The 69,682-nt window shown below is 45.7% G+C and overlaps 3 protein-coding genes and 1 long non-coding RNA gene across 9 annotated transcripts in view; 3 read left to right on the top strand and 1 right to left on the bottom strand.

Annotated features, from left to right (window-relative positions):
• The first annotated feature begins 1,007 nt into the window (after nt 1-1,007).
• On the top strand, nt 1,008-28,409 carry SLC27A1 (solute carrier family 27 member 1). Of its 4 annotated transcripts, none has more exons than XM_073318246.1 (12): nt 1,008-1,132; nt 9,153-9,320; nt 15,142-15,536; nt 17,604-17,765; nt 19,019-19,088; nt 19,178-19,269; nt 19,437-19,546; nt 21,416-21,625; nt 21,991-22,117; nt 22,388-22,525; nt 23,000-23,164; nt 24,581-28,409. In XM_073318246.1, the coding sequence occupies exons 1-12, from the start codon at nt 1,023-1,025 to the stop codon at nt 24,982-24,984; spliced, it is 2,151 nt and encodes a 716-aa protein (XP_073174347.1). In that variant the 5' UTR covers nt 1,008-1,022; the 3' UTR covers nt 24,985-28,409. The 4 variants fall into 4 exon arrangements, with proteins under 4 accessions (XP_073174347.1, XP_073174351.1, XP_073174348.1 ...); XM_073318247.1 differs by having other exon boundaries at nt 1,069-1,171; XM_073318249.1 differs by having other exon boundaries at nt 1,069-1,165.
• A 6,294-nt stretch (nt 28,410-34,703) lies between these two features.
• Nucleotides 34,704-40,207, top strand: PGLS (6-phosphogluconolactonase). Its single transcript, XM_073318985.1, has 5 exons — nt 34,704-35,144; nt 35,577-35,684; nt 38,680-38,781; nt 39,347-39,487; nt 39,723-40,207. Exons 1-5 carry the CDS (start codon nt 34,719-34,721, stop codon nt 39,858-39,860), a joined length of 915 nt encoding a protein of 304 aa, XP_073175086.1. The 5' UTR covers nt 34,704-34,718; the 3' UTR covers nt 39,861-40,207.
• A 60-nt stretch (nt 40,208-40,267) lies between these two features.
• Nucleotides 40,268-69,618, top strand: NIBAN3 (niban apoptosis regulator 3). Of its 2 annotated transcripts, none has more exons than XM_073318982.1 (16): nt 40,268-40,375; nt 43,909-44,029; nt 50,479-50,609; nt 52,357-52,488; nt 52,903-53,017; nt 54,368-54,535; nt 55,066-55,181; nt 55,275-55,379; nt 55,958-56,120; nt 56,526-56,713; nt 57,428-57,586; nt 57,897-58,013; nt 58,244-58,351; nt 59,338-59,449; nt 65,296-65,976; nt 66,390-69,618. In XM_073318982.1, the coding sequence occupies exons 2-16, from the start codon at nt 43,975-43,977 to the stop codon at nt 66,818-66,820; spliced, it is 2,781 nt and encodes a 926-aa protein (XP_073175083.1). In that variant the 5' UTR covers nt 40,268-40,375; nt 43,909-43,974; the 3' UTR covers nt 66,821-69,618. The 2 variants fall into 2 exon arrangements, with proteins under 2 accessions (XP_073175083.1, XP_073175084.1); XM_073318983.1 differs by lacking the exon at nt 40,268-40,375 and adding an exon at nt 40,395-43,362.
• The window catches only part of LOC140900946 (uncharacterized), a 27,399-nt gene continuing 2 nt past the window's right edge, over nt 42,286-69,682 (bottom strand). Inside the window, exons 1-3 of one of the 2 annotated variants that reach the window (XR_012155752.1) lie at nt 69,363-69,682; nt 68,376-68,580; nt 42,286-44,022 (exon numbers count right to left, since the gene is read on the bottom strand). The exon at nt 69,363-69,682 is cut by the window's right edge and continues 2 nt beyond it. This is a non-coding gene — a long non-coding RNA (uncharacterized lncRNA). Of the gene's footprint in view, nt 44,023-50,819; nt 52,419-68,375; nt 68,581-69,362 lie in introns of those variants that run through there. The other variant, XR_012155753.1, reaches the window with a different exon arrangement.

Consider the following 69,682-nt stretch of genomic DNA (forward strand, 5'->3'; position numbering starts at 1 on the left):
CTACCCCTCCCCATGCTCCTCCCTCCAACCTCTATCCTCGCCCCTAGCTCTCCATGCACCTCCCTCCAGCCCTTCTATCCCCCATCACGCCAGCTCTCTATGCTCCGCCCTCCAACCTCTCTATCCCTCCCCCGCTAGCTCTCTATGTTCCCTCCTACCCCTCCCCATGCTCCTCCCTCCAGCCCTTCTAGCCCCTCCCCATGCTCCTCCCTCCAGCCCTTCTAGCCCCTCCCCATGCTCCTCCCTCAAGCCCTTCTATCCCCACCACGCCAGCTCTCTATGTTCCCTCCTACCCCTCCCCATGCTCCTCCCTCCAACCTCTATCCTCGCCCCTAGCTCTCCATGCACCTCCCTCCAGCCCTTCTATCCCCCACCACGCCAGCTCTCTATGCTCCGCCCTCCAACCCTCTATCCCTCCCCCGCCAGCTCTCTATGTTCCCTCCTACCCCTCCCCATGCTCCTCCCTCCAGCCCTTCTATCCCCTCCCCATGCTCCTCCCTCTATCCTCGCCCCTAGCTCTCCATGCACCTCCCTCCAGCCCTTCTATCCCCCACCACGCCAGCTCTCTATGCTCCGCCCTCCAACCCTCTATCCCTCCCCCGCCAGCTCTCTATGTTCCCTCCTACCCCTCCCCATGCTCCTCCCTCCAGCCCTTCTATCCCCTCCCCATGCTCCTCCCTCTATCCTCGCCCCTAGCTCTCCATGCACCTCCCTCCAGCCCTTCTATCCCCCATCACGCCAGCTCTCTATGCTCCTCCCTCAAGCCCTTCTATCCCCACCACGCCAGCTCTCTATGCTCCGCCCTCCAACCTCTCTATCCCCTCCTTGCAGCCCCACTAACCCCCAGCCCAGGCTCACTATGTTCCCCCCTCCTCTGTCCCTTTCCCTCGGCTCTCCATGCTCCTCCTTCCGGCCCCTCTATCCCCATTCCCCTCCCCCGGCTCTTGTGCTCCTCCCGTCCCGAGCTCGCGCTGCCCGCGGCTCTCGGTGAGCCCTCAGCGGCCCCTCTAGCCGCCCTCTCTATGGCCTGGCTGTGCGCCTCTCGGGGCCGCCCTTCGCGGGCGGAGCTCGGGCTGTTTCCGGGGCGGGGCTGCGGCTGGCGCGCGGGCAGAAGCCGTCGGAGTGTGGCCAGGTAGCGGGGAGGGGGAGTCGGAGCTCGGCAAAGGTTCGGGTGAGCGCGGTGTCCCCCGGGTTGGGGGCGGCGGGTGGGTGTCGGGGGGGGCTGGCACAGGGCCGGGGATGGGGGTGGATGTCGGGGGGGGGGGGGCTGGCACAGGGCCGGGATAGAGGTGGCGGGGCTGCCCCGGGGGCGGCGGGTGGATGTCGGGGGGGTGGGGGCTGGCACAGGGCCGGGATAGAGGTGGCGGGGCTGCCCCGGGGGCGGCGGGTGGATGTCGGGGGGGGGGGGGCTGGCACGGGGATGGGGGTGGATGTCGGGGGGGGGGGGGCTGGCACGGGGCCGGGATAGAGGTGGCGGGGCTGCCCCGGGGGCGGCGGGTGGATGTCGGGGGGGGGGGCTGGCACAGGGCCGGGGATAGAGGTGGCGGGGCTGCCCCGGGGGCGGCGGGTGGATGTCGGGGGGGGGGGGCTGGCACAGGGCCGGGATAGAGGTGGCGGGGCTGCCCCGGGGGCGGCGGGTGGATGTCGGGGGGGGGGGGGCTGGCACAGGGCCGGGGATAGAGGTGGCGGGGCTGCCCCGGGGGCGGCGGGTGGATGTCGGGGGGGGGGGGGCTGGCACGGGGATGGGGGTGGATGTCGGGGGGGGGGCTGGCACGGGGATGGGGTGGATGTCGGGGGGGGGGGGCTGGCACGGGGCCGGGATAGAGGTGGCGGGGCTGCCCCGGGGGTGGTGGGTGGATGTCGGGGGGGGGGCGGGGCTGGCACAGGGCCGGGGATGGGGGTGGATGTCGGGGGGCGTGGGGGCTGGCACAGGGCCGGGATAGAGGTGGCGGGGCTGCCCCGGGGGCGGCGGGTGGATGTCGGGGGGGGGGGGGGCTGGCACAGGGCCGGGGATAGAGGTGGCAGGGCTGCCCCGGGGGTGGTGGGTGGGCTGGCACAGGGCCGGGGATAGAGGTGGCAGGGCTGCCCCGGGGGTGGCGGGTGGATGTCGGGGGGGCTGGAACAGGACCGGGGATGGGGGTGGCGGGTGGATGTTTGGGGGGTGGGGGCTGGCACAGGGCCGGGGATAGAGGTGGCGGGGCTGCCCCGGGGGTGGCGGGTGGATGTCAGGTGGGCTGGCACAGGGCCGGGGATAGAGGTGGCAGGGCTGCCCCGGGGGTAGCGGGTGGATGTCGGGGGGGGCTGGCACAGGGCCGGGGATGGGGGTGGGGGCTGGCACAGGGCTGGGGATAGAGGTGGCGGGGCTGCCCTGGGGGCGGCGAGTGGATGTCGGGGGGGGCTGGCACAGGGCCGGGGATAGAGGTGGCGGGGCTGCCCCGGGGGCGGTGGGTAGAGGTTTGGGGGTAGAGGTGGCGGGGCTGACCTAGGAACCCTAGTGGGTAAATGTCAGGGGCCTGGGCACTGTAGTTAATACAGTAGTGGGTGGGGGTCGAGATCAGGGAGAAGTGGCAGTTTCTTTAGGGCTGGCTCTGTGGGTCTGGACATGGTGTCCCTGGGTGGGTGGCTCTGTGGGTCTGGAGGGGTTTGAGTTTGAGGGTTGGGGTTTGGCATGGTCCCTAGGGAATGGAGTATGGGGGTAGGCTCAGTAATCCAACTGACATGATCTTAGGAGGGAAGGTGTGGGAGGGCCCTAACATAGTGGCAGGGTGCATGGATGAGGTTTGAGATTGTGAAGGAGTAGGGCTGGCATGATGTCTAGAGGTATGTGAGATCTGAGGGGTGCTGACATACCCCTTTGGGAGGGGGGATATAACCTGAAGGGGCTGACGCAGTGGTGGATGTGGGGAAGGTTGTGAGGCATAGTTTCTGGGTGTGAAGTCTGAGAGATCCCATGTGGTGTCTCGGAGAGGGTGGTAAGATGCCTGAACGGTCTAGGGCAGTGACTAGGGTACCTGTGAGGAGTGGACCATACTAGGGATTAGACCAGTACCTATGATGGGCAAGAAGCATCCTGGAATTGTGTAAGCAGCCACATGAATGTCTGGATGATGTTTCCCATTGGCACTGGAGAGGATTTTTCTCACATGTCCCTCTTACTCTGCCTCTTCTAGATGCTGGAAACTTTCCCTGCACCCGCCTACCCCCCGCCCACCCCGTGGTGGAAATAATGCACATTCCTGCTCCTCATCTGCACTGGGGGATGGGATGGGTGCTACAATGGGATTTTTCCCCCCTATTCATGGTACTACAAAAGTTCCTAGTGCTTTTTCACTATAAGGAGGACACTTGCAACTCTGACACTGCTTTCGATCCAATAGCTGGATCACTTGATGATTGCCTGTTCTGTTCATCCACACTGAAGCACCTGGCATTGGCTACTGTCGGAAGATAGGATACCGGGCTAGATGGGCCATTGGTCTGACCCAGTATGGTCATTCTTACGTAAACCCTTGCCATCAATATATAGTGGGAATTCATAAAACCTAAAAAAAAATCTCAACAAATCCTACCTCAAGCAGAGTTTTTACCTTGAGAAGGGAGAAGTGTGAGAGATTCCATGAAGTATAATAGGGATTTTGCTGTTGCTATTGACTTCACATGAAAGGTGCTCAGTTACTGTGGTAGTGGGTGGCAATATAAAACTCTAAGATATACATGTTTCTGAGACTCCTTCATCACAAGATGATAGGCACACCAATCCCATCCCAAATTCATTGACTAATAGCATAAGAACATAATAATGGCCATACTGGGTCAGACCAAAGGTCCATCCAGCCCAGTATCCTGTCTACCGACAGTGGCCAATGCCAGGTGCCCCAGAGGGAGTGAACCTAACAGGTAATGATCAAGTGATCTCTCTCCTGCCATCCATCTTCACCCTCTGACAAACAGGGGCTAGGGACACCATTCCTTACCCATCCTGGCTAATAACCATTAATGGACTTAATCTCCATGAATTTATCCAGTTCTCTTTTAAACCCTGTTATAGTTCTAGTCTCCACAACCTCCTCAGGCAAGGAGGTCCGCAGGTTGACTGTGTGCTGAGTGAAGAAGAATATCCTTTAATTTGTTTTAAACCTGCTACCCATTAATTTCATTTGGTGGCCCCTAGTTCTTATATTATGGGAACAAGTAAATAACTTTTCCTTAGTCACTTTCTCCACATCACTCATGATTTTATAGACCTCTATCATACCCCCCCCCCCAAGTCTCCTCTTTTCCAAGCTGAAAAGTTCTGGCCTCTTTAATCTCTCCTCATATGGGACCCGTTCCAACCCCCTAATCATTTTAGTTGCCCTTTTCTGAACCTTTTCTAATGCCAGTCTATCTTTTTTGAGATGAGGGGACCACATCTGTACACAGTATTCAAGATGTGGGTGTTCCATGGATTTATATAACGGCAATAAGATATTCTCCGTCTTATTCTCTATCCCTTTTTAAATGATTCCTAACATCCCATTTCCTTTTTTGACCACTGCTGCACACTGCATGGACGTCTTCAGAGGACTATCCACAATGACTCCAAGATCTTTCTCCTGATTAGTTGTAGCTAAATTAGCCCCCATCATATTGTATGTATAGTTGGGGTTATATTTTCCAATGTGCATTTCTTTACATTTATCCACATTAAATTTCATTTGCCATTTTGTTGCCCAGTCACTTAGTTTTGTGAGATCTTTTTGGAGTTCTTCACAGTCTGCTTTGGTCTTAACCAGGGGTCTCAAACTCAAATGAGCATGAGGGCCACATGAGGACTAGTGCATTGGCCCGAGGGCCACATCACTGACCCCCAAGCCTTCCATGAGGGCCCGCCTCTTCCCACCCCTTCCCTGCCCCCATTCCTTCCCACCCCTTCCCTTAAATCCCCACCCTAACTCTGCCCCCTCCCTGCCCCCAGGGGGTGCAGGAGAGGTGCGGGGTGTGGCAGGGGGCTCAGGACAGGGGTTTGGGGTGCAGCAGGGGGTCAGGGTGAAGGGTGTGGCGGGGGGCTCAGAGCATGGGGTTGGGGTGCAGGAGGGGTGTGGAGTGCGGCAGGGGTTGGGGTGCAGGGGACTCAGGGCAGGGAGTTGGGGTGTGGGGTGCAGGAGGAGTTTGGGGTGCGGGCTCCGGGGTGGCAGCGGCACGCACTGGGACCAGGGCAGGCTCCCTGCCTCCCTGCCCTGGACCCTGGCCCCTGCGCTGGTCTGCTCCTGGAAGCAGCCAGAACCATGTCCCTGCGAGGGCACAAGGCTCAGTGCTCTGCCTTGCTGCTCCTCCAGATACCTCCCCCGAAGTTCCCATTGGCCATGGTTCCCTGTTCCCGGCCAATGGGAGATGCGGGGGGCGGTGTCTGGAAGCCATGGCAATGCAAGGAGCCCCTCCCCACCCACCCCGCTGCAGGGACGTTGTGCCGGCCGCTTCAGGGAGCAGCGCGGGGCTGGCGGGGCCACGGGGGGCAATCACGCAGGCCGGATTCGGCCTGCAGGCTGTAGTTTGCCCACCCCTGGCCTGGAAGTAGGCCCAGGGGTGCAGGCTGCTTGGCGGGCTGCAGGAAATAGCCCAGTGGGCCTCATGTTTGAGACCCCTAGTCTTAACTGTCTTGAGCAGTTTAGTATCATCTGCAAACTTTGCCACCTCACTGTTTACCCCTTTCTCCAGATCATTTATGAATAAATTGAATAGGATTGATCTTAGGACTGACCCTTGGGGAACCACTAGTTACCCCTCTCCATTCTGAAAATTTACTGTTTATTCCTAAACCTTTTTTTCCCTCTCTTTTAACCAGTTCTCAATCCATGAAAGGATCTTCCCTCTTATCCCATGACAACTTAATTTATAGAACAGCCTTTGGTGAGGGACCTTGGCTTTCTGGAAATCTAAATACACTATGTCCACTGGGATCCCCCTTGGATCCAACATGTTTGTTGACCCCCTCTGTCAAGGTTCCTCCCCCACTCTGAACTCTAGGGTACAGATGTGGGGACCTGCATGAAAAAACCTCCTAAGCTTATCTTTACCAGCTTAGGTCAAAACTTCCCCAAGGTACAAAATATTCCCCCCGTTGTCCTTGGACTGGCTGCTACCACCACCAAACTAATACTGGTTACTGGGGAAGAGCTGTTTGGACGCGTCCTTCCCCCCAAAATACTTCCCAAAACCTTGCACCCCACTTCCTGGACAAGGTTTGGTAAAAAGCCTCACCAATTTGCCTAGGTGACTACAGACCCAAACCCTTGGATCTTAAGAACAATGAACAATCCTCCCAACACTTGCACCCCCCTTTTCCTGGGAAATGTTAGATAAAAAGCCTCACTAATTTGCATAGGTGACCACAGATCCAAACCCTTGGATCTGAGAACAATGAAAAAGCATTCAGTTTTCTTACAAGAAGACTTTTAATAAAAATAGAAGTAAATAGAAATAAAGAAATCCCCCCTGTAAAATCAGGATGGTAGATATCTTACAGGGTAATTAGATTCAAAACATAGAGAACCCCTCTAGGCAAAACCTTAAGTTACAAAAAAGATGCACAGACAGAAATAGTTATTCTATTCAGTACAATTCTTTTCTCAGCCATTTAAATCATAATCTAACACATACCTAGCTAGATTACTTACTAAACGTTCTAAGACTCCATTTCTGTCCCTGGCAAGAGCAGCATACAGACAGACCCCGACCCTTTGTTTCTCTCCCTCCTCCCAGCTTTTGAAAGTATCTTGTCTCCTCATTGGTCATTTTGGTCAGGTGCCAGCGAGGTTACCTTTAGCTTCTTAACCCTTTACAGGTGAGAGGAGCTTTCCCCTGGCCAGGAGGGATTTCAAAGGGGTTTACCCTTCCCTTTATATTCATGACACCCTCAAAGAACTCTAATAGATTAGTAAGACATGACCTCCCTTTACAGAAACCATGTTGACTTTTGCACAACCGTTTATGTTCTTCTATGTGTCTGATAATTTTATTCTTTACTATTGTTTCAACTAATTTGCCCAGTACTGATGTTAGACTTACTGGTCTGTAATTGCCAGGATCACCTCTAGAGCCCTTCTTAAATATTGGCGTTACATTTGCTATCTTCCAGTCATTGGGTACAGTAGCTGATTTAAAGGACAGGTTACAAACCATAGTTAATAGTTTCAGAATTTCACAACTGAGTTCTTTCAGAACTCTTGGGTGAATGCCATCTGATCCCAGTGACTTGTTACTGTTAAGTTTCTCAATTAATTCCAGAACCTCCTCTAGTGACACTTCAGTCTGTGACAATTCCTCAGATTTGTCACCTATAAAAGATGGCTCAGGTTTGGGATTCTCCCTAACATCCTCAGCTGTGAAGACTGAAGCAAAGAATTCGTTTAGTTTCTCTGCGATGACTTTATCGTCTTTAAGTGCTCCTTTTGTATCTCGATCGTCCAGGGGCCACACTGGTTGTTTAGCAGGCTTCCTGCTTCTGATGTACTTAAAAAACATTTTATTACCTTTTGAGTTTTTGGCTAGCTGTTCTTCAAACTCCTTTTTGGCTTTTCTTATTACATTTTTACATTTAATTTGGCAGTGTTTATGCGCTTTTCTATTTACCTCACTAGGATTTGACTTCCACTTTTTAAAAGATGCCTTTTTCTCTCTCACTGCTTCTTTTACATGGTTGATAAGCCACGCTGGCTCTCTTTTAGTTCTTTTACTGTGTTTTTTAATTTGGGGTATACATTTAAGCCATCCACTTTTACCAAGTTTTAGACACATAGAAAATATTTTGTTTGGTGATGATTTTTTGTCTTTTTGGTAATTGAAATAAATATAATTAAATCCAGATTCTGTATCAAAATGTCCTCATTTAGTTTGGAAAACTGCTATTTCAAAGCTGTTCTGGGTTGTAATAATTTTGGCCTGTGACCAGTGATGAGCTGCCAAAATCTTAACGTCTGGTTCCCTCCTCACCGCACAAAGGGGTCGTGGCCTACCCCTGCCCCCCGGGACTCCTGCCCCATCCAACCTCCCATGTTCCTTGACGCCCCCCACCTGGGACCCCTGCCCCATCCACCCCATCCCCCGACTGCCCCCAGAACTGGGCAGGAGGGTCTCGTGGGCCACCGTAGTGGATGCCCACCCCACCCTGCCCCTAAGAGCCAGAGGGACCTGCCAGGGGGCGAGGTGGGGAGTCCCTGTGGTGCTTACCTGGGGCGGCTCCCAGGAAGCATCCGGCAGGTCCCTCTGGCTCCTAGGAGTGGGGTAGCATAGCTAGGGAGGAGCAGGGGGAGCGGCCGCTGCCCCCACTGATCACATCAAAAGTGGCCCCTTAGGCACTAACTCCATGGGTGCTCTGAGGCTGGAGTCCCCACGGGGAGAATTTGGTGGGTGCAGAGCGCCTACTGGCAGCCCCGCACCCGGCCCCAGCTCACCTCCGCTCCGCTTCTGCCTCCTCCCCTGAACGCTCCGCCCCCCCACTCCTGGCTTCCTGCAAATCAGCTGTTCGTGTGGGAAGCCGGGGGTGGGGCTGAGAAGCAAGTGGTGGCTTCATGCTCAGGCCCAGGGAGGCGGAGCGGAGGGGAGCTGGGCAGGGGGTGCGAGGAGGTCCGCCCGCACCGCAGCAGGTAACCGGGGCTGTGTGCGGAAAAAATTTCTTCTGTGCAAATTTTTGAAGCAGAGTTCAAATTTGTGCACCATGAGGCAGATGTGCCCAAGCGAGTAAAATGCTTATGCATTTAAAAAGTTTTTATTTGCAATTTGTGATAATAATAGTTTTACACCATGTTATTTTATAAATGTAATTTTTAAATACTTAGAAAAAAAGAAATTTAACCACCTTTCCTTTCCCCCCCTTGCCAGCTAGTAGAATCTAGTAGTAGCTAGAACAAAATACTTTTGAACACTGTCAAGTCGTCCGTAAATGATATTTTGGCCTGGCTCCAATGTAGTATTTCATTTTTTGTGTGCTTGGTGCTTCGCTGTGTGCGCAGGGTTTAGGATCTGAGTGTGCGCGCACACGTGCACAGCTTAGAGGGGACAGTGCTCTGTGCATCTGCTTTCTGGGATGTATCCCTGCACTTTTGTTTGTGGTCAGTTAGGGGGTCTGGGTCGAGTCTGGCAGTGATCATATTTAAACTTCTCTCTCTTTCTAGAATGCACATGATTGGGGTTTGCACTGCTTCCCTGGGCTCGCTTGGGCTTATGCGTTTTTTTGGTGTGCCCTGGTCATGGAGTCTGGCAGCCACATTGGGTGTTTACATTGGCAGCGGAGGATGGAGGTTTCTCCGTATCATCTTTAAGACAGCTCTGAGGGATCTCTTGTAAGTATTGCTTTGTGGGCCTTAATCTTATTCTGTAATGTGTTGGTTTTGTGTTTCCATAAAATAACCTTTCACTACTAACAATAAATCTGTATCTATTTCAACTCTAACAACTTGCATTAGCAGCATAGCAGGAGAATTATGACCTAGAGTGTTGGAAACATACCTGCGGAGACTATAATGTTCCTGGACCCTAGCTGAAACCTTTCCACCTTATAATTCCTGAAATGTTAGGAAAGGTGCTTAGAGTAAGAACTTATAATAAATTGGTTTTGTGTCATTAAGTTTGAATGTTTCAAGGTTTAATTTGCATTCAGTGGAAGAAAATACAGTGGGGAGATTTATATACATAGAGAACATGAAACAATAGGTGTTACCATACACACTGTAACCAGAGTGATCACTTAAGGTGAGCTATTACCAGCGGGGGTGGGGAACCTTTTGTAGTGATAATCAAGGTGGGCCATTTCCAGCAGTTGACAAGAACTCTGAGGAAGAGTATGTGTGTGTGTATGTGTGTGGGGGGGGATAAACATGGGGAAATAGTTTTACTTTGTGTAATGACCCATCCACTCCCAGTCTCTATTCAAGCCTAAGTTAATTGTATCCAGTTTGCAAATTAATTCCAATTCAGCAGGCTCTCGTTGGACTCTGTTTTTGAAGGTTTTTTGTTGAAATATTGCCACTTTTAGGTCTGTAATCGAGCGACCAGAGAGATTGAAGTGTTCTCCAACTGGTTTTTGAATGTTCTAATTCTTGACATCTGATTTGTGTCCATTTATTCTTTTACGTAGAGACTGTCCAGTTTGACCAATGTACATGGCAGAGGGGCATTGCTGGCACATGATGGCATATATCACATTGGTAGATGTGCAGGTGAACGAGCCTCTGATGGTGTGGCTGATGTGATTAGGCCCTATGATGGTGTCCCCTGAACAGATACGTGGACACAGTTGGCAACGGGCTTTGTTGCAATTCCACCATGATTTCAACAATTTCCATCCCACCATCAACCTCAGCCTGGACCAGTCCACACAAGAGATCCACTTCCTGGACGCTACGGTGCTAATAAGCGATAGTCACATAAACACCACCCTGTACCAGAAACCTACTAACTGCTATTCCTACCTACATGCCTCCAGCTTTCATCCAGACCACACCACACGATCCATTGTCTACAGCCAAGCTCTACGATACAACCGCACTTGCTCCAACCCCTTAGACAGAGACAAACACCTACAAGATCTCTATCAAGCATTCTTACAACTACAATACCCACCTGCTGAAGTGAAGAAACAGACTGACAGAGCCAGAAGCGTACCCAAAAGTCACCTACTACAGGACAGGCCCAACAAAGAAAATAACAGAACGCCACTAGCCATCACCTTCAGCCCCCAACTAAAACCTCTCCAACGCATCATCAAGGATCTACAACCTATCCTGAAGGACGACCCGTCACTCTCACAGATCTTGGGAGACAGGCCAGTCCTTGCTTACAGACAGCCCCCCAACCTGAAACAAATACTCAACAGCAACCACACAACAGAACCACTAACCCAGGAACCTATCCTTGTAACAAAGCCCTTTGCCAATTGTGTCCACGTATCTGTTCAGGGGACACCATCACAGGGCCTAATCACATCAGCCACACCATCAGAGGCTCGTTCACCTGCACATCTACCAAAGGGCTTTGTTCTTGTCAACTGCTGGAAATGGCTCACCTTGATTATCACTACAAAAGGTTCCCCCCGCCCCCCTGTCCCCCGCTGTCCTGCTGGTAATAGCTCACCTTAAGTGATCACTCTGGTTACAGTTTTCAGAGTAGCAGCCCTGTTAGTCTGTATTCGCAAAAAGAAAAGGAGTACTTGTGGCACCTTAGAGACTAGCAAATTTATTTGAGCATAAACTTTTGCTCAAATAAATTTGTTAGTCTCTAAGGTGCCACAAGTACTCCTTTTCTTTCTGGCTACAGTGTGTATGGTAGCACCCATTGTTTCATGTTCTCTATGTATATAAATCTCCCCACTGTATTTTCCATTGTGAATGCATCCGATGAAGTGAGCTGTAGCTCACAGAAGCTTATGCTCAAATAAATTTGTTAGTCTCTAAGGTGCCACAAGTACTCCTTTTCTTTTTGCGAATACAGACTAACAGGGCTGCTACTCTGAAACCTTAGTTTATCTAGAAACACAGATAAGTTGAATGGCTCAAAATGAGGACTTGCACTAAGGAAATGTTCTGATTGTGAAATGTAACGAGGTTTGTAAAACATTTGTTAAAGTGCGTGGAAAGTGTTACAGAAGCAAAATATCTTGTTCTTGCTAAAGTTAAAGGGACAGTCAGTCAATATTAAGTTAATAGATTGTAAAAAATAATAATTTGTGATTCATACATCAGTCTCTAGTCTCTCCCCTACCTCCTGGGGCAGCCAGAGACACTCTAATGAGTGTCTCACTTAGTTCTGTGCCTCTTGGGCTTCTGTGAGGGAACTCCTTTGTGCTAAAGGATTTAGGGCTTTTGTGATCACCAGAGACTGCCTAGCTTTACTGTGGCTGTCACTGGACTTTTGAAGGACTGTTTCCTCCTGATTGCATGGCAAGTGAGGAATAATGGCAGAAAATAAATAGAGAGAATAAAGCCCCTTCAAAATGTGAAAAGGGTAGCTAACAAGTGAAAAGGCTCTTCTGTTCTGTCTCTGGCACAGCTCAGTATAGGGTCACCATGAAAGGCCAGCTCAGTCTCACAAAATGCCTGCAGCTTGTTTCTAAAACAACCCCTTCCTCCATCCTACGGCTTTGCTGACCAGGGTTCCTGCTGTTGACAGTCATGGGGATGTAAGGCTTTTACAGTGCTGGTAATAAATTACCTTTCAACTTTTTGGGGCTTCTTGCAAACTCCTGTTGCACAACTATTTCCTATTTGATGGTAGAGAAAATACAGCCACCACCTTCCTCCCCCTTAGGAAAGCAGGGTCCAGGTGGGTATTCTCATTTGGGTGTTGATGCTATGGTAGTATGTTAGCATATTTAATTCTCTTCCTATTGAGAAATTACAATAAGTACAGAAATTGAGACAAACCATGAGTGTCTTCAACAGAAACAAAACAATATAAGTGTGAAGAATCCAGAGTTACATTTTAGGAAATGTTTCAGAGTAGCAGCCATGTTAGTCTGTATCTGCAAAAAGAACAGGAGTACTTGTGGCACCTTAGAGATGAACAAATTTATTAGAGCATAAGCTTTCGTGGGCACGAAAGCTTATGCTCTAATAAATTTGTTCGTCTCTAAGGTGCCACAAGTACTCCTGTTCATTTTAGGAAATGAATTCGTGCCCCGTAACCGATGTAATAGAAACTAGAGAAATCAGAAAAGACCACTCCTTTCCTTGAGAGACTATTCCAAGGTCTAGTAGAGACTATTCCAAGGTCTAGTAGATTTCACAGTCCGTGGATTTTCAGTTACTCTGCCTAAATTTTTCCTCTGTTCATTTTATCCATTAACTTCTAGTTAAGCTCCCTCATAAATCATTAAACAATCTCTTCCCTCCCCCCTTTAGTGTTTGCTTCCTCCAGTTATTTGTAGACTATTGTTTTATCCTCTCCCTCCCTCACAGTCTTAATTTGGCAGCATCAAGAGACCATCTTTCACCACCATTCCTGGAACAGTTTAGGGGTCTGAATGGTAAGAAGATTGCATACGAAGAGCAATACACTGGAGGCTTTTCTCTGACAAGAAACAACATCCCCAATCACAATTGTATGGCTTTTCTACATGGGAAGTCTGCCTCTGTTCTGTTAAAGCTCAGACTATGAGTTAATGCTACATGTCCAAGCTGTGGTTTTGTTTTTAAACTTTCTTTATGAAATTATGGAAATACTTTTATGTGTTCCCACAGGATCTGCAAATTACTGAGCAGATACCATAACACTAGGACATAGCAAAGCATGTTATGGGAAGCAAGAGTTGTTCTAAAACAAAATGTATTTGCAATTATTTCCTTGTTGAGAAAGCAAGCAAGCTTCCTGTTTTCTAGTCCCCCTAAATGAAATCCTTAAAATAAGGATCTGTAATGTCGTCTCATCCATGTCTTCTGTCAACATGTCTTTTTTTAATTTGGTTAAGGTATTCAAATTAACTTTGCTGTGGATTGTGTGTGTGTGGGGGGTCTGTGTGTATCTAAGTGTCTAAAGAGGCTGGCTGTGGTGCTCTCTGTCTCTCCAACATAACAGAAATATAGCCAGCAATCGTTCTGTATGGGACAGCAGTGGTCCAGACTTTCAATTAGAGAACAGTGCTTTAGCTGGCTCAGGCCAATAGCCTATGAGTCAGGCTCCTCCGTGGAATGTGTGTTTTTCTTTCTTTTTGGAAGACTGGCCTTAGGATCCGGAGGCATCTCTGAGAGAAACTATAGAGTTCCGCTATGAACTCATGCTTGCCTACACTAGCACTTTTGTCAGCAAAACTTTTGTCGGTCAAGGATGTGAAAAAACACACCCCTGACTGACATAAGTTTCACTGACAAAAGTGCTGGTGTGAACAGTGCTATGCAGGCAGAAGGCTGCTCGTTGGGGTTGGTTTAATTATACTGGCAGGAGAGCTCTCTCCTGCCGTCAAAAAGTGGCTTCGTGGGAGACCTTATAGCGGCGCAGCTGTAAGTCTGCAGTGTAGAGGTAGCCTCAGTGTTTATCCTGATAAAAATCTCCCACTTTATTGGCATCCAGAATAACAAAGAGAAATAGACAAGTCAGACCCAAGAAGTCTTGAGGCTTGAGGTCAAATAAAACTGGTGTATAAATATATAATCTGTTCCCATCAGCTAAATAACCAATAGAGATTTTCATTTTGTGTTGTTATGCATCCTCCTAATTTTGTAAGGATATTTCATGGCTCACTAGATTTTTGCCATCACTAGATGAGGACTGAGAGGTCAGATATAGAGTGATAGCTTTGTGAAAAGTGTTCACCTATAGATGATATGGTGTTTGTCTTTTATAATTTTTCTGTGAGTTCATTCCAGAGTGTAGTGATTTGTCTCATTTCACCCACATAGTAATTGTTGGGGCATTTTAATGCACTGAACTCTCAGTCCTCATCCTCAAAGGAAACCTGCACAACACCTACAAAAGAGGAGCCTGGGAATTTAAATTCTTTACTCCGCTAGACACCAGAAATCCTGGACTCAATAGACACACAGGAATTATGATTTATTACAACAATATATAATCAACTGACACTCCTCCCCCCCCCCCCCCACTTCCCTTCCATGACTGGAAAGGTGTTAACTGGCCACTTCATCTTGAAAGGTCCCTTGAAGTGTGTTAACTACTTATGCTAAACAAACTGTTCCACCTTGTGTTTAGCTATGAAACTCTGTATGTTTCCCAGACCTGAGGAAGAGCCGTGTAAGCTTGAAAGCTTGTCTCTCTCACCAACAGAAGTTGGTCCAATAAAAGATATTACCTCTCCCACCTTGTCTCTCTGATGAGAGTCTGAAGTTGCAGGAGAAGCCCTGGGGGCAGCAGAGGCCCAGGAACTGTAGGAACATGGCACTGCACTTGGTCACATTTGGAAGTGCTGAACTATAAGGGCTAGAAAGAAACTTGCTTTATTTAACATCAAGCCTTAGATTCTGCAGAAATTAATAGATTGGGGCTCCCGACTCTTCAGGAAAAAATTTTTTTTCCCCTTGTGAGTGAGTGAAATTTTCAAGTTGCATACGGCAGTGTAGAAGCATGAGTCAAAATATATCAGATTGTATGTTAAACTATGTGAGGGGTGTTGTACTTTCTGCTGGAATTATGACTTTCCTCTCCTTGCTGCAGTGGTCTCTCAGTGCTGATACGTGTCAAGTATGAGTTGCGAAAGCATCAGCGAGCCAAAAACACTATTCCAAAGATCTTCCACGATGTCGTCCGCAGGCACCCTGACAAAGTGGCTCTGATCTATGAGTCCAATGATGAGAAATGGACATTCCGGCAGCTGGATGAGTATTCCAATGCCGTGGCTAACTTCTTCTACCAGCAGGGGTTCCGTCTGGGTGATGTCATTGCCATCTTCATGGAGAGCCGTCCCGAGTACGTGGGCCTCTGGCTTGGAATGGCAAAAGTTGGTATTGAGGCAGCTCTCATTAACTTCAATTTGCGTCTGGATTCTCTGGTTTACTGTGTGACAACCTCAGGGGCAAAGGCTGTGATCTTTGGAGGAGAGCTGGCTGCAGGTGAGACACCTGAGAGTTGGCACACATTAAGGACTAACTCCTGAAGTTCTTACTTAGTCCTGATTGAGGCAAGTTCTCACTGAAATTAGGAGTAGTTCTGAGTAAAGACTTAGGGCAGGGGTGGCCAACCTGTGGCTCCGGAGCCGCATGCGGCTCTTCAGAAGTTAATATACGGCTCCTTGTCTAGGCACCGACTCCGGGGCTGGAGCTACAGGCGCCAACTTTCCAATGTGCTGTGGGGTACTCACTGCGCAACCCCTGGCTTTGCCACAGGCCCTGCCCCCGCTCCATCCCTTCCTGAACCCTCCCCTGAGCCTGCCGTGCCCTCGCTCCTCCCCCATCCCCCCCAAACCTCCTGCATGCCACGAAACAGCTGATCAGAAGGTTCGGGGAGGGATGGGGAGGCGCTGATTGGCAGGGCTGCCGATGGGCAGGAGGCATTGGGAGCAGGGGGTTGGGGGGAGTTGATGGGGGGATGCTGACGTATCACTGTGGCTCTTTGGCAATGTACATTAGTAAATTCTGGCTCCTCAGGCTCAGGTTGGACACCCCTGACTTAGGGCATGTTTCCTAGAGAGGTTCCTTTCCTCCCTCATTTGGGTTTCACTGGGAACAAAATGGGAAAACTGAGTCACTGCTGATCAGTTACTAAAGGGGGAGAAGTCTGTAATATGATAGGAGTAGTATTGTGGGAAGCTACAAATATTACTTCTGCTCTTATGTCAGTGTCTTCCTAGTATTGAGTTGCCCACGTCTGAGTTCATTAGTCAGGTGTGGTCTCCTTGGAGCTGTAAAGAGGATTAGAAACTCCCCACTCCAGGAGCTCTGCATCTGTGCACACAGAAAAGGAAGGTTATCTGTATCCTAAAATCATAGACTTTAAGGTCAGAAGGGACCATTATGATCGTCTAGTCTGACCTCCTGCACAATGCAGGCCACAGAATCTCACCCACCCACTCCTGTAACAAACCCCTAACCTATGTCTGAGTTATTGAAGTCCTCAAATCGTGGTTTAATGACTTCAGAGTGCAGAGAATCCTCAAGCAAGTGACCTGTGCCCCATGCTGGAGAGGAAGGCGAAAAACCCTCAGGGCCTCTGCCAATCTGCCCTGGAGGAAAATTCCTTCCTGACTTCAAAAAAAGGCGATCAGCTAAACCCAGCCAGACATCCAGGAAAGAATTCTCTGTAGTAACTCAGATCCCACCCCATCTAACATCCCATCAGAGGCCATTGGGCATATATACTGCTGTAATGTTAGGTTTATTCATTTCTTGTCCTGTTGTGTTTTATAATCTCTGGTTAACTTCACATTGTGTGTCCTCTACGCCAGTGGTTCTCAAATGCAGCACCAAGGACTTCGTCTGTGGCCTCCACAACTTTTGGGGGCATGCAGCAACAAACTTGTTAAAAAAATACTTTGACATACTTTGTAATAACTGTGTAACTTTTGTGGTATTAATAGTACGTACTCTTTACATTGAAAAGATTTATTATTTTATTTACATGACACTTCCAAATAACATGATTAGAGTGTCACTAGTATAATTTTAACTGTCAAAAAGTGCAGCCATTGTGAATTTGCAGTGGCTGCACATGCAGCCACAGCAAAAATTCATTTCAGAACCACTGCTCTATACAATGAGTTTAAGTTTATGGACGCTGTTCTTTATATTGGACACGGTGCATTATATTGCTGTTGAACTAAACTTTCTTCCACGGTTTATTAACATCTAATTCGGGGATTCTGAATGTGTCTTTGAACCATTGGCCTTGAAATCCTTCTAGACTGCTGAACTGCAGTTCATGCAACAAAAATGGATAAAAAGATAATTTTGCCTAAATTTGCAGTAAGGTCTCATGTTGGATCTAGGACACCAAGGTCATGTTAATTTGATCATTACTTGGATAGGTATCTCAGTATTTCAATTAAGTCTCTGGCTTTTCTGGTGTTGGCATTGCAGATGTCTTATTAGATGCAAAGAAAGAATAAGAGTCAGTACTGGCAATGTTGTTGTTGTGGCCCAGAGTATTGTTCTTGTTGTAACCGAGGTAGTTGTGTGTTGCAGCAATATCTGAAGTGAATGGGATGCTGGGCAAGAACATGGTGAAGTTCTGCTCTGGAGATTTTAACCCAGATTCTGTCCCTGTGGAGACTAAATACCTTGATCCTCTTCTGAGTACTGCATCGAAATCTCCTCCAGATCAGATTGAAGCCAAAGGTTTAGATGGTAAGTTTCTCAGTGAGCTTATTTTCCTGTGATGCATGTATAAGTGAGAGACCTGAAACTCAAGGAGTCTTCCTTTTGGGACATGGTAATGACTGAATGGGCAACTAAGCAAGCAGTGAAGGAGAGAGTAATCCTAACACCACTTGAACCACCAGGTATAAAAGAGAAAAGTGAGGCTAAAAGTTGGCAAAAGGCAGCATCCTAACTAATATATTCTGGGTGAATATCTGTCACTGGAGTTCATTGGCTTCTTAGGGTTTCCTAGGTTTAGAGAATGGATACATCTTACTAACTGAGGGAAGGAGGGTGCTGCTACTCATGATGCTTAATTCCAATCAGTATTGCTGGTACCAGATCCAGATGAAAGAGAAAGGACTTGCTATAACTGTGTGTGTCTAAAAACCCAAGAGAAACCAGATGAGCAGCCTGCTCGTATTTAGGAAAGGTGAAGAAGGGTTTTCCTGTTTATAGAGATTTCCTCAATTTTCCCCTAATATGTAGGCTGTGCGGTTTGGTTTCATTACTAATGACCTCAGCCCTCTATATTTTTTTTATTTTACTTGTGGAGAAGAGGAGGAAAGAGAGGAAGGGAACTGGCTAGATAGTAGTGTTTCATGTTTAATAGAATCAGAAATAGGCTATGTAACACCTGTGAGATGTGTAACACTGTTGGTGAGTGTGTTCCTCCCATTTCAGTAACTGTTACGGTAGGATCAATAACTCCTGCTGCATGGAGAAACGTGATGTTTTGTAATGCAAGCTTGCTGGATTCTTAACAAAATCCCCAAAATCTTGCTCTGTGCTATTCTCTTTCTCCTCACAGTGTAGCTTGCCTTAGACAATCCTGCCCCCATTTGAAGTGACCTTTCCTCTAGATTCATCTCCCCAGTAACATCTGAGTCAGGCAGCTGGCCTAATTCCAAGGCAGTCTGGAGAAGGGAGAAGAAAAGTGCATGCCCTTAGGGCCCTGCATTCTTGATTTAAAGGTTAGAATTGAGGCTGCCTTTCACCCTCTTTGTTTTTATGCGTGAAGTTTACTGGCATCAAGGGTTCTCTCCGCTAGGGCTGTAATATGGCTTCTGTGCCAACCATATCAGTTTACACTCTCCTGTGCCAGCACTAAATCAAAGCAGTCACTCGTGATCAGCAGATCACTGATAGGAGCAAAGCTAAAACCTAGCCTTGCACAGAAAAAGGGATTAAACAGCTGAAGAGAATCTGTCATATGCCTGGCTCGTGTTTCTGTTCTCTAGATCGGCTCTTCTATATCTACACATCTGGCACGACAGGAATGCCAAAGGCTGCCATTGTGGTGCACAGCAGGTGAGGAGCTGAAGAGAAGCTGCTCTTCATTCAGTGATACTCAGTGCTGTGTTCATTTCCATTCCTTAACATCCCTTGTGTTCTTGCAGGTACTACCGCATAGCTGCCTTTGGGTACTGTGCCTACAGAATGCACCCTGAAGATATCCTCTACAACTGCCTGCCACTATATCACTCAGCAGGTATGCTTCCTCCCTAGGATGCAAAAGTTCACAATATTGCTGCTTATTCCAGGGCCCAGGTTGCTTCTGGTGCTGTTGAGGACCTTCAAGTACTGTTGTAAATGAATTTATCCAAAGTGTTTGAAGCCAGAGCCAGCACTGATATTCTGCCCCTCTTTGTCTTCCAGGTAACATCATGGGAGTCGGCCAGTGTCTAATCCATGGCGTCACTGTGGTTATCAGGAAGAAATTCTCAGCCAGTCGCTTTTGGGATGATTGTACAAAATACAAATGCACAGTAAGCAGTGTCTTGAATTCTGCCATGTCTCTGCAGCCTGGAGTTTATGGAAGCAAATTGATTTGGGCAGTGGGATTATTTCTAGCTTCAGCAGGGAATCTCCAGGTCTCAGCTCTGACTTTTCCCTGCCATCCACCTCAAGCATTCAACTGTAGCCCCTCTTACTTCTCCAGTTAGCATCACACCTCACCTCCTCCACCACCCATGAGACATTAGACTGTAAGCCCTTCATTGCCAAATCTATGTTGCTTTCAGGTCCTGATGACTACAGGAGACAAAGACAAGAAGTGGAATCTGAGTTTCCCACCGGATGATATAGAGCATGCTTACTAACCCGCTGGACTAACATCAACCAGTCTAACATCTTTAGCCAGTCCATTCCTAAATGAGCAAAAGAGGAATATCAGGAAATATGGTGCATAGAGATGACATGGTAAATTATGCTCCTGCACTTCACAATTCCAGTGAGCTTAATTTGCCACTGGAGTTTTATCTACAGTCCTGTTAAAATGCAACATAGAAAAATGAATTATAAGATTCATAACCTCCATATAGATATAAAACATGAGAGCACCAGCCCTAATACCTCTGACTTTTGCAATAATGCAATTAATAATACACACATGAAGTGACTTCAAATATTCTTTGGAGCTAGACAATCAGAGAATGGGTTGCTGGCACATGAAGAGGAGGAGAAAGGACAGAAAGCCTGTTCCAGATGTCTATTTTGGATGCTGTGTGGAAGCTTAAGAGAGAAGATAAATCCTGGCTTTAAACACATGACTGTCTCTCTTCTAATAGCAGGCAGATCTGTTACAGGAGGATCTTTGCTTGATACGTAGCACGACAGGCACAATACGGGGAGGACTGGACTGATCACAAATCTTTCTTCTCCCACATTGGCATTACTGTTACGTGTCTCAGAGGCTGGTATTAAAAGTTCTTTGCATATTGCCAGGGCTCCAGATGCTTGTTCTGAACTAGTTTTAACTGCATTCTGACCCCAAAAAGCAGCATTCCCATGAGCTCCTGCTCTTAAAGGGACCTTATGATTAGGAGCAGCCCGTTTTTTGGACAGGCATGAGCTTCGCTGGAGTTCAGGATAACAAATGTAGGGGAGGAGCAGAGCAGGTTCCTCCAGGGGTGAGGAGAGAGGGGCTTATCTGAGATCCTCTGATGCAAACTATGGCTAGGGGAAGCAGAACAGGACTTTCTGGGGTGAGGCCAGCCAGGGCTGCTCAGCAGCAGCTGCAAGAATGGGTGGTACGTGCAGGGTCTTTGGACACCAGTATTGTCAGCACACTGCACTTTATTTGAATGCTGGATATTATTTCCCCTCTGCTGATTGGTTGTTGGCCCAACCTCCATTCCCCACCCTTCTTGGCAGTCCCTCTACTGCCAGCCTTGCCACTTCCTCACCCTCTGTGCTCTTCTCCATCCTTCCCTCCCTACCACACATTATCCCCCTTCCTTCCATTTCTGAATGGCTTTGATCATATTAACTCCTTTCCTTGCTCCACGCCAGGAACCATAATCAGTATTCAGGAAATGGCTCCAGCACTATGCCCCCATCACCCTAGTCACTTTGCTTGCATGCAGTACCTGTCTCCTCACTCCTTGTCATTGGTCTGTTTAGAGTGTAAGCACTTTGGGGCATGGACTTTTATTTTATATTTGTGCAGTACCCAGCACAAGGATACCGAATTGTGATTAAGGCTTCTGGGCATTACCACAATAAATTTAATAATGGAGGCGATGAGATAGCTACATTATTTATGGGATTACCTTTCTATATCCATGTTTCAGTTGTTCCCAGGGCATCATAAAGATCTCCTGGAGACTGATCTATATTTGTGTTTGCTTCCTCAGATTATTCAGTATATTGGGGAGATCTGCAGGTATCTTCTGAACCAACCAGTACGGGAGGCAGAAGTACAACATCACGTACGACTAGCACTGGGAAATGGATTGAGACCTACCATATGGGAAGACTTTACAAGGCGCTTCAGAATTAAACAGATTGGGGAGTTCTATGGAGCCACAGAGTGTAATTGCAGCATTGCTAACTTGGATGGAAAGGTACGCAGTGGGTGACTACAGTGCAAGGAGAGAAATATATACTAAGAGGGATACAGTACAGAGAGAGATGTACTTTCTGCCTTTTTTTTGGCTGTTCTACATAGTGTCTTTTGGGACCTATCACTGGGCTGCAGGGAGCTAAAGCTGTGATTGTTTTTGTGTGCACCACTTTTACAGGACAAATTCTCATCTTGGTGGTGGGGGATGATTTCCTTTTTTAATAGGGAATGATTAGAAAATTCCCACCCACACCTTTTTTAGGAGAAGGTAGACAGCCAGATATAACAAAGAACATGCAACTCTGAGGCTAAATGATTCATGTTAGCCCTTCACTTCCTCATGTGTCTTGGTCCATCTCTTGAAAGGTTGGAGCCTGTGGTTTCAACAGCCGGATTTTGCCCAATGTTTATCCCATTCGCTTGGTGAAGGTAAATGAAGACACCATGGAGCTGATCCGTGACTCCAGTGGGCTCTGCATCCCCTGCTGCCCAGGTGAGTGTTACTGTGTACACGAAATGCTCAAAGCTTTAACTGTTATACAGGAATAACAAATGGGCACTAGCTGGTTCAAGGAACGAATGGTGGGATATGAAGCCTTTCACCTCCAGGTCTCTGTTTCAAAAGTAGCCCCGCTCAACTAAATACATCATACATCAGTATAGTAACCTGCATTAAGTAAGTCTGTGTTGCAAAAACTGCCAGCACAATGGCCAGTCTTGTTAGCAGTTGTGATCTCTTGGGGTCTTGTCCTGTTTTTTCTAGGGGAGCCAGGCCTCCTTGTGGGTAGAATAAACCAGCAGGACCCCTTGCGCAGGTTTGATGGCTATGTCAATGAGAGTGCCACCAATAAGAAGATAGCATGCAATGTGTTCCAAAAAGGGGACCGGGCATACCTTTCAGGTACTGTCAGAACAAGTGCTGGCTTCACCAGTGTTAGACACAAATATGTTTCAGTCACTGGGCAGGGGAAATGGCTCTTAGAGCTCCCAGGGTTTAATCAGCTCTTTGTAGGGGCTGACAAGAAATCTTACCTTAGGGTTTTGTTCTGCTGCCATCTGTGTCGTATTCTAGATTCAATATAGAATGTATGAACTACAAACAGAAAACCCATAGGGATGGTTTCTCTCTACCCCACCCCTTATTGCTTTAGCTTTTCTCTCTCGTTTCTTTCCCTCATCCTGGTCCAGCTGCAGATCCTGTAGGCACTGGGGAAATGGCCACTGATTTAGCTCCACACCCTTGGGAGGTAGGTAGGAATAGTCTTCTCTTTAACTGTATGTGCTGTACCTAGATGGCATATTCAAGGGCTGAAAGGCAGGGCCTAGTGCTCCTTAATCAAGTACTGAGATTGATTGTGGCTTCTATCCCCCACAGGAGACGTGTTAGTGATGGATGAACTTGGTTACATGTACTTCAAAGACCGCAGTGGGGACACATTTCGGTGGCGAGGGGAAAATGTCTCCACCACGGAAGTAGAGGGAATCCTGAGTCACATCCTCAGTCAAACAGATGTTGCAGTGTATGGAGTGGAGGTACCAGGTAACTGGAGACCCAGAACTTCCAAGCTTTTCGGGTGGGGAGGCAAGTCAGGCAGATATACAAGTTTGTATCTCCTTCCCTAGGACAATTTGAAATTGACCATCTCTGCTGGAGTAGGGTGCCCCAAAATGGGGGAAGATAGGTGGGCAACAGAGTGGTCTGATTTGGCCAGCACTCATCCTGAGCAGTGAAATGAAGGCCCCAGAGATAATTCACTAATGAGTACTTGTAACTTATGCTGCTGTGGTGAGATCCATACACATGGGGAAAGGTGTGATCATTAGTGGTTGAATCCAGCTAAGAAGTAATCTGTCTGGGTGCCCAGGGAGCTCTGATCTCCAGATAATGCAGCTCAGTGTTGGAGTGTTCAGTGCAAGCTCTCCACCTTGGTTTATAATGACTTGTTCTTAAAAAGAAAGAGCTTTTTTTAAGGAGGAGAAATAGGAAGAAGGAGACTCATGTGTTTGATGTCTTAGCCTGTTTATAATTTGTGCTCAGCAGAAACTCTTGGTGAAAGTAATCTTCAGGATTCCATTGAGGCTCCTGTTTGATTCCACACAGGAACATGCATCTTAGTATAATCCCCGGGGGGGAGGATGGGGTTGGAGATGGATGGGGATGTCACTGGGCTAACTTTGGGAGCTGCCACTCCAATGCTGAGAGACTTGTCTGCTTTCTCTCCCCATAGCTCTCAATCATGAAGTCTGGGTCTCTGGTGTGGGGAACTGATACAGAACAGAATGAGCATTTATAAAGCATAAATGGCTCTTAAATTCTCTGGGCACAAATAAAAGGTCTGGAGAAAGCTACAATGAGCAAGAGGAAAAGGCCCTTTATGAAAAGGGAAACTGTTTCAAGCAAAAAGAAAAGGAGTACTTGTGGCACCTTGGAGACTAACAAATTTATCTGAGCATAAGCTTTCGTGAGCTACAGCTAGCTTATGCTCAAATAAATTTGTTAGTCTCTAAGGTGCCACAAGTACTCCTTTTCTTTTTGCGAATACAGACTAACACGGCTGCTACTCTGAAACCTGTTTCAAGCAAGTGTCTGGTTGGAAAAGTTCCCATTAAATAGCGGTTCAGTCTCCTTGGTTTTATCGCATACTGAGTCTGGGTGGAGGAGGAATCTTAATAAGATTGAGTTGGATTAGCTTTCTGAGATAAGGACATTGTGACCTTACTTTTGACTGAGGAGGGCTGGAAGTGGTTTCCTTCCAAGTCCATCAGAATTGCAAGGAGTTCCCTACCACAGTGGTTAAAGCATGGTGCCTCTGCCATGCTGCCCTCACTTGCAACTGAGGGAGCAAAGGGTAAGGTTTGGGTGGCTATCTGTATTTACACCTGTACTCAGTGTCTAAAGCCCAATCCAGCACCATTCTCTCTGTCCTATACATTGAGTTCTATTGTTTTATTTCAGGGGTGGAAGGGAAAGCTGGAATGGCAGCAATAGCAGATCCAAAAGCTAAACTGAGTCCTAATGCTTTGTATCAGGAACTACAGAAGGAGCTGCCTCCCTATGCACGGCCCATCTTTCTTCGTCTCCTGCCCCAAGTTGATACCACAGGTACTGATGGGTCGCTTGCAAGTTCTTTCCTTGTTAGCAGTGCATGTGTCAGTAACTTTCAGACCCCAGAACTCAACTCAAACTTGGAAAGTGTCAAAGTTGCCTCTCTTTTAATTGTGCTCTGTAGCAATAAGAAACCTGCACTTAGTCAGCTGGTTTTATTTGGAGTTAATTGGCTGCTGCCATGTGTCTGTCTTCCTTTCTTTCATGGATTTCTTGTGATTCTGCTGGATTTTGCACATAAACCCTATGAGTGATATAATGTCTGTAGTTGAGTTTTATACAAGAGAATACCTGGACCAAGGCCATTAACTGAAGAGACCTTTGCAGAGGAAATGATTTTTGTGCTTTCTAATACTTGTTCTGAATTCAGTGCTGTAGTATAGGCCAGCTCTCTATATATGGGTCAGTGGGAGCCTTTTGCCAACAGTAGAGTGCTTGGGAATATAAATATAACTACCTATTAAACAATTGAAAGGGTCCTTGTAATCTGCTGACGGAATTTAAACACACACTGGGGCTCTCGCAACCCTCTTGCTCAGTGATACTCAGACTGCGGCTCGTAAGCTGCAAGTGGCTCTTTAATGTGTCTCCTGCAGCTCTTTGCAGCACCTGATATTAAAACACTGTGTGATTTAATTATTAGCCAATCAGAATGCTTTTACTATGTTATTAACCAATTAAGTTTTCAGCTTAAGTTATTAACTTATTTGCTGTGAGAATAACACATACATACATACCTGGGATGGCCAAACTTAGTGACACTCTGAGCCACGTGCGATAATCTTCAGAAGTTTGAGAGCTGGGCTTCAGCCCCATAGGGTGCACCTGCCAAGGCTCGGGGCTTCAGTCTTGCGCCTGCTGAAACCCCCGAGCCCCGGCAGTCACCTTCTGTGGGGCAGAAGCCCCGAGACTCCTCTCCCCAAAGGGCAGAAGCCCCGAGACTCCCTCCGGCCCTAGTCTGGTAAGTGGAGAATGGAGTGAGGGCATGGGGAGCTCTGTGAGCTGCACTTTAACTGTAAAAGAACCGCATGAGGCTCCCAAGCAACAGTTTGACTACCTCCATATATAAACTAAATATTTCCACTGTCATACTTTTTGAATATGACTAGTACTATAGTAAATGAAACAGTGAATTCACATGACTCTGGCTCTTTTGGGTAATGTTGATTGCTAATTTGGCTCCTGAACCACTGAGGTGTGAAGTATAATTGCCCTAGTTACTCCATCTTGCACAGACTATTTACTGTCTTGATCATCTGCCCTCATTCATGATGGAGATTTTGCAAACATTCACGCTTTCTCATACTCTGACTAACTGCCTGGTCAGCTGATTAAACAGCTTTAGAGGTGGCTGTTGTCTATTTTCCAGGAGAATTCTTTTTTAGTCTTTTGCAGAAGTGGAAGCAAGAAATTACATAGCTCACACGTAGTAAATATCAACCAACTCTAGATGGCAGAAACAACAGACCAGTATGACACAAGATTGAGATTGTGAAATAGTTACAAACCTGAATAAGAGCCTTTATTAATTATTAGACGGAAGCTACATGGACTTGCAAACTGAAAATTAAATGGCAAAATTAAATACCACTGTGCAGTAACTACCAGCTGCATCAAAAGGCTGATCTTCCTGGTGTATCTCAGCCTTATTCTAAGGGATGTGCTGTCAGTCATTGCAGCCAGGAAGATGTTGGTTAGATTTTCAACGTGACAGCTAAAGACTGACCTTGTAATTAAAGCATCAGGGTTCCCACCTCCACTCTTTCCACCTACCATAATCTTTAAAGCAGCAAATAGGTTTAACTGAGCCACTGAATGCCTCAAAACATTGCCACTTGGATTCAGTGCTACGGACAGCACTTAGAGGAGTCCAAATATTACATTTTTACAACACCTGCAATATACTGCACATTGCATCTTGAGGTCTTTTTACAAACATGAACAATGCAATGTCCCTGTAATGAAGGTTTGGGCTATAGCAGTGGTCCCCAAATTTTTTGTTTGCATGCCCCTCCCCTTACCTAGTTCCTCCCCCGCCACGGTTGGGAGTCGGTGGCTGGGCGTTGGCCAGGAGCAGGGCCAGCACTGGAGCTGGGGCCAGGGGCGGCGAGTTGTATGGGCCTGTGGTGTCCGGGCTCCAGCAATATTTGGGGCCCAGCTCCACCCATGTTTGGGGCCAGGTCTCTCCCCCGGCCCTGACTGCAATCCCCCCCGCCCCCGCACCTCCCCCAAGTGTCCCCTGGCCCCCACTTGCTGCCCCCGCGCACCTCCCCTGGCCCCCAGAGCCTCCTGGCCTCTCCCCTGCAGCCCAGGCTGACTCCGCCCTGCTGGCTTCTGGCATCAATTGCTGATTCAGGGTCCTAGTGCCCCCCATCCACCAGTGGCAGGGCAGGCTGCCCTGCCCCTGCCCTTCTGCCTAGGACCCTTCCCTTTTCCAGCGGGACCCTCCACCAGCACAGGGGGCCCCCCTGCCTTCAGTCACCACTCCTGCCCCACGCTGGGCAAGGGGCAGACCCATCCCTCACCCCCATTGAGGCTACAATGAGGGGCAGCAGCAGGGGAGGAGGGGCACATGTGATGGCAGCCCTCCCGGCACCCACCACAGGGAAGGCGAGGGGGCTTCCTGGACCTGAGAGGGGCCCATGGAACACGTGCAATGACAGTGGTACAAGATGAGTGTGCTGCCAGGGGGGAGAGGGGGGCCCCTCCCCCAGAGCTCACTGCTGCCGGTGGGGAGAGGGCTGGGGGAGTCGTCCTCTCTGTCCCCAGCCCCAGGGCAGCCTGTCTGCACCCCAAGCTCATCCCCAGCCCTGCCCCACCCCAGAGCCCACAGCCCCAGCCAGAGCCCTCACCCGCCACAACCCTCTGCTCCAGCCCTGAGCCCCGTCCTGCATCATGAACCCTAGACCCCCTCCCCCACCCAAACTCCCTCCCAGAGCCCAACCTCTCACCCCTTTTGCACCCAAACTCCCTCCCAGAGCCTGCACCCCTCCTGCACCCCACTCCCCTGCCCTAGCCCAGGGCCTGCACCCCAAACCTCCTCCCCCCACCCAAACTTCCTCTCAGAGCCTTAGGCAGGTGGGGGTTGGAGTTTGGAAGGGGCAGGTTCTGGGCACCACCAAAATTTCTACAAACCTGCCACCCCTGGCTGGGGCCTCTGCTGGGGGCCTGCAGCCAGGGGCGTGCAGCTGGGGCTAGGGCAGAGCAGAGCTGGGTGGTACTCCCTTCCCAACCACCATGGCGGCTGGCCCAGGCTCTACCATGCTACCCCCCCCCAACCCCTGAACATTCCTCCATGCCCCCCTCAGGAGTGCATGCCCCACAGTTTGGTGACCACTAACTTAGGTCAAGAACACAATGCACAACTGAAATTGCACAGATCCTGTACTGTCAGAGGTTGGTGGAGAAAGAAGAAACAAAAGCTATGGGGTTTGTAGCACGTATACCATGAATGGATTGTGATTTGTCTTTTGTACTGATCCCAAGGGATCTAGGGCCTGATTCATCGTGTCTTATACCAGCTAGTGGAGTTACTTCTGGTTTATGGTGGTGAGAAGTATCTGGCTCCTAGGTTTAACGCTAATAACAAGTACTATGTTGGTTCACATTTATCTTCATAACTCCATTTCCATGGGTTTCCAGCTCTGAAAATTTTTACTTTAGTGTTTTCTTTCTCTTTTCCAAGGCACGTTCAAAATCCAGAAAACCCGTTTACAGAGAGAAGGATTTGACCCTCATCAAACATCAGACCGGTTATATTTTCTTGATCTAAAGTTGGGAAAATATGTTCCATTGAATGAGTGCCTCTTTGAGAGGATCCGTGCCAGAAAGGTCACTCTGTGATCTGGTCTGGGATGTGTGTCTTGCAGGAAATGCTACTGACTAGTTTAAGAAGGGACCCTGCCTGTGAAAGCGAGGGATTCCGGCTAGATAAGTAGTGCAAGGCCCTCTTGCAATGCACTGGCAACCGTGACAAATTCATTGGGGTGTAGGATGATGTCCTCACATGTCTTAAGCACATTAATTTGTGAGCTATTCCTATCCTGGGCATAGACATGCCATTTCTCTACAGTTCTGTATCTAGAGATATTTTTTTCTCTTTGTAACCACTACAAACTGAGGGACTCTGTGCAACATGGGAGGTGTTTATGGTCTGAATTATTTATTGTAACATCCTGAGGATGTAACTGAACAGAAATGATATGCCCTGAGCAAGTTTCCTTCTGCTTTATCTCTCAACTTTATGTTGCTATCTATAGACCTTTAGTTAGTAGCATTATTTTCTTCAGGTAGAGCCTTTGATTGTCCCACCTCACATTTCTCTTTTTTAACTACACATCTAAGATTCGCTGTAGTGGGAAGTCTCGCTCTGAAGTGTCTATCATTCATTTACCTAAAGTATTCTGTTTGTATAATGGGGCCTAGCACAATGGGGTCCTGGTCCATGACTGGGGCTCTAGGCATTACAATAATAAATAAAAATAGGACTGGGAATTAATCAGATTGTTGACCCCTGGAGTGCAGTCTGTGAATCTTCACAAACTGTGGTCTGCAGAATAAATAGGTTGTTAGTTCACTGAAGAAAGTAGATTGGGTGTAAATGGCTAAAAAGCATAATTAGGGGCACAGCACAAAAGCTCATGCTCAAATAAATTGGTTAGTCTCTAAGGTGCCACAAGTACTCCTTTTCTTTTTGCGAATACAGACTAACATGGCTGTTACTCTGAAGCTCTGCCTAGGGACATTATGCCAGTGAACAAACAATGTATTTAAACTTGTTACTGGGCTAGGTAACAATGAGGTAAATGGCAGGTCTTGACAGAGGAGTCACATGGTAATGTTACACCTTTTAATGCTAATGTGAGGTCTTAGGAAAAGTTAATTGTAATGTTGCTGTGTATTTTCTTTAATTTTATTTTTATATTTACTGGTAGTTTTCATCTTTAAATTGTGCTGCCCTCTGCTGGAAATGAGTGGCAATTGTTGAACACCAATGAAGGCCACATATGACAAGACAAATAGGAACATAATAATTTTAATGTCTACTCCAACCTCAATTACAATTTTATTTTCTGTTTAATGTGGGCAAGTCCATTAACAGACATTTCTGATGTACTTGTTTTCCTTGAGCTTTTACCACAATTAGAACTAAATGTAACTCTTAAAATTGGAGAATTAAAGGGATTGACTTTCACAGGTGCATGTGTGCTGTACTCCACCTGTCCTAACAATGGATTATTTTCTCATTTTAATCATAGAATCATAGAATATCAGGGTTGGAAGGGACCTCAAAAGGTCATCTAGTCCAACCCCCTGCTCAAAGCAGGACCAATCCCCAACTAAATCATCCCAGCCAGGGCTTTGTCAAGCCTGACCTTAAAAACTTCTAAGGAAGGAGATTTCACCACCTCTCTAGGTAACGCATTCCAGTGTTTCACCACCCTCCTAGTGAAAAAGTTTTTCCTAATATCCAACCTAAACCTCCCCCACTGCAACTTGAGACCATTACTCCTTGTTCTGTCATCTGCTACCATTGAGAACAGTCTAGATCCATCCTCTTTGGAACCCCCTTTCAGGTAGTTGAAAGCAGCTATCAAATCCCCCCTCATTCTTCTCTTCTGAAGTCTAAACATCCCCAGTTCCCTCAGCCTCTCCTCATAAGTCATGTGTTCCAGTCCCCTAATCATTTTTGTTGCCCTCCGCTGGACATTTTCCAATTTTTCCACATCCTTCTTATAGTGTAGGGCCCAAAACTGGACACAGTACTCCAGATGAGGCCTCACCAATGTCGAATAGATGGGAATGATCACGTCCCTCGATCTGCTGGCAATGCCCCTACTTATACAGCCCAAAATGCCATTGGCCGCCTTGGCAACAACGGCACACTGTTGACTCATATCCAGCTTCTCGTCCACTGTAACCCCTAGGTCCTTTTCTGCAGAACTGCTGCCTAGCCATTCGGTCCCTGGTCTGTAGCTGTGCATGGGATTCTTCCGTCCTAAGTGCAGGTCTCTGCACTTGTCCTTGTTGAACCTCATCAGATTTCTTGGCCCAATCCTCTAATTTGTCTAGAGCCCTCTGTATCCTATCCCTACCCTCCAGCGTATCTACCTCTCCTCCCAGTTTAGTGTCATCTGCAAACTTGCTGAGGGTGCAATCCACACCATCCTCCAGATCATTAATGAAGAGATTGAACAAAACTGGCCCAAGGACTGACCCTTGGGGCACTCCACTTGATACCGGCTGCCAACTAGACATGGAACCATTGATCACTACCCGTTGAGTCCAACAATCTAGGCAGCTTTCTGTCCACCTTATAGTCCATTCATCCAGCCCATACTGCTTTAACTTGCTGGCAAGAATACTGTGGGAGACCGTGTCAAAAGCTTTGCCAAAGTCAAGGAACAACACGTCCACTGCTTTCCCCTCATCCACAGAGCCAGTTATCTCGTCATAAAGGCAGTTAGATTAGTCAGGCATGACTTGCCCTTGGTGAATCCATGCTGACTGTTCCTGATCACTTTCCTCTCCTCTAAGCGCTTTAGAATTGATTCCTTGAGGACCTGCTCCATGATTTTTCCAGGGACTGAGGTGAGGCTGACTGGCCTCTAGTTCGCAGGATCCTCCTTCTTCCCTTTTTTAAAGATGGGCACTACATTAGCCTTTTTCCAGTTGTCCAGGACCTCCCCCGATCACCATGAGTTTTCAAAGATAATGGCCAATGGCTCTGCACTCACATCTGCCAGCTCCTTTAGCACTCTCAGATGCAACGCATCCGGCCCTATGGACTTGTGCTCATTCAGCTTTTCTAAATAGTCCCAAACCAATTCTTTCTCCACAGACGGCTGGTCACCACCTCCCCAGGCTGTGCTGCCCAGTGCAATAGTCTGGGAACTGACCTTGTTCGTGAAGACACAGGCAAAAAAAGCATTGAGTATATTAGCTTTTTCCACATCTTCTGTCACTAGGTTGCCTCCCTCATTCAGTAAGGGGCTCACACTTTCCTTGACTTTCTTCTTGTTGCTAACATACCTGAAGAAACCCTTCTTGTTACTCTTAACATCTCTTGCTAGCTGCAACTCCAGGTGTGATTTGGCCTTCCTGATTTCACTCCTGCATGCCCGAGCAATATTTTTATACTCTTCCCTGCTCATTTGTCCAATCTTCCACTTCTTGTAAGCTTCTTTTTTGTGTTCAGATCAGCAAGGATTTCACTGTTAAGCCAAGCTGGTCGCCTGCCATATTTACTGTTCTTTTGACACATCGGGATGATTTGTCCCTGTAACCTCAATAAGGATTCTTTAAATTACAGCCAGCTCTCCTGGACTCCTTTCCTCCTCATGTTATTCTCCCAGGGGATCCTGCCCATCAGTTCCCTGAGGGAGTCAAAGTCTGCTTTTCTGAAATCCAGGGTCCGTATTCTGCTGCTCTCCTTTCTTCCTTGTGTCAGGATCCTGAACTCGACCATCTCATGGTCACTGCCTCCCAGGTTCCCATCCACTTTTGCTTCCCCTACTAATTCTTCCTTTTTTGTGAGCAGCAGGTCAAGAAGAGCTCTTCCCCTAGTTGGTTCCTCCAGTACTTGCATCAGGAAATTGTCCCCTACACTTTCCAAAAACTTCCTGGATTGTCTGTGCACTGGTGTATTGCTCTCCCAGCACATATCAGGGTGATTGAAGTCTCCCATAAGAACCAGGGCCCGCGATCTAGTAACTTCTGTGAGTTGCCGGAAGAAAGGCTCGTCCACCTTATCCCCCTGGTCCGGTGGTCTATAGCAGACTCCCACCATGACATCACCCTTGTTGCTCACGCTTCTAAACTTAATCCAGAGACTCTCGGGTTTTTCTGCAGTTTCATACCGGAGCTCTGAGCAGTCATACTGCTCCTTTACATATAATGCAACTCCCCCACCTTTTCTGCCCTGCTTGTCCTTCCAGTTTATATCCATCCATGACAGTACTCCAGTCATGTGAGTTATCCCACCAAGTCTCTGTTATTCCAATCACATCATAATTCCTTGACTGTGCCAGGACTTCCAGTTCTCTGCTTGTTTCCCAGGCTTCTTGCATTTGTGTGTAGGCACTTGAGATAACTCGCTGATCGTCCCTCTTTCTCAGTATGAGGCAGGAGCCCTCCCCTCTCGCGCGCTCCTGCTCGTGCTTCCTTCCGGTATCCCACTTCCCCACTTACCTCAGGGCTTTGGGACTAATCGTGTCGTCCCGAGCAGCTGATTATTCCCTTGTTTTAGAGGCATTTGAACTTACCATATCTGGTAGTGGCAGCTACTGCTGGTGTATCCAGCGATGTGATGCCTTTAAGGAACTTTCAGTGGACTAGTACCTTTTATGCAATTTATACTGGAAGGACCATATTCTGTTCTGTAAAAAGAAAAGGAGTACTTGTGGCACCTTAGAGACTAACCAATTTATTTGAGCATAAGCTTTTGTGAGCTGCAGCTCAATCGTGAGCTGCAGCTCACGAAAGCTTATGCTCAAATAAATTGGTTAGTCTCCAAGGTGCCACAAGTACTCCTTTTCTTTTTGCGAATACAGACTAACACGGCTGTTACTCTGAAACCTGTCATTCTGTTCTGTTTCACCCTGGGCAGTTCCAATTATAGTACTTCAATAACACTACATGAAACATAAGAAAAAATTTCATTCTGCCCTTTCTCTGGTGGAGTTAATGCTTCATCTAAAATATTTTTATAAAGTCTTGCGGATGCTTTTGAAACACATTGTTTTAATGTTTAATGCACTCAAGAAACTGGACCATCACTAATGGTTTAAATACTGAATGCATCCGATGAAGTGAGCTGTAGCTCACAAAAGCTTATGCTCAAATAAATTTGTTAGTCTCTAAGATGCCACAAGTCCTCCTTTTCTTTTTGTGAATACAGACTAACATGGCTGCTACTCTGAAACTGGTTTAAATACTGATTTTTTAAAATCTGGAATGTGCCTTTTTATCAGGACAGGCACTAAAAAAAGTCATTCATGGTAAGAATGAACCTAGTTATCTGGAACTATAACATGCTCAAAAAGAAAATGAGGGAGTCTGCAACTTGGGAACTGAGCTGACCAGCCGCAGGCTATAACTTTAAATATACTAAAGTTTCTTGTAGTTTAAAGGACCATGTATTGACTAATTAAACTCTTAAAACAAAATATTTTTCAGTCTGATCACTATATTGTCTAACTATTATTTGTTTTACCAAACTCAGAAATAAAAACAAACACATTAAAACAAACTTAGAATCAGTGTAACTTTCATTCGTTTCCATTTGGTGTGATGGGCTCTTCTGTACCAGAACATCCAATCCATTAAATTGACTGCTGACTTTTACTGTTTATAATTGAAGAGGGCAGCGTAGAGGTGAGAGGGGTTCAAAGCGATAGCCTAGAAAGATGATTTTTCACAACAGTATTTTCGATGGATTGAGGGGGATGAGAAGGGGTGAGAACAGGTGCATGTGGGGTAGGGGAGTCTGTCTGGATGGGGGAGGTGGGGGCCTTCTTGAGGAACTATTCACTGCCTCAGATGGACCCTGTGGGTGGCACGGCCCGTTCTGAGGACTAAGCAATACCTGGGGACAGGGAGTCCGGTGATATTTTGTGTTTTCGGTAAAGCCCCAGCTCTCGACATGAGAGTTTTGCCGTTTGAAATAAGTTTCTAGCCTGTGTGAGGGTGGAGAAAAGCTTGCAAGCGTCGAACGAGTCCAAGCTGGGCACTCAGACGCCCGCCGTTGCTTGGAACAACTAGGGCTGCCGCGCCTGCCCTGGTGGGGACGGAGAAACCTCGCCGCCGCTACGGGCGAAGCTGCCCCCGGGCCCTGGAGACTCGCAAGGGGTAGGCCCCCGTTCCCGCCTGAGGCGCCCCTCGCCTACGACCGAGTCTCGCATCTTGGCAGCGTTTCCACACATCACTTCCGGTGTTGTGCGCGCTCTAAGTACTCCCCTTCCTTGCCCGCTTCCTGGTGTGGCCCGTGATGTTCGTCCCTCTCCGCACCGTGTTCCTGGTTCCTTTCCCCCCTTCCGGCTGTCTCTCGGTAACTGCCCAAACTTCCGCTGCGCCCAGCACCCTCCGGCCCGACTGCTGCCTCGCCCCGTCCCCTGCTCCCGCCGCCTCCGGCCCTGCCATGCCTGGCTTCGTGCCCCGCCACATCTCGGTGTTCCCCTCCCCGCAGGAGCTGGGCTCCTCCCTGGCGCAGCTCGTGGCCCAGCGGGCGGCCGAGTCCGGCGGCCGCTTCTCGCTGGGGCTGTCGGGCGGGAGCCTGGTGCGGATCCTGTCCCAGGAGCTGCCCGCGGCCGCCGCCCTCTCCGGCCCCGCTGCCCCCGCCCGCTGGGTCCTGGCCTTCTGCGACGAGCGGCTGGTGCCCGTGGAGGACCCGGAGAGCACGTACGGTGCCTACAAGGTGAGGGGGCTGCGGGGACCCGCCCCGCCCCGCCCGCGGGAAAACCCCCTGGGGAGATACCGGGGCAGGAATGTGGAGAAGACGTTTGTTGCAACAATTCTAGATTTTCCTGCTAAGACCGAGGGAACACATTTTTCCATGGACAAAGCTGTGTCTGCACTGGGTTTTAATATAGTGCTCAGGTGTGTGCTTTTTCCCCACACCCTGACCAACCTGGCTATGTCAGCTTAACTTTTAAGTGTAGATCAGGCCTTAGGATCTTTGGTTCCTGTTGACATTCCCATTCACCAGCAGATGCTGTTGTCTCCAAAAGTTATGAAAGTAAATGTACTCTGATTTTGTTAATTGAGAGTAGGGAAAAATCCCATTGTGTAAAACAATATAACTCAACTTCTTGGTTAGAATTTTGAGAATTTTAATTATTTATTTCAGACTCACCTCCTCTCCAAGATCTCCATCCCAGAAAATCAAGTGGTTATAATTAACCCCTCACTACCTGTAGAAGAGGCTGCTTCAGACTATGCTGAGAAGTTAAAAGAGGTTCAGTGGAAAGTTTTTGTTTTGTATATCCAACTTCTTCAAGTAGGAGTGAAAGTCACTAATTTACTAAATAAGTTCCCCGGCTGTGTTACCAATAACTCTTGCTGGTATTCAAACAGAGAATTTTAAACAATTTTCTTTTTATTGCTAATGTTACTTGCTTTCTTCCTGCACTTCAGTTAGCTAGGAGAATTAATTCAGACTAGTTTTCACGTATTAACATGAAGTTTTTGTTTCTGAATTGGCAACGCTGGAGGGGAATGTTAATGTTCCTCACACACCCAGGAATGTGCTACTTAAAATGCAGAAAAGTCAGTAAAATGTTTGGTTTCAGAGGAACAGCCGTGTTAGTCTGTATTCGCAAAAAGAAAAGGAGTACTTGTGGCACCTTAGAGACTAACCAATTTATTTGAGCATGAGCTTTCGTGAGCTACAGCTCACTTCATCAGATGTTTACCGTGGAAACTGCAGCAGACTTTATATACAGTGGGGTGGGAGGAGGTATTGTTTCATGATTTCTGTGTGTATATAAAGTCTGCTGCAGTTTCCACGGTAAACATCTGATGAAGTGAGCTGTAGCTCACGAAAGCTCATGCTCAAATAAATTGGTTAGTCTCTAAGGTGCCACAAGTACTCCTTTTCTTTTTAGTAAAATGTTTGTTAATCATAGAATCCGTAAAACCTTTATTTTTTGCGAGTACAAAACCTAAATTCAGTCCTATTGTCCAAAATTATCTTTCTGTAATAATCCTTGTGCTCCAAAGTGATGGACTGCTAATAATCTTCCCAAAAGTCCCCACATAATACTGTTGGAACAAACTTATACAAGTTTCAGAGTGGTAGCTGTGTTAGTCTGTATCAGCAAAAACAAAAGGAGTCCTTGTGGCACCTTAGAGACTAACAAACACCTAGTGTGAGGTCAGTCTAAGAGATGATTCAATTGACAGCAGGATATCCAGGGAGGAAAAATAACTTTTGAAGTGGTAATGAGAGTGGCCCATTTCAGACAGTTGACAAGAAGGTGTGAGTAACAGTAGGGGGAAATTAGGTTTAGGTTTTGTAGTGACCCAACCACTCCCAGTCTTTATTCAGGCCTAATCTGATGGTGTCCAGTTTGCAAATTAATTCCAGTTCTGCAGTTTCATGTTGGAGTCTGTTTCTGAAGGTTTTTTGTTGAAGAATTGCCACTTTCAGGTCTGTTATTGAATGATCAGGGAGATTGAAGTGTTCTCCTATTGGTTTTTGAATGTTATGATTCCTGATGTCAGATTTGTGTCCATTTATTCTTTTGCACAGAGACTGTCCGGTTTGGTCAATGTACATGGCAGAGGGGCATTGCTGGCACATGATGGCATATATCACATTGGTAGATGTGCAGGTGAACGAGCCTCTGATAGTGTGGCTGATGTGGTTAGGTCCTATGATGGGTTTCAGAGTAACAGCCGTGTTAGTCTGTATTCGCAAAAAGAAAAGGAGTACTTGTGGCACCTTAGAGACTAACCAATTTATTTGAGCATGAGCTTTCGTGAGCTACAGCTCACTTCATCGGATGCATACCGTGGAAACTGCAGCAGATATTATATACACACAGAGATCATGAAACAATACCTCCTCCCACCCCACTGTCCTGCTGGTAATAGCTTATCTAAAGTGATCATCAAGTTGGGCCATTTCCAGCACAAATCCAGGTTTTCTCACCCTCCACCCCCTACACACAAACTCACTCTCCTGCTGGTAATAGCCCATCCAAAGTGACAACTCTCTTCACAATGTGCATGATAATCAAGGTGGGCCATGGTGTCCCTTGAATAGATATGTGGACAGAGTTGGCATCGTGGTTTGTTGCAGGGTTTGGTTCCTGGGTTGGTGTTTTTGTTTTGTGATGTGTGGTTGCTGGAGAGTATTTGCTTCAGGTTGGGGGGCTGTTTGTAAGCGAGGACTGGCTTGTCCCCCAAGGTCTGTGAGAGTGAAGGATCGTCCTTCAGGATAGGCTGTAGATCCCTGATGATGCACTGGAGAGGTTTTAGTTGGTGGCTGTAGGTGACAGCTAGTGGCCTTCTGAATAAAGACTGGGAGTGGTGGGTCATGACAAAACCTAAACCTAATTTCCCCAATACTAATTTCCACCTACTACTCACACCTTCTTGTCAACTGTCTGAAATGGGCCACTGTCATTACCACTTCAAAAGTTATTTTTCCACCCTTGGTATCCTGCTATCAATTGAATTATCTTGTTAGACTGACCTCACACTTGATAAGGCAAATCACATCTTTTCATGTATTTATACCTGCTCCTGTATTTTCCACTCCATGCATCTGATGAAGTGGGTTCTAGCCCACGAGAGCTTATACCCAAATAAATTTGTTAGTCTCAAAGGTGCCACAAGGACTCCTCATTTTTTTAATTTAACAAGATCACTCCTGAGTTGACCAAGATGTTGAATTCCCAAAAGAAACTGGGGAGGCCATCTTGGGAACCCAGGAATTGGTGTCCACTTGCATAGACTGGAATGCTGATAAGATTAAAGAAATTTAAGTTGTTCATTTTTATGTTCTATATGATTTTTTTTAAAAATATCTCTGTGGATGAGATGTGTTTACTGTGGTGTATATGTGGTGCTTGTACTCAGGGAGGGGACTCTTTAGCTGGTGAAGATGGTGTGTGTTAGTGGGGAGACTTTCTAGTGGAATGTGTATGCTGTTTTTAAACTAATGATGTATAATGTGTTTGGTTGCTAAATCAAAGGTGTACAACCTACTGCTGAACTTCTGCCATTGTAACCCAGCTGCATTCTGTGACAGTGTGTTCAGTTGTGAGATGCCAGAAAGCTGTATATGTGAACAGAAATTCATTGCAGCGTATGAGCGCCCTGTGTTCAGCAGCTGTACACCCTTATTCCTGATGTGATTTATACTTTTGCAGTGATATCTCCTTTTTCTGTTCAGTGTCCTAATTTATGCTTTCCTCTGTCTGGGTTTTTGTTCCTTCTTGCAGGCTTTTCAAGGTGAAAACATGCCTGTCTTTGATCTGCTGATTTTGGGAATAGGGCCAGATGGTCACACCTGCTCCCTATTTCCAGACCATCCCCTTCTGCAGGTGATTTTACAGACCCAGGGAGCGGATACTGTATACTGGGATAAGAATGTGCATTTTGTTCACAACTGTGACAGGGCTTTTTTTCCATTTTAGTTTGTCTCTAGGTGGTAAGTCTGAGTGCATGCGTATGTGGTTGTTTTAAGAGTTTGATGAACAGCTCTGAGTTATGGCATTAGAACTTGGCAGTTGCCAGTATTTGGAATGTGATTTTTAAAAAAGGAAAGTGGGAACAAGAGGAAAAGCAGATGGACTTTGACTCTTTCCTCTTCACTTAGCCCTGATCCTGCAATCTGATTCATATGGGTGTAACCCGGTGCCCATATGGAGCCCTGTTGACTTCAGTGGAGCTATACATGGATGCATGAGTCTGCCTAGAAAACTTTAATGTTGATTAATGCTGACCAGGATCTGAGGCCTGATAATGATCTTTGGTCTCCTTTTACTGGCTGCTTAGTCATAGTCAAATAGCACAAGCTTGAGTTTGGTGAGGCTGTCCTTTGCTTTGACTCCTATCTCTGCACTACTCTGATCAATTTTTACACTTCAGCTTTATTTTTCATGGCAGGAAAAAGAGAAGATAGTTGCCTCTATTAGTGATTCTCCGAAGCCACCACCTGAGCGGATAACTCTAACATTGCCTGTTCTGAATGCAGCACGTACTGTTGTGTTCGTTGCTACAGGGGAAAGTAAAGCTGCCATCTTAAAGGTAAGGTTTAAAAATGAAGAAAATTGTTGATTGATGAAAACCCAAAATTTAACAAAAACAATCCATCCATTTAGTTAAAGCTATTTCCCACTGAAAAAACATTATAATGGAAAATTTTTGGCCAGTTCTAGAGAGTTTGTTTGGCATGGTGAACGCTTCCATGACTGTCTCATTGCACTATGATCTCCCTGGATTAGTGGGACTGGCAGTGCTAATGCCCTGTTTCTTTGCACAGCGTATTTTGGAAGGCGATGAGGAGAACCCTCTCCCTGCTGCTCTTGTCCAGCCTCATACTGGGAAGCTGCACTGGTTTCTGGATGAGTCTGCAGCCAGGGAGTTGACTGTTCCCTTTGAGAAGCACTCTATCTTGTAGAACCAAATACTTGGCTGGATTTCAGGGTGGCGATTCAGGAGCACTGGCTGCAGTTCCTGCATAGAGCCAGCTCTACAACATTCCAGATTGAGGACTCTGGTCATAGTACTTGAATGTGGCACTAAACTAACACTGTCTTTTGTTTCTCTTTTTTTAAGCAAGTGGTACTTTGTGGAGCACTGTAATAATCAGTGGTCGGGGAGGGGAGCTATAAGACTCTCAAAGCTGGTCTCTAGCTGCAAATGGAAATGTTGGAGATTGCAGAGGTGGACAGTATGATGCAGTCTGTCTTGTGAATGGTTAATGTGGTGTAAAGTGAATGCACAATATTAAAGATGTACATTTCAGTTTTTTGGCTCTTGCTTGTTTTATCTTCAGGTAGTACTTCTTGCTTAAATATCAACTAAAGGCATGATCTTTCAGTCCTTATTCTTGTGAGGAGAGGCTGCAGGAACAGCCTTGTGATTTGGGAATCCCTTGACTCTATTTATACTCCTTTAGGGGAAGTGATGCAGGTAAGGAGATGAAGTCAGAGGTCTGCTAACAAATGTTTCCTTGGAAATACTCCAAACAACTTTGGAGTCAGGATTAATTTTTGTTTCACTTGACAGTTTTGTGGACCCTTTTCAGGATTTGTTCTCTCTCCACTGTTATCTTTTCATTGTCCAGTGGACCTGGTCCATCATAGAACATGGACATCAGTACTACTTGCATGTTTTTGGCCCCTGGTTACACTGTTTGTGAATGGATTCTCTGTGGAGAGGTTCTCTCCTCAGGTTTGCGCTGGCTACTGGCCAGAGTTACCCTGTTTGATTGGTTCCATTATGTTGTCCATAAATCTGGGTGCTACAGGATCGTATATGTTGAAGATCCTCATAGATGCACTTTGTGTTAGTGAGATATGAGAGAACCATACTTTTTAGCTTCTTGTCATCTTGCATTTCAGTCAGTCATGGCCTTGTGTCCTTCTGTGACTATTTCCGCTGATGTCAGCATTAAATTCTCAGGAACATACTCCTAGGACTGCAGTCAGTCCAGGAGGAAGAATAATCCGCCACAGAGCTGATGAATGTTACATTGGCCTTAGAGCTGCCGCTCATGCTTTTTGTTCTCTGGAACCAAGGCTAGACGCTGGTGATAATACTGCTACTGCTTCACGCATATATAGCATCCAAGAGTCTCCAAGTGATTTACAAAGGGGAATAAATATTATTTAGTCCCATTTTACAGTTGGAGAAACTGAGGCAATGAAGGTAAGTGACTTGCCTTAGATCCACAGCAAAACTGGCAGAGCTGGGAATAGAATGTAGGAGTTAGGATTTCTAAACCTTAGATATCATACATATTATGTAAATGTGATATGCAGAAGCTGGACAGAACTTTGATGGGCATTTGTCTGCAAGCAAAGAGAGATTGAAACCAGTACTATGATCCAGAACATCTACGTCTTCTCCTTCCATGGATGTATTCCTTTCCTTTCATCCAGGTAGAGCTGAGAGAGAGAGCACTGCCAGGGGATTAGGATGACAAGTCTTTATACCTCCATTAATGGATCAAACCCACAGTTCAATGTCCCTTCTCATCAACCAGTCCTGTATAAACATGCCACCTTCTCCCCCCAAAAAAACCTCCATGCATCTCCTGCATGGTTCTGGGGCTTCTCCCCGATTTGTGTTCCACAATCTTCTCTTTTTGGGCATGAATTCCAGTAGGCTGGGCAGATTGTGGGGCTTGTTAGTGAGCCGTACTCTTTACCCTTCCATTAAGTTGTTAAAGTTAGTTACAGAGATCCAGATAGATTCTAACACACTGAATAAAAAATATTCATACCTGGGGTTCTTACCACTCCTTTGCTCAGACTCTCTTGTCTGAAGGCAGCTGCAGTGAACACACTAGAACAGGAAACAGATTTACTAACAGTACTGTGAGGAGGAAATGCACCTGTACTTTGCTGCTGCTTCTGACTCTGAGTGAAAGCTGGGTTGGGGGACTTGGAAGCTTTTTTGTTTTGTTTTTTCCCCCAGCCTTTAAGGTCAATCCTCTTGCTTTACTGCTGCTTTCATCTTTCTCTCACTCAGGGTGTGGGTTCACCTCATGCTTCCCCCTGTGCCTTGAGCAGTCCCCCTCTGTATCTACCAAATATCTTACCAAATGTTATGTCTGTGAGGTGCTGAATTCCTATCGCCTTTTGTTGGACTGGAAGGCACACAGCACCTTCCAGGATTAGGCACGGAGGATAGACGCTCTTAGGCGCAGAGGATGAGACTTGCTGTCCTTGTAAAGCACCTGGTACCTTTATGCAGCTGTGTTAAGTCATTTTTCAGACTCCCTTAATACTATTTTAAATAACAATCCCACCCCCATTAGTAGGGTTCTTATTGCGCATCCTTCACAGAAAAGATGCAACTACCTATTTCGCTATGGATTTATTTAAGCAGCATGAGAAAGTGGGGATCTCCTTGGAATTGGGTCTGAATAAAAAAGAACTGAAGTCATATTTTATTCATATTAAACTTGGAAACTAACATAGAGCATGTGTGCAGAATGGGACTTTGAACATCCAGAATCCTGGTTACTGCTAACGCACATCTCTTCAGACATATGAAATGCGCATGTCCTTGCTCAGGACTCTTACAAGCTGGATGTTTTAATAAGCAGTTTTTGAGCTACCCGAGTTCTCAGAAAGTGTCTGGAAACAATTCCTCTAATATACTGAAGAAGCAAGTTTGTTTCATCTTACCCTCCGATGTTGTGTGTGATGTTTTTTATAGAACATTGTAAGCATGTCTTTTCTTCACATTTGCTGTGTGGTCCTGGATCACCTTTTGGGTGATTCTCAGGCCCCTTTTATATTTGTTCATTTAATCATCCCTACTGCTCTGTCATGCATAAAGGGTTATCTTGCTTTTTATCTAGCACAGGAGCTAATGTAAGTGCTGAATGCTTCAGCTTAAAGAGAGGGTGGAAGATTTCCTATTTCTACATATCCTGGAGGGTATCACTGAAACTGGCTGTCACATAATGTTAAAAGTGGAAGGTTACTGAATTAATCTTAATCAGGAGAAACAAAGTACAGAAGGGAACTGAGAGTTGAGAGCAGGTGCTGAGCACTGACCTGTGGTATTTCTATGTGAAATCAGTCTTTAAATAAATGTTGCTTTCGGGTTCAGAAATACTTCAGAAAAGTCCCACAGTGGCACTGCTAGATTCAGTCACTGGTGCTTTATTTGCAGATGAACTATCTCTGGCTTTTGGTGCAGTTGGAGGAAGCCCATGTGAAATGCTCTGTATGGATGGTGTATAGAAGGCTATAGAGCGGGAGGATGCCCTAAGTGAGCGTAGGACATTCGTGGATAAATTAGTTCATTACAGCCTGTTAGTTTATAGCTCTTGACTCTTCAGCACCTGAAATCCAAATTTTGGTGCAATAGGACTTCGATAGAGAAATTCTTTTTTGTTTCCTTTGCATAGCATTACTTTATAGTAAGTGGAGACAAAATGGGTAAGGTTATTTTTTTATTGGACCAATTTCTGATGGTGAAAGAGACGAGCTTTCAAGCTTATGCAGAGCTCTTATTCAGGTCTGTAAGCAGAGGATTTGCTAGGACAGAAATTGCAATTTGCACTTTGCAGTTTATTGAATCAATCTGGGATTTGCATTCTTCAGTGTAATCAAGGTTCCATCATGTCCATGTTCTGTGAGCTTGTTCCACCCTGTTACAAGAGGGAGGGAGTCTGTATGAGCTTGGGTTATATCAAGCACAGACACAAAAGACACCACACGGTTAACAAAAACAGAACCTCCAAACAGCCTTTTTAACATTAAAGGCTTAAGGATATTTTGAGGCCTCTTTCTGTGTCAGGGTGTGGGTTCATGGACTAAGTGCTGCTGCCCCTTTAAGGCCTGTTTGTGTGTAGGGGTGTGGGTGCAGGGACTGCTGTGAGACAGAAACATTATTTGAATATTTATGAGCTGATGATCTGAAGGCGAGTGTGACAGAAAAAGACAATCCCTGCTGCTCTTGGAGCCTAAAAATCACTTTACCAGGCAGCTCCTCTCTGCCCATGACTCTGACTGGAAGAATTGGAAACAGGCAAGATATTAAAGTGGAAGATGGGAGGAAGGTATTCAAGTCCACTGGATGGAAGACAGCGCAGGTACCTGAGAGGTAAGGAAAAGCTTTGATGATTACCATTTCCAGAGTGATGGTTCCTTTTAAAAATAAAACCATACAATTAGTTCAATGTATAAACATGTAATCTGAGGTGGATGTATCTGCAGGTTGTTGCCTGACATGGGATATGGTAGATTACCATAAATCCAACCCTGGGGCAGGGATGCTGTATAAAGAGGACTGGAGAAGGGGGTTCAAGATTCATCTAGTGGACAACAGCAAGTTGAAACATAAATGTCCCAAACAAGTTATGTTACAGATCTTTCAGATATAGTGGTTACTACTTACTCTGACTTCTGTGCAGGGAAGCTTATGGCAAAGAGATTTGCTACAATAAGGAAAGAAGACTTTCCCCACCTGTTTTCAGAAGTGCAACCACATTTTAAAAACAAACAAACCAGGAATGAAAATGCACAAGTCCTACAACCATGTTGGGAGGGACAGTTAAAAGATCCTGCCCCCGTGTTTGAACTGTTGCTTATTTGATCACAACATTAAGGCTGGAAAGAAATATGGATCAACAATGTTCTACACAGTGGTCAAATCTAACTTGACATGACAGGTGAACCTCTGTAACGTAACTTGTGAGTCTTAGTGTCGTATGGGAATTCAAAAGTTGGAGCCTGGCCATCAGTTAGATATCAGCACTCACATTTATGCCAAGCTATAATATGGTGCTGAGAATCCATGCTTGCCAGCAGAGCTGATGAGTCTTTTATGAGCACAGAGGCACCAGTAAAGTTATCACATCTGTCTACATTGCTCCAGCTGTACATCACAACCTGGCACCATATGCGAGTATCTATCTGATACTGAATCACTAAGGTTCCCATCCTGGTATCAGTCCAGTTTGCCTCTGCTCACAAGGGCAGCAGGAGAATTTGTCTGAAAATAGCTGAGTCGTAATCTGAGCCAACAACTCATCTTTGTTTTTAGGGCCTGTCTACACTACAAAACTACCATGTCAGAGAATCTGGTTACAATGCAACTAAGACAAACTTTCATCTTGTAGACAGGAACTGGAACCACATTTTTAATTGTGCAATAATTGTGCTGCAGCCCTATTCTGCCCATGGCCATTTCTCTACTGTAGTGTCGGAGACTCTTTCAGGTGTGTTCCAAGCTCCAAAGTGTTTTACAAACTATATATAGAAGAATCCATTCTCCACTGGGCCAGGACAAGCACCTATGGGTGAAACAAAGTGAGCGTAATGATAGTTGGCTTTAAAAGTACAGTGCTTTTTAATGACAGGTTTCAGAGTAGCAGCCGTGTTAGTCTGTATTCGCAAAAAGAAAAGGAGTACTTGTGGCACTGTAGAGACTAACAAATGTATTTGAGCATAGTACTTGTGGCACTTTAGAGACTAACAAATTTATTTGAAGTGAGCTGTAGCTCACGAAAGCTTATGCTCAAATAAATTTGTTAGTCTCTAAGGTGCCACAAGTACTCCTTTTCTTTTAGTGCTTTTTAAGTATTCATTAAGCCTTACAGCTCCTTGTAAGATAGGCTTGTATAAGCCCCATAACTCCCTTGAAAGGTTGGTGGTATTAGTACTAAAATTACTTTTATTATTTTACAGATGGGGAAACTGAGAATCAGAGTTTCACAGCACAACTAGACACAATGGTTTAGGACAGAAAGAAAAGACCTGGCAGCGACCTTTGGGTTATTTGGTTCCCTCTGGAGCATTGAAAAGTAGCACCTTAGGACCAGGTGGGAGTATCCCATGTAACTGCCTGTGACTGTAGGGGTGCAGGTATTGGAGCATCTGTTCTTCTCATTTTATATTTCTGTGATCCTACCTGAGCGAGTTTGAGCAGGCAGGGTGTAATGGTCTGAGCTGCAGTTTGGCCAGGACGCTATTGTTAATGCCTGGGCTCATGCAAACAGCACACAGGACCTTTAGTGACCATGGCTGGACAGAACTTTGGTTTTGTATGTCTAATCCGAACAACTGTTAGTTCTCAGATTACCTTTAAAAACCTCTGGCTTGTAGAGGGTGAGTGAAGGATACAGCAAGAGAGAGAGAAAGAAGTCAGCTGAAGTGACTAGGGTGGTATTTACCTAATGTAAAAACACAGATGTCAAACATCAAGGGGCAAAATATACCCCTAATGCAATTTGATTAACTCCTTCTTAGATACAACAGGGACAGCTATGGCCAAGTTGTTTGTCTTGTGGGGTGGTGTTTCTTCTCTGACATGGGTGTAGCCTCCTCTTTCCAAAAGGATTCTGTCATCCAAACATAATTCCTCGATCACCTCACTTATGGAGATCACTGTCTTCCTCAGTGGATCCCTTTCCCATCTAGGCAATAGCCACCTCTAAGGCTGACAGCAGAGTTGCAGTGTGAATTAACCAGCTGAAGTTGCTGGCTTAAGTTCACCTGTCATGGAGCTCTGTTCTTTTTCTGTTGGGCAGCAACCCTGGCTAGCATAGACTCGAGGCCGGGTACCTTGCTTGCCCTCTCACTGACTGACTTACAGTGGTGCTGCAGGAGCTACAGTCTCTGTTTAAAATCACTTGGATGTACTCAGTGGCTTTTGTTTTGCTGGGCACTTTGCTGGGAGGTGCTGAGCACCTGCCACTCCCAATAACTTCAGTGCGAGTTCAGTGCCCAGCATCCCCCAGGAGCCTTTATCTAGTTTCTTCTGAAATTAGCCAGTGATGGTTTACTTCAAAATATTATCCATAACCACCATCATCCTGGTAATAAGTGTGTGGAACCACAGGGAAAACAAAATGTAGCTGACTGCATGGGTCACAGCCATTTTTAAGGGACCGTACAAGGTTAAACAAGTAAAATGGGAAAAACACCCAGTGTGGGCAGGAAATAAGAACAGGAGATGCCTTTTGCTCCACAACAGGTTGAGTATTCTCCTGGGTCCCAACTTTAATTAACTTGTGTATTTGTTACATAGGGTGCGTTTGCACATCAGCAGTCATTACTGAATTCTGGGCCAGGGAGACGAGACTAGTTCGTAATCTCTATCTAGATCATTAGGCACTGCTGCCAATGCATGTACAGGGTATCTAGGTCAGGTGAGAGATGCTTATAAGAGAGACATGACTATCCTGAGGTATTTATTATGGTTTCACTAAACACTAGCACATTCGTAGATGTATAGATTCTAAGGCCATTGTGATAATCATCTGTCCCCCTATAAAACAGGCAATAGAACTTCCCAAAAATAATTTTTAGAGGAGATCATTTAGAAAAAAATCTGATCTTGATTTACAAATTGTTAGTGTGGAGAATCTACCACGACCCTTGGTAAATTGTTCCAATGGTTAATTACTCTCACTGTTCAAGTTTTACACTTTATTGTCAGCTGGAATTTGTCTAGCTTCAACTTCCAGCCATTGGATCATGTTAGACTTTTCTCTGGTAGACTGAAGAGCTTATTATTAAATATTTGTTCCCCATATTGATACTTATAGACTGTAATCAAGTCATCCTTTAATCTCTTCATTAAGCTGAATAGATTGTGTTCTTTTAGTCTGTCACTGTAATGCATTTTTTTCTAATCCTTTAATCATTATCATGGCTCTTCTCTGAATCCTCTCCAATTTATCAATGAGTCACTTTGTTAGTGAACTCTCACAGATAAGTCCTTCTAACCTCTGGTGAAATTTCTGCTGTTGCATCATCATCTCCCTGGGCAGGGTGAATGAGCCCACAGGAAATTTTTAAAAAATGAGGAGCCTTCCCATAAAGTGTTGGAGTGAGTGAGGACTCAATCTCAGCTTCTATTTTTCTGTGCAACTTGCTGTAATGATTTGGTGTGATAAAAAATAAGACAGTCCCCCAAGGTTTTGACTTATCAGTCTCCTAGGTCCTTGGAAGTGGTTGCCTTATTTGCACTATTAAGAGCATCTTCCTGAGGCCCATTTTGCTGGCCTTAGTACAGTGGTGTCAAGCTCTTCCACGCTTATTTCAGGTGCACACTTTTCATATTTTTGCATTTGAGGTAGAGGGCGGGGCACGGGAGGTCTGTTTAACTGACTGCATCTGTTGGCCCTGAAAGTCCCCTGCCTGGTACCTTGTGTTGTCCTTTACACCTGTGCAAAGTAGTTGTAAAATGCTGCTATTCTGATTTGGTAGTAGTTTGCATTCATTTTGCAGAGCTGCAGATGACAACACATATTGGTGCATGGTGATGGAAAAGGAGGTTGATTGGTCATCAGCTATGCTGGGTCACAGATGTGGTTACTCCAGCTAAAGCTGTTTGTGTTACTTTGGCGGAGTAGCTGTGGCAAAAGGAACTTGAAATCTCCACTGCAATCATTGGCTTTACTGGAAATTCCACCATCAAGTCTGTTTAAGCAGCTTTAGTGGTACCATCAAATTCAATCCAGGACTCCATAAAGAGGGTAGTGCAGTAGCATACATTGTCTTTCCTCCCACAAGCTGGCAGACTTTTCCAGCGGTCAGTATGAGCACATCCCACAACTTGTTATGAATTTTTGGAAAGCTACTAATGCTGGCTGAGTGCTCACTGAGCTCACATTTGGGCTGTGAAATACAAAATCTAATTTAGGGTTTGATTACTTTTCTTTTCCATAGTAAATCAGCCAACAGTTTAAAGGCATTAGAATATGCAGGCAACACACACACAATTAGTCTGACAGTGGGAATGGCCTCTGAGTGCCTTTCTCTTGTCCCCCTCCTATATGTGTGTGTGTGTGTGTGAGAGAGAGAGAGAGAGAGAGAAAGATGGGAAATGTCTTGTTTTTATACTTTCGTCATTCTTTCCCCCGCTCACTGTTTGAGCCACATTTTTCTCTTTGCCTCTTCATGAGTCTCCAGGCTAAAGGGGGGTGGGCTGGGGAATGTATCACAGGAAATCTTCAGAAATTCATACTGTGACAGCATTGTCCGCTTTGCCTGAGGTCACAATAGAATGCAGGCATGACCTTTCAACAGCTTCTCAGTTATTAGTGAATTTGCTCTCTCGTTTTAATCTCCTCTTCTAGACTATAGAGAGAATCTGTTTGGAAAAGCAATGGCACATAGGAATCTTTTATCTTTTAATTGCATCAGACCCTCTAACATTCAGAGCCATCTTTCTAATGCTTCACTGGTTTTAGAGGAGCAGCCGTGTTAGTCTGTATCCACAAAAAGAACAGGAGTACTTGTGGCACCTTAGAGACTAACAAATTGATTAGAGCATAAGCTTTTGTGGGTGCTTCACTGTTTGCCATTTTCACAGGCTATTTTGGTTGGCTTTTGCTTCCCGCAGTGTAGAAGTACAGCAGTTCAGGAGTGTGATCTAGTGGTTACAATAGGGAACTGGCAGTGGGGGTACCTGGGTTCTCCAGGCTGTGGTTGACCATGGGAAGGTTTCTTCATATTTCTCTGCTTCAGTTTCCCTACTGCAAAATCACACTAAGCTACCTCTTAGGACAGTGTGAAGCTAAAATGTCTGGCAATCATATTATGATTTAATGATTTAATTGGGGATTGGTCCTGCTTTTGAGCAGGGGGTGGGACTAGATGACCTCCTGAGGTCCCTTCCAACCCTGATATTCTATGATCTGTGACTGTAGGTTGGAAGAAACCTTCTGGTTCTTCCCATACTAGATACTGGTGGGGCAGTGGCAAGACTCTTCCAAAATAAACTTACTGTCAGGCCAGGGCCTGTAAGCTTTCCAGGATGGGGAGCATCTCCTTTCTACATTTGTACAACAGCTACCACAATGGGGTCCCAGTCTTGACTGGGGTCCTTGGGTGCTACCATAATATAAATGTAATAACATCAGAGATGCTATAGTAAATCTTATATCTCAAGTCTGGCTCCTCTGTTGTGGTGCTCCCCACATTCCTCAATGGAAGTAGAAGATTCCTGCCCCGCATCTGCACACCGTGCATCATGTCAGTGTTCCTTGGTCAAAGAAGGTTAGATGGAATCTCTTGTCAGAACCTATCAGTGCTGCTGCTCCTTGCTCAGCTGCAGAAGTCATTGCAGGGTGACACAAGTTTCCTTCCCCCATGCCAGCTGAACATGCTCCTCCTTATGTTTGGTAGGCACACTGTACGCATCAGTGAATAGAGGGACATAAAGGCCTGTAGCATGCATCTCCCAGGCACTTTTAGAGTCAAAGGGTTCCCCAGCATTGGCTGTCTGCATGTTGTTTGTTCTGATTCCTCCTCTGATGAGCATAAGTAGCTGTTAGAATCTGGTTGTAGCCTTACAGTGAACCTATGAGTCTAGAATTTGTGTAGAGAGAGCCCAGATTAGAACTCCCACATTGGGGTGCTCATGAACTTTGGATAAGTTTGGATCTGGATTTGAACTTGTTGGCCTTATCCTTGGCGGCCCACACTGGTAATTCACAAGCTACTGGGTGAAGGAACAATGCTAATCAGACATAGAAGCTTGCATTACCTCACTTGGGAGAGCACTGAAACACCATGGTCATCTCTGTTCTCGCTTCCCAGGTCGCACAGATGCCACAGTGAAGAATTTCATGCCCTATTATCTGAGGCAACTTGCAACCACCTTTCTGAGACGGGTCTCAAAGGAGCTGGACCCGCAAGGCAAACCTGCTCTACAGCTGCTGCAGAGCAAAGTAAGTATCACACCTCCTGTACATGACACACTGCCCCTACTACAAACACCTGATCCCAAGGGCACCTTTTCATGGCTCCATTCCCCCAGAAACAAACGTTCTCTTAGCAGTTGCTGTAATATGGAAACTACAGCTGCTTCTTCCTAGACTCTAGCAGTCTCATGTAATTATTTGCTAGGGTGTAAAAAGAAAAGGAGTACTTGTGGCACCTTAGCTACTAACCAATTTATTTGAGCATAAGCTTTCGTGAGCTACAGCTCACTTCATCGGATGCATACCGTGGAAAATACAGAAGATGTTTTTATACACACAGACCATGAAAAAATGGGTGTTTATCGCTACAAAAGGTTTTCTCTCCCCCTACCCCACTCTCCTGCTGGTAATAGCTTATCTAAAGTGATCCCTCTCCTTACAATGTGTATGATAATCAAGGTGGGCCATTTCCAGCACAAATCCAGGTTTTCTACCCCCCCTCCCTCCCAAAACCCCACTCTCCTGTTGGTAATAGCTTATTGGATCACTGACCTAACAATAGGGGCTTCTTTGGCTTCTCATGCCCTGGAAATAGGTCTTTAGGGACATATTTTAAAATGCAGATTACAATGGTTGATCTGTGTGTGTGTAGGGGCAATTTCTGCATGTCGGAGGCCAGTGGTGGGATGGCTCAGTTCACTTTTGAGGGACTGACTAAAGTTTCAGATAATTCAAAAGGCCTTCTCTTCCTGCACACCACCCCCTCTTTTTCCCTCCCTCACTGATCCCCACTGACTCCTGTAGGAGCTGTGAGCTTGGAGAGAGGACAATGAATGGCTGTTACTAGTGTTCTGGGAGCTTTCTTTTTCCCACACACCCCTGAGCTGTTGTCTTCTCCCTGATCTGAAGACAACTTTGTCTTCCTCCCTCATTCTCTCTAGCATCTTGAGATTCTTTAGGGCTATTAATCTGACACATAATTGTGTGTGTTGCTGAATGAATCAAGCATGAGGATACATGCCCTGGTGGCCCGAGCATGGGAATAGGAGGTGGCAACTCCCAAATTCTAATCTTCACTGCTGCCCTGCTGCCACTAGGAAGGTTTAAAAATTGCCACTCTGTGTTACTTGCTATCTTTCATTCCATACTAAAGAAACAAGGTGGGTGAGGTAATATATTTTACTGGACCTACATCTGCTGGTGAAAGAGAGAAGTTTCCAAGCTTACACAGAGCTCTTCTTCAGGTCTGGGAAGGGTACTCAGAGCATTACAGACAAATACAAGGTGGAACAGATTGTTAAGCATAAGGAGTTAACACATGTTGCAAGAGACCATTCATGGTGAAGTGGGCTGTTAACACCTCTGCATGTCTCTCTAATAATCCTGGGATGAACGTGGCTATAGCACTGCAATTCCACACTACGTACAGTTTTATAATTTTATATACACAGATGGAGCCGATAAACTGTGACCTCTCCTCTGGTTAGACTGAAAGACCTTGTAAGTCCCCTTCAGAGCTACTGACTGTAATTACAGGGCGTGTGTGTGTCTGTGTGTTAATGTAGGTGTTTTATTTGCTTTCAGTGTCTGCTAGCTGTCATCGTTCAGTTGTCCCATTATTTTTATTGTGGTAGCAGCCAAAGTCCCCAGTCAGGGTCCCCTTGTGCTAAGCACTGCAGAGACACAGATGACATGGTCTCTGTCCCAAAGAGTTTACAATTGCATCTGCACTTTCACTGGGACTTGTTTCCTGTCCTCTCTTATCCATTCTCAGCTCCAGAAGCCACCTGATGCTCTTCTGCATGAGGGATTCCTGATGCAGTATACTGGGGACACCTGCAAGTGGAAGAAGAGTTATTTAATTTTGCTGGGAAACTATACCCTGGAGTGGTTTGATAGTAAAGAGGTAAATGTGCTACTTCAGCTGCGTTTGTCCCCACTTTATGGGTTGTAAAATGTATATGGATCTTACATACTCTTACCCCATTCAGGTGTGTTTCCTGCAGACACACGTACACCCAGACATCTGACAGTGTGTCCCACTGTTTCAGAAAGTTTATGTTCTGCGCCCCCTCCTTGCCCAAATTCCTCCTTCTGGCTTATAGGATTACATTCTCCTCCTTCATTTCCTCTCCAAAATGAATGTGTGGTGTTTGTTACACCGCTACTGAATTCTACCTCCAGAGGTGGCTGTATACTGTCAGTGAGTGCAGTTTAGAGAAAGAGACTTGCTGACCCTAAATACTAGCAGCAAGGTGTGTGTGAGGAATTCTGCCCTTGAGCCCTCATTAAGATAGTTCTGTCTGGATTTCTTTTCCAGGCCCAGGGGAGAGGATATAAGCCCAGAGGATCCACCACTCTGTCTGGATACTTGCTGGTGACCTCACTGAGCGAATATACCAGGCTGATTGACAGTCTCTGCCAGGGATTAGTAGGTAGGTCTGTGATGTGCCCCATTTGAGAAATGTGCCGCAACCCAGAAGGGAACAGTGTCTTACTGGCCCCTCACAGCATTACACAAAACAGCGACTTCAAGAACTCTTCAGCAACACCACCTCTAAATAGAAAGGGCTCCATGTCTGAATTCTGGACTTTCTCTTTTTTGTTGTAAGGCTGGCAAAGTCCAACATATAGAAAGAATATTGATTATACATACACAGAGGCTCCATTGCTCATGGGGCTGCTGTACTGTTCAAAGTTAGAGACCACAAAATAAATTGAACATGCTGATGTCTCTAAAACATAAGGTTTTCAGGACCTCATGCTGTTTAAACCTGTTTCCTTTTTGCCATGCTGTTCTGTCCCTCCTTTTTCTCTCTTTAGAAGGAGTACATTTAGTACTGTTGGTGGGTTACAGGGCTTTATTCAGCCAGATGAAGAACCCAGGTTTCACAGTGAAGTGACATGAAATTAGAAGCAGATGCAGAGAGATGTTGCCAATCCCTGAACTCATTTGAGACAGCTGCTCTGTTCCATTTCTCAGTGCTACTTGCCAGCTCTGAAAAGAAAGTGGCAATGTGCCCTAAAAGTTCCATCTATTTGTAACGATATGTAAAATCTTTTTATTTCATACAATACAAATTAAAAATTTCTAATGAAGCAGGAATTTTTCCTGTCTGCTGAAGAAAGGAAGTGAGACTTCAATAATCACTTTCAGAACAGAACAGATTTTGTTAATGGCAGAATAGAAAAAATCCCTAGTATACAATTTTGGCACAATATTTTCTAGTAAATACTAACTACAAAAATGAACATGCCTTAAAGTGACTGTGCAAGTCTCTAGCCTAACTCAGTGCATTCAGATGTAGAATCATAGAATCATAGAATATCAGGGTTGGAAGGGACCCCAGAAGGTCATCTAGTCCAACCCCCTGCTCAAAGCAGGACCAATTCCCAGTTAAATCATCCCAGCCAGGGCTTTGTCAAGCCTGACCTTAAAAACCTCTAAGGAAGGAGATTCTACCACCTCCCTAGGTAACGCATTCCAGTGTTTCACCACCCTCTTAGTGAAAAAGTTTTTCCTAATATCCAATCTAAACCTCCCAAATTATGTCTCAAATTATGGGCCGAATCTTAGCAGGTAATGATCACATGTAGTTCCCTCTGACATCTTAGAAGTTGCTGGTGCTCAGGTGTCTGTCAGCAGACAGGATTTCTTTCTGGCAGTAAAATGGCAGCTGTCAGTGAGAGACACTAGGATCATTAAGAGCTGTGGAGACATTACACAGTATTTCTAGAAATAATTCTAACTCGTTGGAAGCATGTTCTGTGCTTTTCTTTTCAAGTTGACTACACCCACCAAGACCAAGACCCCTTAAATGGGCCTCCAGAAGAGTTTCTGCTGTTCCTTTACCATCCGTTCCGAAAGTCCTTCTGTTTCTGCACAAACTCTGCAAAATCCCAGCACACCTGGAAAGCCATCCTTCAAGATGGGATCCGATATTGCAGCACAGGTAACACCTGGAAGCTCCTGCATCACTAGACCTGAGGCAACATCTGCAAATGGGGCTGACCACAGGAGTTCGCTACTGACATGAGGATCCTTTCCTAAAATCGTGTGGAGTCCATTCAGTGAGGCATCACCTGTGAATTGAGGGCCCAGTGAATCAGATACGAATGTGATACTGATGAAAGTCCAAAGAGTGTAAAAATTTCCTACATTTTCTATTCTTCCCTGGATTGAATTTATGGTTTTTAAATTTGAGCAAGTTCAGGCAGTTAGGCTTTCATTTCTTTAAAGGGAGAGGCTTGTGCATTCAGATCCACAGAGATTTCCAGAGGTTCTTCCCCCTTCTTTGTTATTTGTGTAATGTTAGTCTCTATCATAGGTTTTATATAGCACTTATTGCCATAGCATTTAAGCACTGCTTGTAACCAGCAAGCTTAGTTACATATAGCCAGATTTGGATGTGCTAAGAATGGATTGGACTTTTCTGATTAACCTCAGCTATGTTGCTGGGACTAACTTGTATTTCGGGTTCAGTTTTACAGAGACAGGACTCCTTTGAAGTAGAGGCTTTCCTGGAAGCTGTGCGATTTTATAGGCAAGAGAAAAGTAGTTACGGAGCAGGGGATCTCCTCCTGGGAACAGAGCCTGAGGTTTGTAAAGTGCTGAGCATTCCAAAGCTGGAGTATTTAATACATGCTCTGTGCTGGTAACTTGATGAAGATGGTCTTTTTCTTTGGGTTTAGATTCTCAGTAATGTGCTGATGGAGGATTTGCTTCCAGTGCTGCAGTCTCAGGTCCCCCCAAATCTCAAAGGGTCAGAAAGTAGGAAGAAACAGATCTGGTGCCAGGTAAGTCCACAGAGCAATGCTTACATCTAAACCCAAACTGATGTTTCAGGAACTAATGAGTGACACTCAGCTAACTTTTTAGACTATGGTTTCGGAGAGCACATTAGGAGTTTGTACTTTGCTCTGCGACAGACAAATAAACACAAAGAACAGCTCCACTAGCTACTGCTCTCAAAATCCAACCCACAGCCTCTGCCTTTCATGTATCCTGTGAAACTGCTGCCTTTGATGTAGTGTGTTGTGCAAAATTTAAACGGGGTATTTGTGGGGAGTGAAGAGCGTCCTGCTGTCTACATGTAGCTACCAAGTAAATGATGCCCCAGGAGTGATTGGACTGGCCTTTGAGTTGGGTCAGCTGGCTCTGTAAGAGTCAATTAGAGCCCCATGCTTACAGATGTAATATAGGTAGAAGACAGTGCACTAATCAGCTACAAGCAGAATGACCTGACAAAGACTGTGCACCCAGCAGCACAACCAGAAACTTCTCCTGATCTCTGCACCTGGCCTGTATGATGCCTCTTATTTTTCCTGTTTTCTCCTCCCCTTTTGCTGATCTGGTCCCTGCTCTGGGTGGTCAGTTCCTAGAGGAGGTTTATACATTGGTCCTCAGCCAGGTCTCCAGCGAATTCCTGGATTTTCAGAGGGAGAATGAGAAACTCCACATTCAATTGGAAAAGAAGATTCGCCCTGATCTGGATCAGATGCTGATTTTAAAGGATCAGATATCTATAAAACTCCAAGGTTAGAGGAAAGGGGGTGAAGGGATGGGGTGTTTGGTTCTCTTCTGTTAATCCACGGGATTTACTTTGCTTTAGAATTCTAACTCTCTCAATTGTATTTGAAATTTTAAGCAGCGTGTGCAGCATTATCTGCCACTGGAGAGGTTGGATTGGGGGATGAGTTCATTATGTCTTACTGTTTTATGTGAATCTTGATTACAATATTTATGATTAGATGCTATTTGATGGGTACCCTAGATTCACAGAAACTGCGGGGATGGGCACATCCAAAATAAAGGATAGGTGGATGGATGAGTATTTCACATTCCAAGACCCTGCAGTTGTCTCCTTGAGCCTGATTAATCCAGGGCAACCTGATTTCCGCTGTGACTCTGTCAGGCTAATTGAGGGGTTTCTACCTTGGCAGTGGTGGTCCAGAGCTCAGTGGAATCCTGCTGTCGCCAAGGAGTAGAGCCTGACCTGGACTGTGTGATGGAGGAGCTCATATGCCCCATCAGTTTAGGATTTGACGTGGTGCGTTCGCTCTTCACAGACAGAATTGATGAGATGATCAGACATGTGCAGAGTTGGCCTACCACTGTCTTCCAGGAAGAGGTAAGATATAGACGATATGACAGAGGGACCATTTTGTCTTATTCCCCTGGAGACCACATTACATGTCTGCTTTCAGTATTGTGGATGGCAACTTAATTCCATCTGTTCCATAGACCCCGGAACACCAGTGATCCACCTACTCCAGTATCCTGCCTCCAACAGTAACCAATGTATAATAACTTGTAATCTCCTCATCACAATGATGTCTCTGAATTGTGCAGGTCTGTACAATGGGAGGAAAATTCTCCCTGACCCCCAGCTAGAGAGGAGATTATGCCCTGAACTATGCAGATTGTGAGCTCTTGTAACTTTCACCTAGCTGCTGTTGTAACTGCACAGTGCAATTCATTCAGGTCAGTGCCACATGCTGTTTTGAATGTGACTACACCACAGAGGCAGCTTGATAAAGGGAGGCAACTTTGTTAGACAAGAATATGGCTTCTGAACTTGTCTCAGAGTCTGCTCGATATTCCACTGCCTGTTCATGGATCACCCATAAACAGGTTTTGTGGGACAAACATGGCTCCAGAGACAAGTAGTCAATGTCCTTCTGCAAAGAGATGCCTTCTTTTCAGTTTTATATTGCTTGGACATGGATAATGGCTTTAACTCAGATCCTTTCCCATAAAATATTAATTCTTAGCATGTAGGTAAGCTTTCACTGCCTCTAGGCACTGTACAGACCTTAACTAGCTGACTACTTGTCTGATGCAGATTCTCACACTTGGGGAAATGCCCTGGAAACCTGAATTCATGGAGCCATGTTACGAGAAGGCTAATCTCTACAAAGACAGTCTGCAGGGACTGAAGGAAAGATTTGGCTTTCATGGTGTGGCAAGTTTAGTCCTCAGAGCCCAAAACCTCATGCAGCAGGTAAGTGGTGATACTTTGAGAGAACAGATTGGGGTGAGGCAACCTCTTAGTGGAGATGAAGGGAAGGGGCAGTGCATTCATTCCCTGAGTGTTAAGCTCTGAGCTGATCTATTTTTACCTTTAATTTGTGTGGGGTCTGCTTTTTCCCTTGGGCATCAGCAGGGTATGAAGAGATTATTTAACCAATCTTAGAGAGAAAGCAGGCTGCATTATCCAGAGGGTGGCTGCTGAAGACGTGGAACTGAGTCCTGACTGTGGTCTCTGAATGTGCTGGCTCCCCTACTCATCTAACAATTTTTTTCTTTTGTAGCTAATGCAGAATTCGGTCCATACATTCCATCAGCTTTCAGAGCAACATCTGAGCTTGGCAACCAACCACAGCCAAATCACCCAGACTCTGGAAAAGATCAAAACTCGTGTGCTGAAGGTAAGGTGTGTGATATTCTTACCTTCTCTTTGTATAAAGTCCTATTTCTTTGGATCATATTCTCCCTGCACTTGTTGGCTTTTCTGCTCTGTGTGCTGCCTTGGACACTGTGTTCCTCACATGATCCAGTCCTGAGCTGCTCTAGGTGGACAAATGCAGAAGTTGTTGTGGGGAAGTTTCCTGACTGTTGCGCTGATTCCTTTTTCAATTTGGTTGTGGTTGGTTTTCAGAAATTTGACTATGACAGCAGTTCCACCAGGAAGCAGTTTGCACAAGAGTGGCTGGTTCAGATCTTTCTTCCCTTTCTGCTGAAGAATCTGGAGCCCAGATGTAAACTGGTGAGGCCTGATTCTGAATGAAGGTGAAGGGACCCAAACCCCATAGTGAACTGATGAAGCTCATACAAGCTGATTTTATCTTATCAAACTATTCCATTTTATTCTTCAGAAAAGCTTTGCTAGCTCAGTGAACTTCAGGGGGCTGATAGGAGATCCCCTTCCCCTCAGTGACTTTCATAGAATTTAAGACCAGAAGGGATCATTAGATCATTTAGTCTGACCTTTCATTATAGCGTTTCAGAGTGGCAGGGCTGGACTGTGACTCCAAAGAGAGGAGAGGCTTTAAGCAATATTACAGGTTCTTCAGTGCCACCAAAATGCAGGCCACTCTCACCAGGCAGCCAATAAACTCCCTCCAGAGGGCCATGAATCTATTTTTATTTCACATCATGACTCTTACTACCATGTAAATGTTTCCCCAAAATTTTCCATTTCGTTTTATCATTTTTCTGCTCTGCTACCAGCCTAACTCAGTACCTTGTACTAGGACAATGGTTAAGTTTGACTCCCTTTGAAGGTAGTCCTGGTGCATGTCAGTGGGCTATTGGTGGTACAGGGCACTGTGTCCTGAAGAGATTTAAACTTTGTCTCTAGTGATCAGGAGTCTGGGAAGCTTGATCCTAAACTTGGTTAACTTTCCCCCAGACTTCTGGGGAGTTTGAACTAATTCCATTGAACACTTTCCATTCTGGCTGTTTAACCATGAGGCTCCACTTTCCTTCTGAACCTGTAAATACACATAAAACATTGTGCAGGACCAGCATTAAAGGTTGGACAGGCAGTTCAGGTGCCAGAAACTACAGGGTGCCATTGGAATTTCAGGTGACTATTTATTCCGAGGTGGGGGCAGAACACCATATCTTGGCTCACTTCAGGTGCTGTGTAATCCAAGGCTGGCCCTGCCTATCTCTGTCTGTGTGTGTGTGTGTGTGTGTGTGAGGTAACTGATGCTGGCTGATTTCCCTCTCTTCTACCTCCTTTGGTAGGAGCTGCCCAAGTATGAAAATTACGTGTTTGCTGACTTCAGTGGCATCATCAATGTTGAAAATATTTATGAAGAAATGGTTCTGGCTGTTCTGCAGCAGGCAGTCACCAAAGGTGAGTAGAAACTAGGTTCCATCCTAAAACAGACCAAAGTCAGCACTGTTAGGTCCTTATCCTCTGCTAAAGAGAGGACAGATTATCTTCACCAAAAATGTTTACAGTCGCCAGGCCTGTAACTTCCCCTCTGTTGACTGCTGTTGGCTTTTTTTAAAGCATTTTGTGATGTTTTGGGGTTCAGTCCAGATCAATAAGGGGTTGTTACCGCCTGCCTTGGAACTTTGCGTGCCTTAAATGCTGGGTTGCTGTGGCTCACAGTCCTGATACCAGTTTTCTCACCAGTCTTCCTTTTCCTGCAACAGCTCACTAGCTCTTAGTCACGATCCCCACAGAGTCCAAGGTGCTGGGGTTTTCCTTGTCTCTTCAGGTGAAGAATATCTTAGGGGCTCTTTTCACCTCTCTGTATAGTCCAGTAAAACTTTGAAAAGTCTCTCTCAAAGTTCATTGACCCTGCTTCATGAGGCAGAAAGTCTTCCTGGGATGTTGTCTTCAGCCCCTTCTTTATCCCTCTCTTCCCTCCCACTGTTCCTCAGACATTCTTGTTAACTCCTGGAAACGGCCCACCTTGATTATCACTTCAAAAGGTTTCAGAGTAACAGCCGTGTTAGTCTGTATTCGCAAAAAGAAAAGGAGTACTTGTGGCACCTTAGAGACTAACCAATTTATTTGAGCATGAGCTTTCGTGAGCTACGGCTCACTTCCTCAGATGCATGCTGTGGAAACTGCAGCAGACTTTATATATACACAGAGAATATGAAAAAATACCTCCTCCCACCCCACTGTCCAGCTGGTAATAGCTTATCTAAAGTGATCATCAGGTTGGGCCATTTCCAGCACAAATCCAGGTTTTCTCACCCTCCACCCCCCCCCACAAATTCACTCTCCTGCTGGTGATAGCCCATCCAAAGTGACAACTCTTTACACAATGTGCATGATAATAAAGTTGGGCCATTTCCTGCAGGAACTTTATTATCAATAAATAGCCCAACTATGGGCTATCACCAGCAGGAGAGTGAATTTGTGTGGGGGGGTGGAGGGTGAGAAAACCTGGATTTGTGCTGGAAATGGCCCACCTGATGATCACTTTAGATAAGCTATTACCAGCAGGACAGTGGGGTGGGAGTAGGTATTGTTTCATATTCTCTGTGTATATATAAAGCCTGCTGCAGTTTCCACGATATGCATCTGAGGAAGTGAGCTGTAGCTCACGAAAGCTTATGCTCTAATAAATTGGTTAGTCTCTAAGGTGCCACAAGTACTCCTTTTCTTTTTGCGAATACAGACTAACACGGCTGTTACTCTGAAACCTGTCAAATAAATTGGTTAGTCTCTAAGGTGCCACAAGTACTCCTTTTCTTTTCACTTCAAAAGGTTTTCTCTCCCCCCACCCCACTCTCCTGCTGGTAATAGCTCATCTTAAGTGATCACTCTCCTTACAATGTGTATTTTTTCATGGTCTGTGTGTATATAAAATCTCCTCACTGTACTTCCCACTTTATGCATCCGATGAAGTGAGCTGTACCTCACAAAAGCCTATGCTCAAATAAATTGGTTAGTCTCTAAGGTGCCACAAGTACTCCTTTTCGTTGAAATTAAGTAATCATTTCCCCCATACTTGCTCTTCTGATGATTTTGTTTGCCTGGCATACAAATGTACTTTTCATTGGTCACACGTTGCTCAATTTATATGGGAGATGCATTCAAACAAGTGGCACCGCATTCCTTTGTCTGGGGAAAAAACTGTTTTTCATCTCCCCTTGACATGCTTGATTTAAACGCATTTTAGTCATAATTTCAGCATAGCTGAATAATCCTTTCTGGGTTTACTTTACAAACATCATGCAAAAATATTAGTGATGAGAGTGTTATTGGTTTTCCAATGACCTATAACGTGACACCTTTTAGATACAGGTTTCAGAGTAACAGCCGTGTTAGTCTGTATTCACAAAAAGAAAAGGAGGACTTGTGGCACCTTAGAGACTAACCAATTTATTAGAGCATAAGCTTTCGTGAGCTACAGCTCACTTCTTCAGATGCATATCGTGGAAACTGCAGCAGGCTTTATATATACACAGAGAATATGAAACAATATCTATTCCCACCCCACTGTCCTGCTGGTAATAGCTTATCTAAAGTGATTTCCAGCACAAATCCAGGTTTTCTCACCCTCCACCCCCCCACACAAATTCACTCTCCTGCTGGTGATAGCCCATCCAAAGTGATAACTCTTTACACAATGTGCATGACAATTAAGCTGGGCTATTTCCTGCATAAATCCAGGTTCTCACATCCCCCCCACCCCCACACACACACAAACTCACTCTCCTGCTGGTAATAGCTCATCCAAACTGACCACTCTTCAAGTTAAAATCCAAGTTAAACCAGAACATCTGAGGGGGGGGGGGTAGGAAAAAACAAGAGGAAACAGGCTACCTTGCATAATGACTTAGCCACTCCAAGTCTCTATTTAAGCCTAAATTAATAGTATCCAATTTGCAAATGAATTCCAATTCAGCAGTTTCTCGCTGGAGTCTGGATTTGAAGTTTTTTTGTTTTAAGATAGCGACCTTCATGTCTGTGATCGCGTGACCAGAGAGATTGAAGTGTTCTCCGACTGGTTTATGAATGTTATAATTCTTGACATCTGATTTGTGTCCATTTATTCTTTTACGTAGAGACTGTCCAGTTTGACCAATGTACATGGCAGAGGGGCATTGCTGGCACATGATGGCATATATCACATTGGTGGATGTGCAGGTGAACGAGCCTCTGATAGTGTGGCTGATGTTATTAGGCCCTGTGATGGTGTCCCCTGAATAGATATGTGGGCACAGTTGGCAACGGGCTTTGTTGCAAGGATAAGTTCCTGGGTTAGTGGTTCTGTTGTGTGGTATGTGGTTGTTGGTGAGTATTTGCTTCAGGTTGCGGGGCTGTCTGTAGGCAAGGACTGGCCTGTCTCCCAAGATTTGTGAGAGTGTTGGGTCATCCTTTAGGATAGGTTGTAGATCCTTAATAATGCGTTGGAGGGGTTTTAGTTGGGGGCTGAAGGTGACGGCTAGTGGCGTTCTGTTATTTTCTTTGTTAGGCCTGTCCTGTAGTAGGTAACTTCTGGGAACTCTTCTGGCTCTATCAATCTGTTTCTTTACTTCTGCAGGTGGGTATTGTAGTTGTAAGAAAGCTTGACAGAGATCTTGTAGGTGTTTGTCTCTGTCTGAGGGGTTGGAGCAAATGCGGTTGTATCGCAGAGCTTGGCTGTAGACGATGGATCGTGTGGTGTGGTCAGGGTGAAAGCTGGAGGCATGCAGGTAGGAATAGCGGTCAGTAGGTTTCCGGTATAGGGTGGTGTTTATGTGACCATTGTTTATTAGCACTGTAGTGTCCAGGAAGTGGATCTCTTGTGTGGACTGGACCAGGCTGAGGTTGGTGGTGGGATGGAAATTGTTGAAATCATGGTGGAATTCCTCAAGGGCTTCTTTTCCATGGGTCCAGATGATGAAGATGTCATCAATATAGCGCAAGTAGAGTAGGGGCTTTAGGGGACGAGAGCTGAGGAAGCGTTGTTCTAAATCAGCCATAAAAATGTTGGCATACTGTGGGGCCATGCGGGTACCCATAGCAGTGCCGCTGATCTGAAGGTATACATTGTCCCCAAATGTGAAGTAGTTATGGGTAAGGACAAAGTCACAAAGTTCAGCCACCAGGTTAGCCGTGACATTATCGGGGATAGTGTTCTTGACGGCTTGTAGTCCATCTTTGTGTGGAATGTTGGTGTAGAGGGCTTCTACATCCATAGTGGCCAGGATGGTGTTATCAGGAAGATCACCGATGGATTGTAGTTTCCTCAGGAAGTCAGTGGTGTCTCGAAGGTAGCTGGGAGTGAGTGCTGGTAGCGTAGGGCCTGAGGAGGGAGTCTACATAGCCAGACAATCCTGCTGTCAGGGTGCCAATGCCTGAGATGATGGGGCGCCCAGGATTTCCAGGTTTATGGATCTTGGGTAGTAGATAGAATATCCCAGGTCGGGGTTCCAGGGGTGTGTCTGTGCGGATTTGATCTTGTGCTTTTTCAGGAAGTTTCTTGAGCAAATGCTGTAGTTGCTTTTGGTAACTCTCAGTGGGATCAGAGGGTAATGGCAACAAAGCCCGTTGCCAACTGTGCCCACATATCTATTCAGGGGACACCATCACAGGGCCTAATAACATCAGCCACACTATCAGAGGCTCGTTCACCTGCACATCCACCAATGTGATATATGCCATCATGTGCCAGCAATGCCCCTCTGCCATGTACATTGGTCAAACTGGACAGTCTCTACGTAAAAGAATAAATGGACACAAATCAGATGTCAAGAATTATAACATTCATAAACCAGTCGGAGAACACTTCAATCTCTCTGGTCACGCGATCACAGACATGAAGGTCGCTATCTTAAAACAAAAAAACTTCAAATCCAGACTCCAGCGAGAAACTGCTGAATTGGAATTCATTTGCAAATTGGATACTATTAATTTAGGCTTAAATAGAGACTTGGAGTGGCTAAGTCATTATGCAAGGTAGCCTGTTTCCTCTTGTTTTTTCCTACCCCCCCCCCCCCCCCAGATGTTCTGGTTTAACTTGGATTTTAACTTGAAGAGTGGTCAGTTTGGATGAGCTATTACCAGCAGGAGAGTGAGTTTGTGTGTGTGTGGGGGTGGGGGGGATGTGAGAACCTGGATTTATGCAGGAAATAGCCCAGCTTAATTGTCATGCACATTGTGTAAAGAGTTATCACTTTGGATGGGCTATCACCAGCAGGAGAGTGAATTTGTGTGGGGGGGTGGAGGGTGAGAAAACCTGGATTTGTGCTGGAAATCACTTTAGATAAGCTATTACCAGCAGGACAGTGGGGTGGGAATAGATATTGTTTCATATTCTCTGTGTATATATAAAGCCTGCTGCAGTTTCCACGATATGCATCTGAAGAAGTGAGCTGTAGCTCACGAAAGCTTATGCTCTAATAAATTGGTTAGTCTCTAAGGTGCCACAAGTCCTCCTTTTCTTTTTAGATACAGATTATTACAATGAAGAGTTAGAGTAAACCTGAGCTGGTGAGGCCAGCTGAAACTCACTGCTCGATACCAGGGAGCCAGTTGCCTTCTGGCATGGGAATGCTCTTATGGTCTCTCACATCTATAGGCATCTTTATGCTTTCCTGTTCAAACAACTTTCCATATGTTGTTTGTGGTAAATTCCAGTATTCCTATGTTGAAATATCTTACTTCTGCCTGTCTCCGCATTCTCTCTCTCTTCCCGATCTGATTGTAGGCCAAACATTTCCCACTGGCTAGTGTGGTGGAAATAAAATCCCATTTTACAGCCGTGATGTCATCTCAGGGCTGCATGTTAGTTGTTGCTTTTCAAGTGTTAAAAACAAAAGAGCTTTTATGTTCAGGACAAATCGTTAATGTGCTCATTTTAAAGCCAGGCATCCTGCCCATCTGCTTGCTTTGGCTCCTCTGATCAAACCAGCCCCAAAGGCCATTTTTAACTCTTCAAATATGTTTTTTTGTTGGGGATAAGCCAGAGGGAGCATGTGACAGAGCTTTCAAAGCCTCCAGAACAGTCACAGGGACTTGCTCCTGGCTACCACACTAGAACTGGGGATAACCTGGCTTCCGCCGTGGAAAGAAAAATGTCAAGAAGGGCTTATAAGAACTAGGACACAGGACAGATGGAATATTAATGTAGGGGTGTGTGCTGCACAAGGACTGTGACTATATAGACACATGCAGTAGGGAGGGAACAGGGACAGAGAGCAAAGCAAGATTTGGTATTTCTTTGTCTTACTTTCTGTTCTTTGTTTCAGCCTTGAAAGAGGCTTCAAGTCAAAACAGACATCATCTTTACAGTGACAGCTTCTCCTGTGTTCTGGATAGTGTGGACAACTTGCTGCAGCAGGACAGAGCCCAGGAACACTCTGAAATAAGGACAGGAGCCTTAGGTTGCAATGCCACATCAGACACCATGAACCTCATCTCCTGTCAAGACAGTGAGACGATTTCAGACAAGAAAGCATGGAAATATGAAGGAGGCTCAGCTGGGGCTGCAAATCCTCCCAAAGATAAAGGGCAAATCTGCCCAGTAACTTCCCATTGCCATAAAGAAGCAGAAAAATATTTGAGGGTGTTGCCTGATGGTAGGAATTGGAGACACAAGAAGGCCTTGGAACCAGACATGCGAAGCAGCTGTATTACTGAACCTGCAGGACATGTTGCAGAGAAGACTGAATTTGTGTCTGAGGCTGAAAACAATATGTGCACAGGAGACCGAAATAAAAACAAATGTAATGACAAGTCATGGAGCCCTTTTGCAAGGAGCAAAGATCTACAAGAGCCACAGAACATCATAAATGAACATTCAGTAGACAAAGTTGCTGTAGAGAAAATACAAGAGGAATGGGGGAGGGTGATGTTTGAGCAAGGCAGTCAAGGGCAGGATGGAGAATTGGAGTTAAATCTAGCTTGGATTAAAGGAACAGGACAAAGTGGTAAGAATAACCAAGAATACAGAGAGTTATTGCAGGATCAAGAAAGTCCCTGGAAGGAATCTTGTAACTATACTTTTTTTTTTTTGCAAATACAAGCATGTCCAAGAACCAGAGTCCAACCCCAGATAGTACAAATTCTGACAACTCTCAGGCTAACTGTTGGCCTAATACCAATTCATTGCAGGTTATGGGTTTGGACAGAGATACATATAGGGACGATGGAGGTTTAACAGAGGGAAAATTACAAAGATCTGCAACAAATCATGTGGCATCAATTGAGTGGGATGGAGACAAGTTAAGAGAAAATCGGAGCAGTTGGGAAATGCATACAATATCAGTGGGTGAAGGCAAATGCAGGGTGGGGGAAGCTTGCAATGGGCAAATGATCTCACACTGTCCATTTTCTGTGAAAGAAACAGGGGATGCCACTTGGACACACCGACTTCAGGAACATGGTGATGAAATGATTGCAGAATTACATGTCCAAAAGTTGGTTCCTGCGGAGGGTCTGGAAAGAAAGGTCTGTCAGCTGGAGCTAGGGTACAATGCTCAGCAGGAATTCAAGGGGCGTAGGCATGTAGGTGGACTGGCTGAAGGTAAGTCTGTTCCCTTTTTACTCACTGGAAGCCTGAGACACGAAGATGTGCATGAGGGTCCTGTCCCAGAAATGAACAAGGAGGAGATGACAGAGGAAGACTTCAATGAGACAGATAAGACTGTTTTTCTAGAGTGTCTGTCCATAGCTATTGAAATGGAAATCTTCCAAACAGATCTGCTGGAAATGGATCTCGAAGACAACAGAGACCAGGGAAGTGGTTGTCCTCAAACTGAACCTCTGAAATAGAAGTATGAGGAGCAAGATCTAACTGACATTGACCATCATGGAGCAGAGGGATGGCAAAGCTTAATACACACATTCAACTTTCCTGATACAATGATAGATATTTCATATCCCTATATTAGCAAATAATGGAGAGTGCCAAGGCAACTGAGGCTGTGAAGGGGCTGCCAGTTGCATGGCAGGCGGTTCAGCAGCACTGACCAAGACTTAGTGGGAGATGCAGAGATTTTCAGTCTCAAAGCTTTACGAATGTGAACTGAAAGAACTGGAATTGATCTTGCTTCTCAGAGCAGAAAACTGAGAAAAAGCTGAGGGATTGGAAAGGAATGAACTGCTCCTTTGTGAACATTTTATGTAAGACGTAATATTTATGTGTATCTTAATACCCTTAAAAAGAGAAGGAGTACTTGTGGCACCTCTAAGGTGCCACAAGTACTCCTTTTCTTTTTGCGAATACAGACTAACATGGCTGTTACTCTTAATATCCTTAGGCTCTTAATTCTCACCTTTCTGCCCTTCGTCCTGGTGTGGCTTTTCATTCTATTTGTAAGTGATAATACTGAAGGTGTTTATAAGGGGCCTTCAAGTCAGGGTGTGTACACAATACAGTATTCTGTGGTTTTCTCATGGTACTGATGTCCTGGAAAAGTGTTTCAGAGAGAGACAACAAACATTCTGCAGCTACAAAGACTTCACTAATAACCCCTTCCCAGTTTCTTCAAACAGCATACACTGATACAGTTTCTGTCCTGTTCCACTCCCTTTGTGACTCAGGCAGTGCAAAGTGTGTGAAGCCTAGCCTCATTCCCCTAAGTGACAAAATGACACTTTGGATGGGCTATCACCAGCAGGAGATTGAATTTGTGTGGTGGGGTGGAGGGCGAGAAAACCTGGATTTGTGCTGGAAGTGGCCCAACTTGATGATCACTTTAGATAAGCTATTACCAGCAGGACAGTGGGGTGGGAGGAGGTATTGTTTCATAGTCTCTGTGTGTATATAAAGTCTGCTGCAGTTTCCACGGTATGCATCCGATGAAGTGAGCTGTAGCTCACGAAAGCTCTTGCTCAAATAAATTGGTTAGTCTCTAAGGTGCCACAAGGAATCATTAGGAAAGGGATAGATGATAAGACAGAAAATATATTGCCTGTTTAGATCCATAGTACACCTACATCTTGAATACTGCATGCAGATGTGGTCACCCCATCAAAAAGGATATTTTGGAATTGGGAAAGGTTCAGAAAAGGGCAACAAAAATTATCAGGGGTATGGAACAGCTTCCATAGGAGGAATGATTAATAAGGACTTTTCAGCTTGGAAAGTTAAGGGGCGATAGGATAGGTCTATAAACTCATGACTGGTGTGGAGAAAGTAAATAGGCAAGTGTTACTTCTTCTCATAACACAAGAACCACAAGGTCACAAAATGAAATTAATAGGCAGCAGGTTTAAAACAAACAGGAAGTCACCCTGATCCTGAGGGGGGGACGGGGACCCAGATCATCACCCCAACAAGCTCCACATGAATCCCAAACACCACCTCGGATAACAGTTACTGTACCATCATCTTTGGAGAGGCTGTCAAACAAGGGGGCTTTTCCTTCTAAGATTGGACTTTAACAGCAGCAGCAGCAAAGACATCTCCAGCCAATCTCAGCTACTTCTGCTCTTTTCCTCAAAAGGACAGTTATTACAGTACTATCTTTGGTAAAATCCAAGATACTGTCAAGCAACATGGACTTTTTCCTTCTGAACGCTAGATACAGCTAAAGAAAAAGGGAATATTGTTAAAACTAAAGCCTCCCTTAACACATTTTAAATTTCAAATACTTTTAACTGTTTTTTCTTCTTTTCTCTAGCTTTAATAAAAGGTTAACATGATTTTTAATGGGGTTTTTGCCATAGTACTAAGTAGGCTGATGACTGTATTTCCAAGTTCTGGACCTATTTAAGCATGTTTAATGTTGTACACTGTCTGGGTTATGTTAACATCTCTGGTGCATTTATTCCATCTAAATTAAACAAAGCACCACCTGGGTGGTTGTATTCTCTCAGAGAAGGCAGGGACAAAGAAACGGTCTTTGCCATTGGAGAAGGTACTCCGTTTGTGATGGTCCTTGTTTGTGGGGGAGTTAATTCTACAGCAGTGGTTCTCAAACTTTTTTTGACCCCTTTCACCGAGCAAGCCTCTGAGTGCGACCCTCCCCCCTTACAAATTAAAAACACCTTTTTATATATTTAACACCATTATAAATGCTAGAGGCAAAGTGGGATTTGGGGTGGAGGTTGACAGCGCGTGACTCCCCCATGTAATAACCTCGTGATGCCCTAAGGGGTCTCGACCCACTGTTTGAGAGCCCCTGTTCTACACTCTTGGCTGGGACCTCCAGAAATCTGTCTCCTGCACAGATAAGCTTTATTCTCACTGTGTACCCCTGGGGGAATGCTGTGCCAAAATTAAATTCTGCACGCTATTTTAAAATTCCACATTTTTTTGCCAAATAATATAATCATGCCAGTTTCAATTACTTAGGTAATTTCAAAATACCTGTCCACTAGCAGGTCTGTAACAACACGGAGAACAAAGAAGGATCCAGGAAATGTTTTTTGGCCTATGGATTCCTTACTAGGCATAAGAGCGAGCCTGGGTCAGGCCGAACCTCCACCTAGCCCAGGCTCCTGCCTGCGGGCAGCTGCTGCCAGAAGCTGCGGAGGGAGGGAACCGAACCGGCCAGTCTCACGCGGGATCAGGGGCCCCCGTTCCACGGGATCCGTGACCCACGATGGAGAACCGCGGGAGAGAAACGCCGGGGCCGGGGCGGGAGCGCGGCTCGCCCAGCGGCAGCCACGTGCGCGCCGTCCGGGGCG

The sequence above is a fragment of the Lepidochelys kempii genome, chromosome 20 (assembly GCF_965140265.1).
Source record: "Lepidochelys kempii isolate rLepKem1 chromosome 20, rLepKem1.hap2, whole genome shotgun sequence".
Classification (NCBI taxonomy): Eukaryota; Metazoa; Chordata; order Testudines; family Cheloniidae; genus Lepidochelys; species Lepidochelys kempii.

Bases quoted from the DNA above. Each gene is read 5' to 3' on its own strand.
- PGLS (XM_073318985.1), top strand. From the start codon at position 34,719: ATGTTCGTCCCTCTCCGCACCGTGTTCCTGGTTCCTTTCCCCCCTTCC. The intron at 35,145-35,576 runs GTGAGGGGGCTG...TATTTATTTCAG, and splicing joins GCACGTACGGTGCCTACAAG to ACTCACCTCCTCTCCAAGAT. The intron at 39,488-39,722 runs GTAAGGTTTAAA...TTCTTTGCACAG, and splicing joins GTAAAGCTGCCATCTTAAAG to CGTATTTTGGAAGGCGATGA.
- NIBAN3 (XM_073318982.1), top strand. From the start codon at position 43,975: ATGGGAGGAAGGTATTCAAGTCCACTGGATGGAAGACAGCGCAGGTAC. The intron at 56,121-56,525 runs GTTAGAGGAAAG...CTACCTTGGCAG, and splicing joins GATATCTATAAAACTCCAAG to TGGTGGTCCAGAGCTCAGTG. The intron at 65,977-66,389 runs GTAAGAATAACC...TTTCTGTGAAAG, and splicing joins TAAAGGAACAGGACAAAGTG to AAACAGGGGATGCCACTTGG.
- SLC27A1 (XM_073318246.1), top strand. From the start codon at position 1,023: ATGGCCTGGCTGTGCGCCTCTCGGGGCCGCCCTTCGCGGGCGGAGCTC. The intron at 19,547-21,415 runs GTAAGCAGTGTC...TTGCTTCCTCAG, and splicing joins GTACAAAATACAAATGCACA to ATTATTCAGTATATTGGGGA. The intron at 22,526-22,999 runs GTACTGTCAGAA...TATCCCCCACAG, and splicing joins GGACCGGGCATACCTTTCAG to GAGACGTGTTAGTGATGGAT.